Raw genomic sequence first — 61868 nt, forward strand, 5'->3', positions numbered from 1 at the left:
CATGCAGAAGCTTTATAATTGCTTACATTATAAAATCACAAGATTACGGCAAATCCATTCACTGTATGAAATCACATCTAAATTGATTCCATAGTGACTTGCTGTGTCATCTTATTGTAATAAGGTATTACCTGCTGGCTTGAATGTTGGAAATAAATTTATCATGCAATTAAATATACAGGTTCACTGTTAAATATTGCTCAACATAAGGGAATCTGGACCACTAAGCTGAAAGTCTTTACAAGTTACCATCTCTCCTCATTGAGATTATAGTATAAGCTCTCTTGGCTCCATTGTTATATAAAACACTTACAAAGATACGCATCTGAAAAGATTGTAGAATAAAGGGCTGTTTCAGGGTTGGAGAAAGCAGTTTATTGCAAAAAAAAGCACCACGTCTGTCCTTGGGTGGTATAAATGGTGAGTGCCTTCCACAATTCCTTTTCCATATCATGTACCAAAGGCTGTCTTTTCAATAGAAGTGAGCACAAATTCATATCCGTAGTACTATAGTCTGTGGTTGCAGACAATGGAGAAAACATTTTTCTAGTAGTGCCAGTGACTGTTCCTGTGACATGCTATATTTCCGGAGAAAGCTACCATCTCTTTGGAAGCCTTGACAATGCTTTTATTAGCAGGGGTTTGATCATCTTTAAATCCTATCAGCTTGGTATCAATGGGGCTGAAAAGCTATTTATAAGATATATTCATATTTGTTATATATTCTTGTCTGTGCTAGACCCTTTTTAAATGAGAGTTGTTTTGTTTTTCTTTACATAAAATCCAGGCTATATGGAAAGCTTTTTAGGTTTTAAGCTAGAGCGGCACTGTGGGGGAATTTACTTATAGCAGTGTGTCATATGCCATTCTAAGTAAATGCACGTGTGTTAGATTAAGGCATGACCCTTTTTAATAAATTAAATCTGACTGTGCAGCAGCCTTGGAAATCTACCCTATATATAAGCTGGTATAAATTATAGTAGGTGCAGAGGGTTGTGCAAGCCCTGTCCCCTTTCACACAATTCCCTGTTCACATTTGCACAGTTCTCTTTGCCTTGGGTGTCAGTGGAGGGGATGCTGCACGGTTTCATTACATGATTCAAAGAGGAATCATGGGGAAGCGGTAGTACCACCGTCTGGCATGCCTCATCGCTCCCTCTTTCCCGGTGGCTGGCTTCCCATCTTTGCTGGTCACACAGACACCATACACCAGAGGAGTAGTGTACGCATGCTGATTTGGTTTCCCCCCCCCCCCCCCAAATGCTAATGCTTTTTTTTTTTTTTTTTTTTTTTTTTTTTTATAAATTGCCTAGTCTGACAGCAGCCTTATGGTGCATTTACACAGGCAGATTTATCTCAGATTTTTGAAGCCAAAGACAGGAACAGACCATAAACAGGGAACGGGTCAAAAAGGAAAGACTGAGCTTTCTCCTTTTCTCAAATCCATTCCTGACTTTGGCTTCCAAAATCTTGTCAGATAAATCTGCCTGTGTAAACGCACCATAAGTCTTTGCTTGTTGTAATCAATGTACAAGTGGCTTTAAAATTCAGTTTTAACTTTCAGTTTTAATTATACCAAAACCAAAGACACAATCTGGTAGTGGAGGTATTTCTGTAGCAAACAAATATTATGCAAAACTTATACATGGCATCATTTCTTCCTGATGTCTTTTAGCGACAAAACATGTTGAAGGGGTGTAGCTAGGATTCATGGGGCCCCATAGCAAAAAACTGCCCCTACCCCCCCCCCCCCACTGCTAAACACAGACAATGTCGCACATATACACACAAAGGCACCATAAACATATATACAGATACGCCACTGACATATACACATATTTACACTGTAATGTGATTACACTAGTACTGATGTATACACCATGAGTAGACTGTACACAGGGAAATCATCTGATTGTAATAAGAAATATTCAACCAGCAATAAAAGAAAATACAGCAGATATTAATGGTGGGTTCTTTTATTAGAGCCCAACATTAATAGAAGCTGCGGCAGAACATCTTTGGGAGCAAACCTGTCAATCACTTGAGACGCTACTGACATACACAAACACACACACACCAGTGTTACAGACACTGATATACACCAGTGTTACAGACTAATTTATATATATCATGTATAGAGCCGCAGATACAGACATACTAACATATACTCACAGCTACATACATACACTCACTGACACAAATACACAGCACTTACAGCTCCCAGGCTTCCCTCCTTCTGTAGTCAGGGCTGATCTCCACATAGAAGTATTCAGGACCTTTGGGTCATGTGATCATAAGGTCCTTCATCCCCTCTCCTGTTGCGTGCTGGACCTGGCAGGTCCTGCTCCTCTATTCCTCTCCTTTTGATGTGCAGCCCGCTCACCCGGAACTACAGTGAGGGGGCTGAACAGTGCAGCGGTGGGTCCCTCTTCCTCTCTGGATCCCTGGGAGAGCGGGGTGCAGTGGTCTGCTGTCAGTGGGATACAGTACCTACCATGAAGGCAGAGCAGGCTTCCTCAGGCCCCCTTCCTGCAGGGGCCCCATAGCAGTCGCCTTCCCTGACTTCATGGTAGCTACGTCACTGGAAGGGTTACATATACAGTTTTTAGATAGATTGTCAGGATGAGATGTTTCCCAGTGCTGCAGCCTGGGTACTCTGGGGGACAGTAGTTTAGGACCAGTGATTGATATTACTCGCCTGACATTGCATTTAAACTTCTATACTGCTTCTACTAGTCACTACTTATAAGTTATATTTTAGGGGTGAGATTACTGCAATAATAAGCAATTCATTCACACAGTTGTCTCGAGTGGCAAAAGCTAAAATCTGGTACTTAACAGACCATGTGCTGTGTGGTATACCTATGGGTCCATATAAGAACGATGCAGGGATGCCATATGCTGGTAAATGAGATTTTCGCTTTAGGGTAGAGTATTTCTGTAATACTGCACCTTATGGAACACACTACAATTTTTTTTTACTGTCTGGTTAAAATAGAATTTGGAATTGGTTGTATATAACATGAGGCAAAGAGGTACAGTGGGGCCCATACACCCAAGTTGTATGGCACTGTATTAAGGCCAAGTGAATAAACAAGGACCAAAAGAGAAAGGAGCTGCTGCACCTCACACCTATGGCTGACACTAATGCCTCTCGGCTACATTTAAAAACCAACGCCAGGATGTTGGTATATAATTTGATCAAACCATATTGCCTCATGTACCACGTGCAGGTCCCCTGGTTCACCTGAGTCCCTACACTAAACCAACACTGTCGGTCAGTGACCGCCAACCCCCGCTGTACATTGATGTGATCAAGGGCTTTCCCTGAAACATGTAGGCCTATGTTTTTAACCTTTTTTTTTGGAACTTTTATATGCCAAAATAAAGAACTGTTACTTTTTGGAAGCTGTGGATCTTCTCCTCTTCACTACATTGTTAATACTGGGACGTGGTCAGCTTTTGATCCACCTGCTTCTGTCTGGATACCTGCCTTCATACAACAAGTCATTTGCGGTGAGCTGATTTACTTTGTATATATTAGACAACATACACACCCAACTTTGCTGTCACCACCCTATCTGTTATGTTACTGGGGAGACAGGAAAAAGTGCTCCACTCGCAAGCAGACACACCCTTGTAGTAGAGTAAGGCTAGTATTACACGGCCCAATAACTAAACAAGCGCCGATTGGGCCTATTACGCGGCCTGATAATCATTTAACAAGGGCTGCAGGGACATAGTTACTGATGTCCTTGCAGCCCTTGTTTAAACTGTACATTACCTATCCATGCTCTAGGGCTTCTCTTTTGCTTTGCTTCTCCCTGGGTTCCGTGCGCTTCAGCTTCAGAGCCAGTGATTGGATGAGCGGCCTGTCACCTCAGTAAGGCCACTCTGAAGCTGGAGCGCAGGACCTGGGAAGAAGCATAGTGCAAGAGGAGCCCTGCAGCTGGATAGGTGATGTATTGTTCTTAGCAGTGCGCAGCCGGCAGCTGATGATATGCAATTACACGAAGCGTCTGACAATTATAGGTCTAAAACTATAGCAACGGTCAGCCGATGACAAAGATCACGTGTGTTTATAACACGGAACGATAATTGGATGGATAGGGCCGATTATTGTTCCATGTAATAATACCCTGATGTACAACATACGATCTCACACGCACTCTTCATGGAGCTTACTAAGTTCGTTTTAGTGTACAAGACAAACCATCAAACTTTAAGATTTAATGCATAAAAATGAACAGTAATTTGGTTACAAAAAGATGGATAACAAAAGACATACAGTTCAGCCAGGTAACCACGCACTGCAATACTTATGTGCACCCTCCACACTCCCGAACTCCACCAGTCCGGTAAAGCAAACAATTGTATACAATAAATGTGAAGGAAAGTGATTTTCTCACCACGTAGCTGCATGAGGAAGGAGGAGTCTGATCCTCCGAAACGTCCGCGAGGAGGACGTACTTGGGCGTCTGAATGTGAGAGTCACATCAGCTGTGAGCAAGTTATGTTTTGTATGCTGCATCTATCTAATACAAGAAAATAAAAAAGAATTCTTAAGTCAAGCCGACTCTGTTAGTATATTGCTCCGTAGTGTTGGAGCTAAGGGGGTTTCATTACCCGAAGATTGCAGCTACGTGGTGAGAAAATCACTTTCCTTCACATATATTATAACAAAAGACATACAGAACACAGCAAACAATGAAAATAAAAAGGATAAAATAAGAAAGTTTAGATATTTAGATGTGGTGTAAAGGTTCTTCCTTCCCAGGGGAAACACTGAACATGTGAATGCAGCCTTAGCCTCAAGGGACATCACCTGACATCTATCACTCTGCCCCTATGGGCAGAGCTTCAGCCACCCACCCCTGAGCCATCAAGGGAACACACCTGAAAATATCCAGAAGATACTTTCCCAGGTGTCCCAGCCCTTCTTCATAATTCATATCTCCCCATTCTGATTCCTGGCATTTCGAATATTATATGCCCCGGACATTCAAAACATATCCCTTATGTGATGATGATGCTAGATAGACCAGCCATATTTGGATTCCCTGCAATGTCCTTGTCGTATCCAACGCTATGAGATTGGTTCTATGCCTATATGTTTTATTTGGAGCGAGTTATTGAAGATTCCATATTCCTACTTCTTTTCTTAAAGAGAATCCCCCCCCCCCCCCCCCGTTGATAACAGAGTTATCAGGCCTGGCTTTAGAGGTGCGATCTCAACAATCTAGCTACAATCTAATGCACCATTTCCTTTGGAGCTCCATGCCTATTGCCCCTTGCAGAGAGCCTTTTGGCCTTTTTCACAGGATAAACAGACGGCCTGACTCTAAGCTAATCAATAATTGCTTATCAATAACTTGAATCAGCCCTGGTCCTGCACAAAAACTATTATACTCCATATATGACATATACATTGCAAAAATACATATAAAAGCACATAACATATAATATCACTTTACATATTCGTGACTAAAGACAAGGTTGTCCATATTCCTCACAAGAATATATATAATCTGCTTGTTTTTAAAACCTTATGAGCTTTAAAACATATGAGCTTCACATGGTGTCATCTTTTACCTATCTGACCTTTCATCCAGTCATCATATAGGGTAAGAAATCCTAGTGGTACACTTGTATGGTTTAAAGCTAGCCATACAATTTGCTATTTTTTTCTGGATGTGATAATTGTGAGTTATAAATTAAACTGCTTCTAATGTTTGAAACACAAGTAGAGATTATTCTATCCTGTACTCGGGGAGGGAAATAGGACATGTCCTGATCATCGCAGATCTTCAAAAGATATCTCACGATGTATTGAAAGCTAAGTTTAAGAAATGCTTAGGTTTTAGTATATCTTTTATACTTATAATACAATGGTAACAGTATTAGAGCAAGTGATGAGTTCTTAAGGTTAAGAAGAATGCAGCAGGACTTGTATGTATTACAAATCCAACCTCCCCCAAGCCCCCCCCCCCAATCTATAATCATTTGAAGGAGAAAAGGCAGTGAGGTTTTCCTGTAATTGAAAGTGTTTGTAAGGGATTCTACTATGGTGATGGAACTGGAAATGATGGTGGTAAATACTGGAAGAAATATTGTTAATTTCCAAAACTGACTCTCTTAAAATGCCAGAAGATACATCTTATCATTCATTTATCAAATTTACACACATTCTGTAAAAGGGGAAAATGTCCCAAAAGAGTCATCTGATAAATTCTTCCATGAAAGTCGCTTGTTGAAAGCAATGATTCTTGCGTCCTTGAACAACTTGGTTGAAGCTGGTGGGTGTTGTGCAGAACATCTTAACCAAGAGATGATTGTGTCTTCTATGGTTTATTTCTAAGAAGTTTAACGGTTTAAATCATATGAGTGAATCTAGAAAATGGATGTAATAAAAAAACAAAAAACAAAAACAAATGTGACCTCACAAGTTTTCTTTATTTAATCCTATATAATCTTATAGGCCATTTATAGAGTTTAAGCAAAGCAGCCCTATGGAACTATTTCTGGGGAAGTTTTTTTTCTGAATTGGTTTATCAAATCCCCAGTGATGAACTCAAAGAATAAATGATCCCTCCAAAAGGTGGTGCCTGAGAGCTGCTTTGTATATTCTTCCCAAATAATGCAAAGAAAATCAACATACACTGCTCAAAAAATAAAGGGAACACTTAAACACTATATAACTCCAAGTCAATCGCACCTTTATGAAATCACCATGTCCAGTTATGAAGCAACACTGATGGTGAATCAATTTCTCCTGGTTTTGTGCAAATGGAACAATTAACATGTAGAAATGATCTGCAAATAGCAATACAACCCCTATAAAGGAGAGATTCTGCAGGTGGTGACCACAGACCATTTTTCTGTTCTCATCCCTTACGGCTGTTGTTTTGGTCACTTTTGCATTTTGTCATTGCTCTCACCCATAGAGGTAACATGAGGCGGTGTCAACCCAGAGAAGGTGCTCAGGTAGTGCAACTCATCCAGGATGGCACATTAATGTGAGCTGTGGCAAAAATATTATCTGTGTCTGTCAGCAGTGTGCAGAGCATGGAGCAGATACGAGGAGACAGGCCAATACACCAGAGGATGTGGAGGGGGCTGTAGGAGGGCAACAACCCAGCAGCAGGACCGCTACCAGAGCGCCAGAGCGCTGTAAAATGACTTCCAGCAGGCCAATAATATCCATGTGTCTACACAAAGTGTCAGAAACCGACTCCATGAGGGTGGAATAAGTGCACAACTTCCACAAGTCTGCATTGTGCTTACAGCACAACACTGTACAGGCGATTGGCATTTATCAGACAACACCAAGATTAGCAGATTCAACATTGGTGCCCTGTGTTGTTCACAGATGAGAGCAGGTTCACACTGAGCACATGAGACAGATGTGGCAGAGCTTGGAGATGCCATGGAGAGCGATCTGCTGCCTGCAACATCTTTTAGCATGACCAGTTTGGCAGTGGGTCAGTTATGGTTTGGGGTGGCATTTCTTTGGAGGGCCACACAGCCTTCCATGTGCTCGGCAGAGGTAGCCTGACTGTCATTAGGGACCGAGATGAGATCAGACCCCATGTGAAACCATAAGCTGGTGCGGTTGGCCCTGGTTTCCTCCTAATGCAGGACAATGCTAGACCTCATGTGGCTGAAGTGTAACAGCAGTTACTGCAAGATGGAGGCATTGAAACTATGGACTGGCCCGCCCGTTCCCCAGATCTGAATCCGACTGGGCACATCTGGGAATTCATGTCTTGCTCCATTCACCAACATTGCATCACAGGCTGTCCAGGAGTTGGTGGATGCTTTAGTCCAGGTCTGGGAGGAGATCCCTCAGGAGACTATTCTCCACCTCATCAGCAGCATGCCCAGGTGTTGTAGGGAGGTCATACAGGCACATGGAGGCCACACAAAATACTGAGCCTCATTTTGACTTGTTTTAAGGACATTACATTGAAGTTGGATCAGCCTGTAGTGTGTGTTTCCACTTTAATTTTGTGTGTGACTCCAAATTCAGGCCTCCAATGGTTAATAAATTTGATTTCCATTGATGATTTTTGTGTGATTTTGTTGTCAGCACATTCAACTTTGTACAGAACCAAGTATTCAAGGAGAATATTTAATTAATTAATTAATTAATTAATTAATTCATTCATTCATTCAGATCTAGGATGTGGTATTTAAGTGTTCCCTTTATTTTTTTTGAGCAGTGTAGATTAAAGGAGAAGTCCGATTTATAAAGTCCTGCAGCCAGCAGGGGCTCCCTTTCCTGCGGTGAGCTGTATGACTGGCCGTGAGACCCCTGTCAGGCTCTGGAATCTCCAACGCTGAAACTTGGCAACTCAGCTGATGGACTGGCTACTCAGCCAGTCAGTGATTGGGGCTGGAGGCCATCAGCCAGTCCTTCCATCCCCGGGTCATGACATCATCGGGAGAGGCAAGTTAGTACCTGTAATCGATTTCCCCCCTGCCGGCTGCAGGATTTTTTAAAGCGACTCTGTACCCACAATCTGAGCCCCCCCCCCCCAAACCACTTGTACCTTCAGATAGCTGCTTTTAATGCAAGATCTGTCCTGCGGTCCGTGATGCAGTTATTGTGCTAAAAATTTACTTTTAAACTGGCAGCCCCGTGCCCTACGTGAGTGGCCTGGATTGTGTATGCATTAGGTTGGCACAACCTCTCTGTCCCTCCTCCCCACCCTCCTTATCATTAGGAATGCTCCAGGCAGATCGCCTACTATTCCCCACCTGTTTAGCCCGGCACATGGGATGGATCGTTAAGGACCTGTGCAATGTTCAGCATGGAGAGAATGTTCCACTGGCATTCCTAATTATGAAGAGGGTGGGGAGGAGGGACGGAGGGGTGGTGCAAAGTTAGGGCACAGATACTCCCGTAGGACACGGTGTTGTAAGTTTAAAAGTTGTTTTTTGGACAATAACTACATCACCTGCCAAATAGACCGCAGGACAGATCTTGGATTAAAAGCAGCTATCTGAAGGTACAAGTGGTTTTGGGGGGTCAGATTGTGGGTACAGAGTCGCTAAACTTCTCCTTTAACAACTTCTGTGCTCCCACCAGTCATAAGGTGTATTATCACTTTTGGGGGAAATATAATTCTAAGGCCATGTGCACATGGGCAATATTCATGCCTGTGTGCAGAGCTGTGCCATAGTGCTCTCAAATTATTAGGCAGTGTCAATGGAAACTTAAGTGTAACTTTTTTTTTTTTTAAAGGGACATGTGACTACTTCTCTGTGTTGCTCCCTTTCTTCAGTGAAGTCAATGGGAGTGGGGTTTTCAAAGGTGACAAAGCATTCAAGTTTTAAAACAGATATTGGCACAGCTTACCCTACATGCCAAAAACCATGTGGCTATAGGCTGCATAAAATGCCCAAAATTCAAACACAAACTCTACACAAATTTTCTAGTGCTGTAAATTAGACCTTGGTTAAACACCTAGAACTAGACGTAAATATGTTCTTACCTTGTAATTAGTTAAGCCTGAGCCAAAATTACCTCCATGATGACGTTCATACGGGGTTTTAAGAGAGCAAGCATTGGAAAGTTTCTGGCACAAATCTGTTCTTAAAACCTTACAATTTGAAAGAAGAGATTTGGTTATCCTTCATTTGAAACTGCTGTGTGAAAGCATTTATACATGTTGCCATACAATAACAATCTACAAAGCTGACTGATGAGCGCATTGCAGAGATAATGAAGTGCTTTACTTTATTACTGTAAATTCCTTTACCTCTATTCATGACTATGATGGCCAACACATAAAAATAGCACATTTGTACTTTACTGTATGTACTGTATGTGGTACACATCTGAATTTACCAGCTTTGCTTCATGACACAATTTCTTCAAAGCTACCTTTAGTATTAAAGGAGTTGTCAACTGTTAGAAAAACATGGCCACTTTCTTCCAGAGCATGACTTTTGTATCCAGTTCGGCCAGTGGCCATGTTTTTCTAACACTGGATGACCCCTTAAGGACTTTGATGTCTCTTATATTGGGTTCTATTCTAAAATTTTACCTACAGAAGTATCTAGGTTATGTTTAAGTGTGTGTCTCTAAGATTACCCTGGATTTTGGTTTCTGCTTACTCAAAATGAAATTTCTAACTACTTGTCTTTTCCATGCCCAGTGTAACATGTGAAGCGTGTGAAGAATATGAATAATATTGTACAGAAAAGCAGGATGTTCTTAGTTGCTGTCTGGTTTAATCTTTATACAAGCAGTCTTGAAAATTAATCTTAGTTAGCCATTAAAGGGCCTGCCCCATCAGGATAACCCAAGTGTGTGTTTTTCTTTAACGAGTCACTGTCGTATTTTTTTTTGCAGAAATCAATAGTCCAGGCGATTTTAAGAAACTTTGTAATTGGGTTTATTAGCCAAATATGCCATTATCTGCCTTTTTCCAGCCCCCCCCCCCACCCATCCTTCCTCTTTTCCATCCACTGCAAAAAATCAGGAAATTGTGACTTGTTGCATCAGACGTACCCAGTCTGTTCTGGAGACGGGGAGGAGGAAGGAGGGAGTTAGCCGACAGCAGAAAGCAGATAACAGAGGATTACAGGCACAGAGCTGGGTGACAGCTGTAATCAGAGCTCAGAGAGGTCAGTGGTGACTGTCAGAGGAGATAACGGGTGAGTTATTTGTAGATTAACTCTTTGTTGTCCTGTTTTGGTGTTTTATTTAGTTCTCTCCATAGGAAAACAATGAAGACAGGGGGAGAGCTTCAAACTGCTTTTTCATGATAAAAATGCATTTTTCGGCTAATAAACCCAATTACAAAGTTTCTTAAAATCGCCTGGACTATTGATTTCTGCAAAAAAAAAAAAAAAAATCACCACAGTGACACTTTAACAAAAAGGCAAAGACTTTCTTTAGAATTGTAGTCAGAATTATTCATATAATCACCCCTAGTAAAACACTGATTCTTTTTCCTAAAAAAATGTGGGATGAATACAGTTCAATGTTCAGGTCACTATGCATAAACTACTTTTCAGACAAATACGCCAATTCTACCAATACTGTACATATTGAAACTCACCAGTAATATGACCAGGGGAATAGCCAATATGAGCAAGATACACATGACAATAATTGCTACTGCATAACCTGGGAAGGAACTTTCAGAAGGAGAAGAGACTGGTATTTGAGGATTTGTATCTGAAATAAAAATTAAAAGGTATCAATGAATGCGTGATCAGCTATGTATGTTAAAAATAAAAGCTGTGGTCAGTAGAATTACAGTTAAACTGAACCCGTCAGGTCCCAGGTGCAACACAAACTGGCCCCAGTACCTGCATTACAATTCTATTCTCCTTTATTCTGTGTAATACCACAAACAAAAACAAAAAACAAAGGCAGAGGTGTGATGTACATACTGCACATGTGCAAGATATACCAGTGATATTTTCCTATACCTATACCTCAATTAAAAAGGATTTCTCAATCGAACATGAGTGTTGTGTGGTGTTGTGTTTGCTTCTCAGTCAGCTGTAAAATGCTTAGGTTAGGACTGCAACTTTCTGCATTTCCTAGGAGGTCACCAATTGTAGCAGATAAGGTACTCTAACAACTCAAACAGGGAGAGATCAATTGATCAAGGTTGGTGGGGTGGGGAGAAGCTGCCAGGGACTGCTGTGATGACTCATGGTTCAGCCAGCATAAAAGTGACGGCATGTTCATGCTAAAGGATATGGTGAACAATAAATTAGTAAGTTCTGTTTTACTTTGACTTTCCAGCCTATATCACAACTTATATAAATATAAAACAATGGGGGAAATTTATCAAGGGCTTTGTGCCTATATTAGGTGAATAATTGGATTTTCGCCCGCTTTGGTCTAACTTCTATTTATTAACCAGTATTCAGAAGGCAAATATTTTTTTGATGCAACTTTTTTTTAGTCTTCCTGTTTTCAGTATTCACCCAAAAATTCACATAATCCGGCATTTGCGCCTAATTTATTATTTGCAACTTTTTTTAAAAAAAGTCACACAAACTGGTAAATGACTACTCTACATCTGGTCAGTATCGAATAAATTCGGTTGTGAATTTTTTTGCAAATATTTTAAGGAATTTACAAATTTATGTAAACTTTGTTAGCCCTATTCGACTGGGTAAAAAAACAGACCAAACACTCTGAAGAAAAATTGCATGTTTTAGACTCTAGTAAATGGGCCCAATATGTTGAAAAGGTTTGGGTGCTTCATAGTTATATGGTCAGCCAAAAACATTTTCAGTTTAAAATGATTTCAAATTATCTGTAGACTGGACAATGATTAAATTTTAATTCCCTTTTAAAGAGAATATCTTGTATTTTAAGTTAATTGAGGAAGGGTCTCCACCTCAATTTATTTGCTAAACTACATTATTTTGTTATGCAGAGTCCATATGATGAAGTATCCATCAAATGGATGCCATAATTGTTTAAATCACCTCCTTTCCCACTTTATACATAAAACACATAAAAATATTAATATAAGTAAACATATTATACATTGCAGAATGCGTAATTGTCCGATAAAATAAAACAATATTGTTCCCACACACAAAAAATTATGCCCCATATAGCCGGGTAGGTGAAAGAAATGAAAGCATAAAAACAGTCATAACAGGGTCATTCTAATCAAACCTATTTGCAAAAAATAAAGTTATACTGTTAAAAAAAAAAAGTAAAACATTAGTAAAGCTATATAAACGGCACATCGCTGTATTCAGACTGACCTATAGAATAAAGATATCATGTCAGTTTTACAGTAAAATACATTACTTAAACACAGAAACACCCCAGAATTGCATTCCCCCCCAAGTTCACCCTATAAATAATATTTTGGGGGTTTTGTCATTAATTTTTTGGTAGATTAAAAGGGCGCCATTACAAAGTAAACATGTTCCTGAAAAAAACAAGCCTTACACGTTTCTGTTGATGGGAAAAGTCTACTAATCTATCTATTACTCACACAGAGACTGAGGATCTAAATCGAGATTTTTATTTGCAAGAAGATTCCTGCTGTTTGTTATCATTTGAGAGAGTTGAGGATATGATGTAGTTCCAGGAGTAAAAGATGTTTCTACTGTGCTGATTACTGATCCTTCTCTGTAAAAGAGAGAGATGTAAAATAAAACAAAATGCAAATTTTAACAAGATGTTCTCTTACAAGTTACAATACTTCATAGATTTTGTCATTGTAAATGGCATACGACAAGTTAAAGGCATATAATATAGACATAACCAATATCTACCCCAGGGGGAAGGGTAAGGTCCAAAACTCACCTATTCTGGTATAATGTATCTGTCTGATGTATCTGATTTTTGCCTCTGAGAGATAGCAACTAGGGACGAGCACAGTAGGAATGAAGGGAAGCTTCTCCCAGTTTCCCAAGCCTGGATCCAGCTTTTCATGGCACCCGGAGCAGCACTGACTTCAAAGCAAACAGCCTAACAAGCTGTTGGCCAATTGTAACAAAGCGCTTTGCTTCATTTCTACTGTAAATTCGTTCATCCCTAATAGCAGCCAATCAAGTCTCAGCTATAATTTCTCAAATGGGCTGTGATTGGCTATGTGTCAGACACATTTTGAATTGATTGTTAAATCTGAGCCAAGTGTATAGATGTAGGACATCTAGAACAATAACGTGGATAATGGCGAAAATTCAGCTGATTTAAACCACATAATTGTTATTCCTTGGCATGTCGTTTTCATATTTTTAATATGTGAATTTGAAGGAATAAATAATAATTGTACTACTGAATAACTGCTGGTTCCTACCATCTACTGTGCAAAGATATTGTTTGATGTATTTAGAAAGCATGAAAACTGATGGTACTGTATGTAAAATACAAGATTGAGTAACCACTGCATTAAAAAAAAAATTGAAATTAAATATGACAATGGTTTTTATTTTTCTGTTCCACTCTGCACTGCACACAGTGATTGGGGATTAGCATCCCCAATGTTTTTTAAGTAGTAGTTATATTTCAGCACTGGGTTAGACATATGAGGAAAATCTAAAGTCCATCATAATGTTCCAATATGCACAATGTGGTAGAGGCTAGACCTCCATTGGCAATGGAATAACATTTTCCTCCTGGTGCATAAAACTTTTTAATAAGATATCAAAAACATTAAGGGCCCCAATAACCAAATCTTGAGAAAAAAAATCAATAACTTGCTTGTATGAATGTGTCCTACTGGTGATTGGCTGCTCCATAGGTAGAAACAACATGGCACGGTAGCAATATATGACAGCAAACCAAGCCAATAAGTTTTTAAAACAAAGTATCGATAGATCATACTTGCAGGTACTTACTGAAATGATAGCACAACTATTTGTTTGACATTCTGTAAAATACTAGAAAGCTGAAAAAAATAAGAATATAAGGATTAAAAAAATAGAAGAAATTATTATTATTATTATTATTTATTAATATTATTATTATTATTATTTGGGTTTTTAATTGTCCAAATGAAACAATGTAATATACTCTACTAGTTAGATAGACAGGCAGGCAGGCATGCAACTTAGAATTGTCCGGCATAGAACTGTGTCTGTCTATTTTGTCCTACAGCTGAATTGTCGTAGGACAGTTTATTGTGTTCTGCGTCTGTTAAAAAGGAAAAAACAAACAAACAAAAAACACCTCTTACATATCGCCTGCTGGCATACGTAAAATTTCAGATATACACAGTGTACGCCAGGCTGTTTGATTTCCCCCTTTCTACCATTTCTCCCATAGGCAACATGATTTAAAGGAGAGCATGAAAATGTTTAATTTTTTCCCATTAACTTTAATGGGGTTCGATATTTAATCAAATAGTTTGACATTGAGGTCTGTTGTAATCGAATTTCGAGCTTTAAAATATTTCACTATTTGCTCATCTCTAATAAAGACTACCAATTCTTAAAAGCTGTTCCAGTGTGGTTAAAAAATTCATTTATTACTAGGGTTGTACAGCAAACAGCTATACTTACCTACTCAGGTCCTTCTAATGTTTATTTGCTTGCAGTCTACAAGAGCTCAAAGCAAAGCCTACACATTAGCTGAAGTTCTGAGAAGCCAGGTCCTGCTTAGAGCACCCATTTCTGAAGCAGGCAGGAAAGGCTGGTGGCAGGGGGGCCAGAAGCAGACAAACAGAAGCTGCAGTGAGATCTGTTGAGCATCAAGTGTAGGTAGCTTTTTTTGTTTTGTACAACCCCAGCAATATATATATATATATATATATATATATATATATATATATATATATATAATATATTTATTTATTTATTTATTTTAACCACACTTGAATACCCCTTTAAAGCTTTGATGTCCCTTTAAAAAGGGAAAAAATATTGAACAAATTAAAAAATTAAATGTATGAAATGTATATTGGCAACCCCACAATACAGAATTTGTAGCATGTGGTTTTAAAAACTCTGAAAAGGAATTCTACAACATGAAAAAAATGGCATGTTACTTGTTCTTATTGGATGGCCAGAACATAGATTAACCCTAATTCCATGTCTAAAACTGCAGCAAAGTCTATAGCATACAGAAAATACAGCAATGCCCATAGCATACATATACTGAGTGTATGCCGTCATGTGCATGGGGCCTAAATATTCTACACCTAATAAACAATCTGTTATCTTACCACTTGTGTAATATTGCTCTCCAAATCCCTGAACGTTTTACTTTTTCTGTCCTTTAGGTCCGAAGTGTAAACTTGATTGGTAAATCTTGGCTTTATTATAAATGCATCAACAAATGGTTTAATGCCTAGAAAAACAACAAAAAAGTTAGTAAATTATCCAATATACCAATAGAGCATGTTACATAGTCCTTCACAGTTTTTTAGGTGTTGTTAGGTCAGTGTGGTTACTTATATTTTACTTTGTTATGCTGCATTTACACGGAACGATTATCGTGCAAATTCACACGATAACGATCGAATTCGAACGATAATCGTACGTGTAAACGCTGCGAATGATCAAACGACGAACGAGAAATTGTTAATTTTGATCTTACAACATGTTCTAATGCTGTGTTTACACGATACGATAATTGGTCCGATCATATGATTAACGATGTCTGAGTAACGATTTTTTTTCATAACGGTCAGCGTTTAGACGGTACCATATATCGTACGGAAATTCGTTTTGCAATCATTTAAGCCTATCTCACACATTGGTTAAATCGGCAAACGACTGTTTACACTGAACGATCTGCAAATTTTTTGCGAACGACGATTTTAGAACATGTTGTAAGATCAAAATGAACGATTTCTCGTTCGTCGTTCGATCGTTTGCAGCATTTACACGTATCGTTCGAATTCAATCGTTATCGTGCGAATTTGAACGATAATCATTCGTGTAAACGCAGCATAAAATCGTTGTTCGCAAAAAATTCGCAGATTGTTCAGTGTAAACAGTTGTTCGCCGATTTTAACCAATGTGTGAGATAGGCTTAAGCGATCGCAAAACGAATTTCCGTACGATATATCGTACGTCTAAACGCTGACAGTTATGAAAAAAATCGTTACTCCAACATCGTTAATCGTACGATCGGGCCAATTATCGTTTCGTGTAAACGCAGCAATACTCTTTGTATTATTTTTTAGTTACTTTCTCTTTGAAGTGAGTGAGTATGGTCTGCTACTATCTGAATTTGAACAATGGCTGCAGCTGCAGTGAGGCCTCTTATGCATGTTATGTCAGATTGGTCAGGTGCTTTACAGTGGAGCGTTTTGTGCAGCCCATTAAAATGTACCTGTCATGACGCCCACTGCCGGATCAGCAGCAAATTCCTCTGTTAATCCAAAAGTTCAGGTCTCTTATGGTTCAGTGAGACCATAATGAACGTGTAGTATAATTGTGAAGCCAGAGGTCCCTGCATGTGTGATCATTTTGTCTACACGCTGGTCTCTGCATTTACTATTAACTGACTTACCATTAACTGACCAACTTGCTATGCGCGTGATGTTGGTCAGACCAGTATTTTTCAGAAGAGAATTCAGCACTGAAGAACTGTCCACATTCATTGTATAATTCAGCTTATACTGAATAACCATAGCTGCTGATCCATCAACATTCCTAAAAGAGGGAGAAATAACAAAGAATGTAAGTACAACACATTCATACTTAAAGTGTACCTGTCCCGTCAGGACCACGCAGAGTAGGCTAAAAAATCCTGCAGGTGTGTGGTCCTCCTCTGTTGTGGGCGTAGGACAGAATTTAAATGTCATTTTTCAGAAATCAGAATACAAGCTATTTAAAAAGAATTCTGTAATAGGTTTTATAAAGCAAAAGAGTTTCCTTCTGTACTCAAAAAGCTGTTTTCCTACCTCCCCCCTCACTTCAGAAGAAGCAGGATTTCTGTGTCCATTATGCTTTATGGAGAGGGGAGGGGGTGAGTGAGCACGGAGGGGAGACAAACAGCCCTGCAAAACACTACATCCTGCAATCTTCTCTCACCAAGCTCCCAGATAATACCGGAACTTTCTGACCTATGAATCCAGTGATTTATGTGCCCAGACAGGCTCTAAACGGGTGGGCTGCTTTGCTAATCTCCCTGCTCACTCATCCCCCTTGACTTCTCCCCCTTCCATAGGTTATAATGGACTCAACAAACCTGTCTTCATGTTGCTCCTCTGAAATGAAGGCAGTTTTGCCTGATAATAAGCAGATAGGAAGTGAGTGGGAAGGCTGGGTAACAGCTTTTTGAGTACAGAAAGAAGCTTTTTGCGTAATAAAACCTATTAAAGAGTTTCTTAAAGTCGCTTATACTTTTGATTTCTTAAAAAAAAGAAAGTTAAATGACAGTTAAACTTTAAATATATTTTTGCAACAATGTGTTGGTGGTTCCCAATTAATTTACACAATTTCACAAAAATATACCTACCTTTCTCCCTCCCTCAGTGGCAGCTGATGTCCCAGAGCCAGGTCTCGCTGTACAGTGCCTCTTATGTTTGTGGTCAGTTAGCGATATGACCTGTTTAGCCAATTAGCAGTTGAGTTTAGAAACTGCTGTGGCTCCTGATTGGCAGAGCAGGCAAGCATGTGCTGACGTCACACACAAGAAGTACTGTAAAGGAAGCAACTTCCGAAGAACAGCAGTGGCAGGGGAAGATAGCAAAGGTAGATGTTTTTTTTCCACTATGCTGACCACATTTTTACAAGAAATATAAGTCAGAATACCTCTAAGTAGATTAAAATTTGACAGACTTTACAGTTACCCCCCCCCCCATCTAAAATAGCACATTGAAAACTAAGAACCAAGAAGAAAAGGAAAACGTTCTTTAAAGTTTTTTAACACACACCTTTGGGGATCTACTAACATTCACCTCTAGGTTTGAGCGTTACAAGAAAAAGAGATTTATTAAACTGGTATAAAGTAGAATTGTCTTAGTTGCCCCTAGCAACCAATCAGATTCCATTTTTCCTTCCTCACAGATTCTTTGAAAAATGAAAGGTGGAATCTGATTGGTTGCTAGGGACAACTAAGACAATTCTGCTTCACACCAGATACACCAGTGGCAGAACAACTAGCAATGTTGATATTAAGTCCCTCATTTCCCGTCAAATCACTTGTTCGCCAAATCCAATTACAATATGAAATACAATTTTGAGTCTGATCATTAACATTCTGTACAGCTTTAATGCCATTAGAAGGTCATACTTGAAGGACAGTGCTGGTGGATCTTGTAAACCGTTGCTGTAGTAATCCTTTAGTGCTGGTGTTAGCTGGAAAAAACAACAACAGTGGAGAAGATGTATAAGCAGATGTTAACACTTTGGTCTTTAGGGTACAAACACACACACACCGTATATGCAGCGTATTTACTGCTGCGATACGCAGCAAATACGCAGCAGATTAGATCTAAATTAGGGATGGTCTGAACCTGCCGAGGTTCGGGTTTGTATGAACCCGAACGCTCGGCAGCAGATTCCCGCTGTCTGCCCGCTCCGTGGAGCGGGCGGATCCAGCGGGAGTAACGCCTGGAAAACTGGGATACAGCCTATGGCTATGGCTGTATCCCAGTTTTCCAGGCGTTACTCCCGCTGGATCCGCCCGCTCCACAGAGCGGGCAGACAGCGGGAATCATTGCCGAGGGTTCGGGTTCGAACCCGGTTCGGACCATCCCTAATCTAAATAACTGAACACAGCATCAAATCTGCACCATCAAATCTGCTGCAGATCTGCTGCGTATTTGCTGCATATACGGTGTGTGTGTTTGTACCCTTATACTGTTTAATGACAATGCATATTTTTTGTATCCACTGGGCATGTGCATTTATTTGTGCATACAGAATGCAGCATTTTTATTTATCTAAAGGAAGAAAAATACATTTTCAGTATGTTGCTTTCAGATTGCAGGTGGGTTATGTTGAATATTAGTAGTAAAGTCATCTATAAACTACATAAAGCTGATCATATATACCTGTACAAAACTAATGAAAAAAACTATACATTATAGTGGAGGCCACACATAATACTGAGCCTCATTTTGACTTGTTTTAAGGAAATTACATCAAAGTTGGATCAGCCTGTAGTATGTTTTTCCACTGTAATTTTGTGTGTAACTCCAAATCAAGGCCTCCAATGGTTAAAAAAATTGAATTCCATTGAATATTTGTGTGTGATTTTGTTGTCAGCGCATTCAACTTTGTACATAACAAAGTATTCAATGAGAATATTTCATTCATTCGGATCTAGGATGTGTTACTTGAGTGTTCCCTTTATTTTTTTTTCAAACAGTGTATATAAATCTGCTCAGCTCCTTCTGCTCTATAACACAATGTTTATAGCTTAGGGAGCATTTTCAATGTGATGGGTTCCCTTTAAGCATTTTGTACATACCAAGCTCAAGACTTTACTTTGTAGTGCAATGAAATCAGGTGAGGAAGCATCGGATAGGCTTGAATTGTAGTCCTGAAGGAGTGTGAATGTCACTTGAACACCCACTGCAAAATTAGCACACACAAAGCTCAGTGACATTATAGAATTCTTGACTGTAGAAGACATTCACTTTTAATTAATAGGACACCCAAAACAACAGCAACAACAACTATGTTCTCTGTAAAGTTATATAGATGTATCCCATAATGTCCCTCTTTTGGTATGTTTAAATGAGTTGAGTGCTGTACTTGCTGTGACAGGACAAGGCAGTGATTGGCTGAGCGGGCTGTCAGTGTGGGGACCCACAAAAAAACAACAAAAAAACAACATCTATGTTCTCTGTAAAGTTATATAGCTGTATCCCCTAATGTCCCTCTTTTGGCATGTTCTTAACCAGTTATGTTCTCAGGTTACAGGAAACCAGATTTTTGGACTCCAAAAAAGGGGCTAGCTTAGCCTAACCACATATTACAGCATATTAAGGAACTACTTCTTAGGGTAAGAGCTACCCTGAACCTCTTCTCAATATAGCTAAGCTGGGCTGTGATTGGTTGCTAAGGGCAAACCTGACATTTTGTTTGAATATCAACCATTGTTTCATAATCTGTATTGCTTCAGCACTTTTTCCTCTTATGCCCAGCTCTCCATCCATTTAATTGTTGTCTATGGTTGATTCCCTGTTGTCCTCTGTCCTCTATGGGCCCTTTTAGAGGGCCTGATGCACAGCCATTTTTGGCTGCAAATAAGCGCCAATCAGCGAGATCAGAAGTTCCTTTGCAAGGCCTTTACTCAACATTGGGCAATCAGGCCACACAAAGATCACTGTATCGTTTGTGTGACCATTAACATTAATTGTTATTGGACGCGCATCTTCTAATTACATCGAGACTTGTGGGGCTAATAACAATAAATTATATGGCTGCAGAAAAACCTAAGTAGCAGAACGGTCATCAGAGATGATTGGCCTTTGTAAAAGGGCCTTATGTCTCTGTGCCTTATGGGGCCTATACACCTTCCATAACTGTTGGCTGAACGTTCATTTGAAGCAGTTAGTGAACTTCTTTAGTCCATATGACTTGTCTGTCCCAGTGCACAGTACTTTTCCTACCCTATTTTTAGCTGGGGTTAACCACCATTTTGCTTCCTTTTGTAGCCTCTACCCCTTCCTACAGCCATTTTACAACCATTTTGTTTTGAATGCAGCCGCTGGTATGGCATGTAACTTGCAGCTCTATTCCTTCTCCAAGAAGCTGCCAAAATGAGCCGAGTGCTGTACTTGTGGTGGGTGTGTAGTGTTGTGGTGGGACAGGGCAGTGATTGGCTGAGTGGGCTGTCAGTGTGTGGACCCAGAAAAGCATGGGGGAGTGTGTCGGTGGAAAGTGAACTGGTAAGCATGGTGTCAGGAGCTAAGGGTCCATTTACACAGAAAGATTATCTGATAGATTATTTGCCAAAGATTTGAAGCAAAAGCCAGGAATGGATTTGAAAAGGAGAAATCTCAGGCTTTTCTTTATGACCAGATCTCTGTTTATAGTCTGTTTCTGGCTTTGGCTTCAACTCTTCCGCAAATAATCTGTCAGATAATCTTTCTGTGTAAATGGACCCTAAGTAGTTAGCATTAGTCTCACAGCTAAATTTAAAGCACCGAGGGAATGTAATGCCATAGACCCAGTGGCGTAGCTACTATCCGAAGGCAGGGAAGGCGACTGCTATGGGGCCCTTACTAGAAGGGGGCCCCAGAAAGCCATGCTCTGCCTTCATGTTAGGTATGCCACTGACAGCCGACCACCGCAGGAAGAAGGACCCGCCACTGTACTCTTCAGCCCACTCACTGTAGTGCAGGGTGAGCGGACTGCACATCAGAAGGAGAGGGACAGAGGAGCAGGACTTCCCAGGTCCTGTACGCACAGAAGGAGAGGGATGAAGGACCTTATCACATGACTCAAAGGTCCTCAATACCTCTGTGGAAGGATGGGCGTGACGTAATCAAAGGTCCTTTACACCTCCTTCTGGACACTCCATTCTAGTTTCTACCCTGGAGCTGAAAGTGCTGTGTATGTGTGTCCACACTGAACCTACCACTAAAAGAAAATGCTGCAGATAATATTTCTGGTTCTTATTACACTTGGGGGATGATTTCCCTGTATATGGTCTATTCATTGTGTATATGTTATCACTAGTGTTATCACATTCCAGTGTAAATGTGTATATGTCAGTGGTGTATTTGTATATATATAAATGGTGCCTCTGTGTGTATATATGTGCGTCATTCTGTGTGTTTGAGAGTTGTCTATCTATGGGGTATGTGGGGACGTACAGGATTCAGGGGGCCCCATACATTTTTTTGCTATGGGGCCTCATGAATCCTAGCTACGCCCCTGCATAGACCTTAACCAAAATCAGCAATGCAGTGGATTGCACTTCAAATCTCATACGATAAAAGCTTCTGCGATATGGTATCTGTACATAGCACTTAAAGAAAAGCAATACTAATCCAGGTCCAGTCTCCTGAAAGTAGCTTTTTAGTCTTGTGCTAGTTAAAAAAAGAAAGTAAACTCAAGTGGGGAGATTTCATTTGCAAAATGAAAGGTGAAATCTGGTTGCTAGGGGGGAACTGAGCCAGTTTCACTTTACACCATGTTTGATAACTCTCCCCCCAAAAGTCTGTCATTTGCACGCTCATGAAGCTTTGACACTCTGTACAGGTCGTGACTTCCTGTGTTTAGTCTCTTTTTTAAAACCAGCACTATAAAGACTATAAGACTATAAAGCTGCCTTCAGGAGACTGGACCTGTATACAAGTATTATAACAAAACAAACAAACAAAAAATTATGTAAATTTCAAACATCTTTTACATCACATTCCCTGTTTATTTAGATTTTGAAGGTTTTAAAGACACTTTAAGCCCTTCAAAAGGTTATACTCTAAAATGATATTTTTGGAAATAATTACTATTGTAATATTAATTTTAAACCTTCATATTGATTATCACATAGGTGGTAAGAGATATTTTTCTTCTTGATGATTGTTGGTATTTTTCCTTGTATTACCTTTAGGATCCAGTACTAAGAGATCTAGAATGAGGCCCCTGTTTCTGAATGTCCCTTCATTAGTTATCATCTGCTGAATTACAGCTGACTGGTTTGTTGCGTTACTTTGAAAATAAAGGTCAATTGAGACGATGACAGTCAGGGAAGCAAAACTGCAGATTAAACAAATGAAATGAAGGTATAAGTGATTATCTCAATAATAAGACAATTGTAATAGCAAGCATAGAAACCACATGAGTATACAAATGGTATAAACTTCTGCCACATGTACTGTTTCTGTGCAGAATGCCGTCCAACAGTCTTAAATTAGACGGCATCCACATTCACCCCACTGGATTCACTAAGAAGTGCATGACTCTTATGGAGCGTTTACACAGAGAGATTTATCTGGCAGATTTTTTAAGCCAAAGCCAGGAATGTATTTGAAAAGAGGATAGATCCCAGTCTTTTCTTTATGACCTTTTCTCTGTTTATAGTCTGTTCCTGGCTTTGGCTTCAAAGATCTGTCAGATAAATCTTTCTGTGTAAATACACCTTTAGGTAGACCCAGCAGGGCCTGTGGCTTCCCAGAAATTTCTGCTAGCAGGTGAAAATCATGGTAAATCAGGTGCAGGAGAAGCCCATGCCTCCTCCTTGCCCCATCACATAAGCAGGGGTTACAGCTGGTGTATGCAATGAAGAATCTGCGCCAGCTGCATGGTGTACAGCAGGGGCTCAACCTTCATAAATGTCCCCCTTCAGGTTTTTAAAAACGTTGGTACCAGCTCATATTTTAAGCTTTAACAACTGTTATTCTTTCTATAAATCATCTAGGTTGCAAACATACTTTCAGACTTTTTTTTTCATTTCAGGTTTCTTTCCTGAAATTTTTTCTTTTACATTTTTTTCTCCTATTTGCTGCTCCTTTTTGTTCTCTAGCAACTATGTGTCTCAAAATATAAATTATCCTGTCTAGGTTGACTTATTGTGGTAGTCTTAAGCCTATATTGACGGTTTCTGTTATGTTTTTCTTTTAGTTTGCATTTAATCTGACTTGAAAACACAATCTCTATAAAATGTTTAAATAAAGTATAGTTAAAAAAGATAAAAAACAATATATATATATATATGTCTGTCTATACATTTGTGGCAATAAAAGGTAACTAAAATTGCAACTTTTTGGCGCATAAACAGCTTGCAACACCATGCAGCTGCCAACAAAAGTTCAGGTTGCTGTTTAAACATCCTAAGTGTCAGAGTCATCTGTGCATTAGCCCTATTCTTCTCAATAGGAATTGTGCGGGTTTGTTCAGATGCATAACACCCAGTGACTAGACATTCTACACTTCTGAAAAGTGCATAGAATTAGATACTTTGAAACCTGACAGTAAATATTACAGAACAAAATTATTACATAAAAACTGTCCACAGAGTTAGTAAATAATCACAAATATCTCAAAAAACAGCTACTTACGAGAAGCTGGTTACTACTGGCTCTACCAGCTGCTGACCAAATATATCTTTAAACTGAGAAGAAAAAAAAAGGATTGAACAATCAGGCTTTCATATATGTCAAATTCGGGTCAAATCATTTACAGCACATTTGTCTACTCTGATCCCCCAGGACTGTCATTTGACAGCACCCAGTCCCCACTGCTCATTGTTTTCTCTGATGTTAAGACAATGCTGGAAATGTCCACTGAGCCAGTAACTTCTTGGAGTGTTGACACTAAAGATGAGCGAACCTCGAGCATGCTCGAGTCGATCCGAACCCAAACTTTCGGTATTTGATTAGCGGTGGCTGCTGAAGTTGGATAAAGCCCTAAGGCTATGTGGAAATCATGGATATAGTCATTGGCTGTATCCATGTTTTCCAGACAACCTTAGAGCTTTATCCAAGTTCAGCAGCCCCCGCTAATCAAATGCCGAACGTTGGGGTTCGGATCGACTCGAACCCGAACCGGTTCGCTCATCTCTAGTTGACACGTTAGAAGAGTTGATGAGCTGCCGGGATTGGGTGCATTCAGATGGCAGTGCCACTGGATTAGAATGGGTCATTATGTTGTTTTTATTTTATGTTTTAGGTATCACTGTCATTCTGTCTAAAAATCCATTCACACCTACAGGATCTGCAGCAGATTTGATGTGTTTAAGTCATTTAGATACAATAATATCTGCAGCTTCTGAAATCTGCTGCAGATCCTGTACTAGTGAATGGACCCTTAAACATACAGTATTTATGCTTTAGCAATGTAGATGACAAAACAGAGATGACTGGATACTCATTTTGCATTCTTATGTACTGTAAGTAATACTATAAATCCTATTTCTGTAATAGAAAAGTTAGTACTGATCTGAACTAACCCCGACTCTGTTACTACATATAAATGTAAAGACTCACTGTCACGCAGGAAAGGGATTCTATAGTAAGGCTGTGGTCACAATGCGTTTTTGGAGTCTGTTTAACTGATCTATTTTTAAATGATTACAGAAAAACATTGTCAACAACATTTTTTGTGTATGCTAAAAAATAAAACTGATCCGTTTCAATGCGTCTTTTTTATAATGTAATATCAATTTTAAAATGGATCCAAAAGATTGGCACACAGATGGCATTTATTTTTGCATCAGTTTTTCCCTACATAAAACTAAAACTAAAAGCAGTATGAACCTAGCCTAAGCCTACAGAGCAATTTTTTAAGTGAGAAATGTCTCTGTTCCTATGAGATTGTGGAGACTGGAAGTTTTTTTATTTTTTTTAAAGAAAATAATTCTGTATCAACTTTAAATACAATGTATTACCTACTTATAGAACAGAGGAACTGCCATACCCCCCCACTTCTCTTTTGTAGAAGTCAGGTTTTATATATTATCAAATATCCTTTCTGGACAAGTTTTGCTCTATCCACAATATTCAAGGGATATGACAAAACTAACAGACTGCAGTGGGTCAGACTGCTGTTTGGTACAGGGAGAGATCTATTAAGACCAGCGAGGCAGAAGAAAGGGGACCACCAAATGACTAATGGTTAAGGCAGCATCAAAATAATGACAGGCTGACTGTCTGACTTCACTGACCGACTGACTGACTGGTTGCTTTTGGCAAACCTTCAATTTTTTTTTATACTAGTTGTTGGCCAATCATTGACTTGCAGAGAGTCTACTTTCAATAGGAAGCAGCAAAGATCAAGCTCACTTCCTCCCTGAACGTCTTTGTAAATTTTCACACCATTAGGGTGCCTTCACACCTACCGGATCCACAGCGGATCTCACTTCTGCGAATTCGAAGCGAGAACTGCTGCGGATCCAGTATCAATTCACCCCTATGATAGCACATATTCGCAGCGGGATTAACATCCCGCTGTGAATATGTGCTTTAACTCCCTGGTGCCCGCAGCCCCGCCATCGCATCCCCCATCCCCGGCGGCGGCACATCTCCCCATCCCGGCCACATCCCCCATCAGCCCATCTCCGGCCCGCCGCCGCGAGCATACATTACCTGCTCGGCAGCGCGGCTGCAGTGAGGCTCCCGGCTCCGGTCCCGCTCAGCTGATCTGAGCGGGACCGGAGCCGGCAGCCTCACTGCAGCCGCGCCGCCGAGCAGGTACTGTATGCTCTCGGTGGCGGGCTGGGGGTGGGCTGATGGGGGGATGCGCTGGGGATGCGACGGCGGGGCTGCGGGCACCAGGGAGTTAAAGCACATATTCACAGCGGGATGTCAATCCCGCTGCGAATATATGCTCTCATAGGGGTGAACTGATACCGGATCCGCAGCGATTCTCGCTTCGAATCCGCAGAAGTGAGATCCGCTGTGGATCTGGTAGGTGTGAAGGCACCCTTAAACATTTTTCTTACAAGAAACACTTACAGAATTTTCTACTCTTTGGCTGTAGTCTTGAAAGACAGCGCTGGATTTTGTTAATAGATCTTGTGATGGAGATATGTTGTTCAGGATTCCCAGAGGGGGGCTGATGGTGTTAAATGTTAGAGACTTTCCTACAAAAGAATGCATCGAATCAAGCTATATATTTCATGCAAACTCACACAGAAGACATGATTTCACTGAACAACTAATAAAACACATTGTAAGAGTATTGGAAGTATATGGTTAAAGGAGTACTACAGCAAAAACTTTTTCCCAGTAATTGAAACACATTGCAAAGATTATCGTTTGAAAAATCGTTATATCGTTCGAATATAAGCTATGATCGTTCTGTGTAATTGCAGGCAACGATCGAAAAATCGTTCATATGTCGTTGCTCGTTGATTTAGATCTGAACCTAAAATTACCGTTAATCGTTCGCTAATCATTGGATGTAATTCCACATTTGTTCGCTCAAGTTCCGCATTTTTTCACTAATCGTTCAGTGTAATAGCACATTGCCCATTATTTTCCTGAGATCAGAAGGAATAAACAATCATAGTAACGATCGTAATAACGATTGTATCTAACGACAATCGTTCTGTGTAATATGGTGAAAGATTTCAGGTTAACGATAAACAATCTCGTTTGCGATCGTTTATCGTTAGTCATTAATCATTAAAAATCGCTCTGTGTAATAGGACCCTATCTTTTCCCCCCTCAACCCCCCACCAGGAAGTGAAGTAAACTAATTTTTTTCTAATGACTGTTGACCCCAGGCTGCTCTGTGAAGCCATTTTGTGAAAATGACATCATCAAGAGGGAGGCGGGTCTAAGTCCTGTTAAGCCAGCCTCTGTCAGATGACTCAGGTTACTCAGCTCTGATTGGCTGAACAAGATGTAAGCCATATAACAGTTTTACAGAGTCAGTTAGACATCACAAGAGACAAAGTGCATCATGGGAAAACCCAAACCAGGAAAAAAAAAAAAAAAAAAAATGAAGCCACCAACTGGAGCCTAAGAGACCTGCAAACAGCGGGAAATTCCAACTGAGACAGAGGGATGGTAAGTGTAAAAACTATGTTTATGATTGATTTTTTTTAAATCAGTGCCGGAGTACCCCTTTAACTCTTTAATATGGAAGCTGATGCCTCTAAAGCCACATTCACAATATAATTTACAACACAATGAAAGTCACTGGTTTATTGTGTAATTCTATACTCATATTTTGTGCTGGAGGCTCAGTTTGGATCATAATTCCATTTAATTTGAAAGCAGGAGTAGCTCTGCATTATTATTTGCATTAGAAATGGAAGCCATTACACATATATAATCAAGATCAAAATAGTGGGGCTTCACAAAGCTTTACTGCAGATTTTAAAAGCTATCTGTCATGAAGAAATCCCTGTGCAGATTGGCATGCAGCCGCAGCTGGTACAGGGAGATTGAATCCCCCTGAATATTTCTCCCACTGATAGAGTTCTGTGCACAAACCCCATTAATTAGAATAGGGCTCATGCATGGAACGCCTATACAGGACAACACCTCTTTCAAGAGTCAGCTACAACTGCACATTAATCTGCACAGGGATTTCTTTGTGACAGACCCATTTTTTTTAGCAAGTGCTGGGGAGGGGGGGAATAAAATAAATAAAATGCTCTTACCTCCCTCACTCCATCACTGGTGACTGCATACTTGGTCTGAGTGGGTGATGTGTGAGGTCCACTCAGCCAGTCAGCGGCCATAGTCAGGTCCCGCCTTGGGCACTAACTGGCTGAGTGGACCTCACACGTCACAATCTGGGATTTCGCTCAGCCCAGGAAGCAGCCGGGGACCGGAGTGGCGGAATGATGCCATCAGTGCTGAGGAAAGAGCATTTTATTTCTTTTATCCTACCCTCCCCAGCACTTGTTAAAAAATGGTTCTGACCGGACTACTTCTTTAGTACAGAAAAATCTAAATATCTGGAGGCAGATTCCTAATTATTTTGTGTCAGTGTAGATTCAAAAAACTACAATCCAAGATGAATCTACTTTTATTACTTTGGCTTATTTTAATGATGCAACCCCTGCCCCCAACCCCCATGTACAGGCATACATCTTTTAAAAGTTATGGGGTTTTTTTTTACACATTCATTTGAGAAAGAAGTCTATGTCTTGAACATAATATTTTTTTTTTTGTTAGCTTCTAAAATACATCGGTCCTTTTTGATACAAAAATATTTACCATAACAAGGATTTTTCCGGGTAACACATTAAGGGTACAAACCTACTTGACGTATTTACTGCGTGAATCAGTTTTAAAAATAAGCAGGCAAAACGCAGGTTGGCTTTATACGATTGTTCTGCATTAAAATACGCAATTGCGTATTTTTGAAGCGTGAAGCTACATGCGTTTTTCACACAGGTTGTTAACAACTGATGCTTTGCTAACAACAAGCTTCACGCTTCAAAAATACGCAATTGTGTATTTTAATGCAGAACAATCGTATAAAGCCAACCTGCGTTTTGCTTCCTATTTTTTAAGACTGATTCACGCAGCAAATACGTCAAGTGGGTTTGTACCCTAAAACATTATTTGTTACTATATAATATGTATAAAAGGTGTTAGGGGCTCTGTAGAGTTGGTTAAAAGTATTTTTTTTCCCACTTACCTTGAACTTTAAGTGAGCTTGGCACTATGGTGAATTGGACATTCTGTCTGGATTTTATAAAGTTACTCAGAGTTGTATCTGCATCAAACCAAAGAACAGTGGTAACGGGAAAGACTATACTGGCATGAGTCCAACCCATGACATTCCTGCACATAGATATAATAAAGAGGTGTCAAAATAGCTTGAAACATATTTTTTCATATATTTCATTTCTAACATTTTCTCTACAGCAAAAAGACCAATATAGAAATATTGTTTATGTAAACCCTACAGGGTAATTCCAGACAAAATGCACAATTCCTGCAATAGTTTATTATTTAGTGTGAATGTTATGTATGAATTGCACAGGTCTTCCGGCCAACATGGCGTTACCTGTGTGTAATGTCATTTAAGGAACACACTTTAAACATGACTAGTAGGTGGTATAACTAAATAGTGTAGAATACTGCAACATTCTATCCAGCTGGACTCCATAGAAAATGTCCTAACATGGGGCACTATGTAAGATGTATAGCTATACTTTGGATGTATACTTTAGGGACCCCCCCCACACACACTCTTTACTCCGATTTACAGTAGTATGAGCATTGCTATCACTGTGTGAGATTAGCCTTAGCTGGGACTGGTAGATTCCTGAAAGGAGAACTATATAGCTTTTATTTGTACAATACTCTGTCAACAACATTATCCAAATTAGAAGAGCACCTAATGACACATCCATTATAGAAATACCAATAGAAATCTTTATCTCTATAATGAATAACTCATCTTGGTTATTGACTAATAACTGTTTTTATGACTTAATGTGTCAATGGAGATATACTGTATGAAGTAGTGGGTGATGTGACGCCCAGTCCTTGAAGCATGATCGCCTGACATTTTCCTACTTACGTGAAGGTGGTAGTTGGATTTGCTGCTGTTGTAACGTTTGGAAGCATTAATAATGTACTATTCACCTGGGGAGTAAAATAGAAATACAATATAAAAAGGCAAATCGTTTTTTTATTAGTATTCACTGAATACTATACTAGACACAAAGATTGTGGCGCTTCTAATGTAAAAATAAAAATAAAATAAATAAAAAAACTTAAAGAAAGTGTGAATATGTACCATTACTAATCACGATTTTTGGTTATCTGGGGTAATAATCTCATTGCTTTATAAATTCATTTTTATCCCCAAGAAACTGAACATACCCAGCTGTTTGCTTGATTTATAAGAACTTGTTGGGTTGATTCATTATATGGTTTCTTAATGAGGAAGTTCACTGAGACATTGAGTGGTCCAAGGTTAGCCAGTGTAGCACCTATAAAATAGAAAAGAAGAATTATAAAAATAGATAGCTATTTAATTAGGTTTCATATGAGCATACCACAATAACATTTAAGCTGTCATCTTACTAGATTTACTAGGTTAGAAAATATTGGTCAGATTGACAACATTGTATAGAATGGTCACTACTCATCCTCTACTTAACAATATGCTACAAGTGACTGTGTACCCACAATCTGCCCCCCCCCCCAAACCGCTTGTACCTTTGGATAGCTGCTTTTAATCAAGATCTGCCCTGGCGTCCGTTCGGCAGGTGAATATCTGTGCCCTAACTTTGCATCACCCGTCCGTCCCTCCTCCCCACCCTCTTCATTATTAGGAATGCCACTGGAACATTTTCTCTTGTCTTAACATTGCACAGGTGCCTTAACGATCCAGTCCATGTTCAGTATTCACACAGCTCACAGCTGAGGAATAGGAGACAATCTGCTTGGAGCATTCCTAATGATGAGGAGGGCGGGGAGGAGGGACAGAGAGGTTGTGCCAGCCCAATGCATACACAATCTAAGCCCCGGCCGTTGGGCACGGGCTGCAAGTTTAAAAGTTGTTTTTTAGGACAATAACTGCATCACCTGCCGAACGGACCTCAGGACAGATCTTGGATTAAAAGTAGCTATCCGAAGGTACAAGTGGTTTTGGGGGGGTCAGATTGTGGGTACAGAAACAAATATATACAGAATCCACATCATGTATAGTCACCCTATACAGAAATTAAAGCAACTCTGTACCCACAATCTGACCCTCCCAAACCGCTTGTACCTGCTTTTAATCCAAGATCTGTCCTGGAGTCCGTTCGGCAGGTGATGCAGTTATTTTAATAAAAAAACAACTTTTAAACTTGCAGCCCTGTGTCAAATTGGGGTGGCTTACAGTGTCTATGCCCTAGGCTTGCACCGCCTCTCTGTCCCGCCTCCCTACCCTCTTCATCATTAGGAATGTCCCAAAAACAATTTCTGCTATTCATCACCTGTGTGAACACTGCACATGAGCTGGATCATTAAGGCACCTTTACAGTGTTCACACAGGTGATGAATAGGAAAAATCCTGCCTGGGGCATTCCTAGTAATCAGGAGGGCGAGGAGGAGGGAAGGAGGTGCGTTGCAATCCTAAAGCATACACACTCTAGGCCATGCCAATTTGACACAGGGCTACAAGTTTAAAGGTTGTTTTTAGGACAATAATTGCATCACCTGCCGAACGGAGCCGTCAAATAGGATGTATTCATTCTGCCTTACTCACCATTTGACTTGATGCTGTCAGCTGAGACTTGTAGGATCCCCATACTACTATTGCCCTGGAGGCTACTGACCAGGGCTCGTACAGTATTGTCATAAGAAGGGGCTGGAGTTGTTGAATTTTGAAATTGAAGCTGAGTTTCAGAAACCACAGATCCTTGCCTGTAAAAATAAGACAATATTAAACTATGGCTACTAGGTAATTGCATTTACCTTGTTCTGCATAATGGATCAGATACAAATATCCCTGGTGCAGCTATGGGTAGCTAAATTTACTTTTCGTTTGGTCACTTTTTCAATTTGAAAGCAGGGAGAAGGTCCAACTTCTTGGTGTAAACTTGCATATCATCAGTTGCAACTTTTGGGCACCGTTTACATTAAACTTGGAATAACACACTTCATGGGCTATTGTGTATAAGAACCGCACTTTACTGTATCACAATGTAAAATTAATAAAGTGATCTGTAAAATGTTTTGCTAAATTAAACATTTTAAACTTGTTTCCTTACCTGAATCCTGTGACAATGACATTCTTAAAATTAGGAAATTTTTGTTTGTAAATATTTGTCAGCTGAAAAGATACAAAAAAATAAGTTACAGTTACAGTTTTCTATTGCAGACAAAAGAAAGGCTTATTATTTTTAGGGTATGTATTTCTGCAATTGTTTCTGAGCATGTGCGCCCAGTGAGCACGTAGATCATCTTGTCATCTTGTATGGTTTAAAAGTCTTTATGTCTAACATATTTTTTAAGTTTTTTGGTGTTTTGTTTTTCCATTTTACTATTTGTATTATAAAACATTCCTGAAATCTTTTAGTACTAATTCTGGCCACTAGAGGTAATACTAATAACTTGGAGCCTGCTGGAAAATGATCTGTACAGCATTAGGCTATGTTCACACAACATATGTTTTTGTAAAAGTACGGCCGTTGTTGCAATTGGCAACAACGGCCATGCTTTGTACAAAAAGACACGCTGCATGTTCTTCTATGGGATCCCGGCAGGAGCGTATACACATAGTATATGCTCCGGCCGGGATCCCAATCGGCGCTGCAAAGAACTGACATTTCAGTTTTCTGCAGCTGCTATTCAGTGAATAGCGGCTGTAGAAAACCCTGCCAGTGCACACTGTGGAGCAAGTGGCTGCAGCCGCTTGCTTCACAGTGTGCTACAGGGAGTACTGATGCAGGCGCGCGCGCGCGCTGATGAGCCTGCATCAGAACTCTACAGCCATAAAGATCATCCGGCCGGTACTGCGGTTATGGAACAGCCGGTACAATACGCGTGTAAACATGGCCTTACAGTGAAATGTGACACCAGTAGATAGAGAAGAAAATAAGAGCTCAGTCTCAGAGGTAACAGAAGGTTTGGAGATGTTCATTGTATCTATGTCCATGAGTAGTGATGAATGAACTTGTTGAACATTTGGTTTTATCCGAACCTGAACATTCAGCATTTAAATCCAGGTGGCTGGAGAAGTCAGTAGGGATTCATCCAACTTCTCTGGGAGTCAAATGCCGAACATTTTAGTCGGGACAAACTAGAACTTCAGGTTTGCTTATCACTATCCATGTTGCCTGCCGTAAAGCCTATCTCTAGTTGCTGCTGAAATAGCTCAGGAAGGATGGCTGCCCCAAATGAATGTACATAATTAAAAAAAAATTAAAGAATGGCAAATAGAAACAGACTAGAAAAAAATATGTGAGTATACAGCTCTGATCACTAAAATAATAATAATAAATAAAATCTAGGTGACGCATTACCTTTAAGTAGACATGCACGTTGAAGTACATTTTGAACATCAGATGGCAGCAGGCTTTGTCAATAAACATTACATCTCTTGACCATTGTCTTATAATGAGTTTCAAGGGGTTATCCAGGATTAGAAAAAGGCACAGTAACTTTCTCGCAAAAACAGCACCACCCCTGTCCTCGGGTTGTGTGTAATATTTTCACCACGCTACAAACTTCACAGGAGCTGAGCTGCAAAAACCACACCCAAACAGGAAAGAAAAGGTGCTGTCACTGGAATAAAGTGGCCACGGCCGTTTCTAGAGGCTAGTGGGCTGGGTGACCGCATGGGGCGCCGACAGCTCAAGGGCGCTGGTGGCACCCCGTGGACGCCGGCCTGATCATCTGCCCTGGGCGCCCCATCACCTGGCCTGTCTGCTTGCAGCTACGCCACAGCTCCCCTGGACTGCGTTCAGCGCCTGTCAGGCCGCCGCCCCCTCACACATCTCCCTTTAGCAGCCACAGTGACGTTATATCACTGCGCCTGCTGGAGGGAGAAGATGCGTGCGGGTGCGGCGACAGCCTGCTCCTCACAGGCTGGAGGAGAAAAGGGGACAGGGACCCGCTGTATGTATTAAGGTGAGTATAATGTTTTTTTGTTTTTTTGTGTGTGTCTTTTTGGCAGTGCACGTGGGGGGGGATTATTAATATGGGAAGAGCACTGGGGGGGGTTATTAATATGGGGAGAGGAACAAAGGGGGTATTATTATATGGGTGAGCACAGGGGGGATTATTATATGGGAAGAGCACAAGGGGGATTATTATATGGGAAGGGGGGAGCACAGGGGGGATTATTATATGGGGGAGCACAGGGGGGATTATTATATGGGAAGAGCACAAGGGGGATTATTAATATGGGGAGGGGGGCACAGGTGGGATTATTATATGGGAAGAGCACAAGGGGGATTATTAATATGGGGAGGGGGGCACAGGTGGGATTATTATATGGGGGAGCACAGGGGGGATTATTAATATGGGGGGAGGAGCACAGGGGGTATTATTATATGGGGAGCACAGGGGGATTATTATATGGGAAGAGCACAAGGGGGATTATTATATGGGAAGGGGGGAACACAGGTGGGATTATTATATGGGGGAGCACAGGGGGGATTATTATATGGGGGAGCACAAGGGTGATTATCAATATGGGGAGGGGAGGGGGATTATTAATATGGGGAGAGCACAGGGGGGATTATTAATATGGGGAGAGCACAGGTGGGAGTATTACTATGGGGGAGCACAGGGGGGTTATTAATATGGGGAGAGCACAGGGGGGATTATGGGGAAAGCATAGGGGGATTAATATATGGGAAGAGCACAAGGGAGATTATTATATGGGAAGGGGGAGCACAGGGGGGATTATGATATAGGGGAGCACAGGGGGGAAATTTTTATGGGAACAGCACAATAATAATAATTAATAAGGGGAGGGGGAGCACAGGGGGGATTAGTAATATAGGGAGGGGGGAGCACAGGGGGGATTATTAATATGGGGAGAGCACAGGGGGGATTATTACTATGAAGAGAGAGCACAGGGGGATTTTTTACTATGGGGGAGCACAGGGGGGATTATTACTATGGGGGGCAGGCAGAGCACAGGGGGGATATTACTATGGGGATAGAGCACAGGAGGGATTATTACTATGGGGATAGAGCACAGGGGGGGTTATTAGTATGGGGACAGCACAGGGGGGGATTATTACTATGCCGGATGCAGCAAAGGGGGGGGGGTTATTACTATTCGGGGCACTGCACAGTGGGCATTATTACTATATGAAGCAGGAGACGTTATTACTATATGGGGGCACAGCAGGAGACATTATTACTATATAGGGGCACAGCAGGGGATGTTACATACAGGGGACAACCCACATACAGTACCTTCTGACTGTACTGAACATGACACAAAAAAGTGGAGCCTAAAATGTTTGTCTGGCAGGTTCAGAAGAGACGAATTGTTGCTGTAAGAAATCATGGTGGTCTGAGCCAGAAGGAGAGGAAAAGGAAAGTGACGCCTCAGAACAAAGAAGACGTAACCTGTGAGTGACTGAATTACTTTTTTTTTTGCCCCAATACACACACTGCTTCTTCCTAATAACAACCCGCCCCGGCTTTCAGCAAGATTCGCCCTGTAGTTCAAAAGACCTAGAAACGGCCCTGAAAGGGCCATCTTTTTCTAATTCCGGACAACGTTTTTAAATACTTGATGTATTTTAATAATTTGGTGCTTTGTCCAGAGAGATTACTCTCCCATTAACTCTCTACTGTCTACTTTGCCCATAGCAGCAAATCATAGCTCAGCCTTCATTTCTCTGTTTGCTGTGGTAAAATAAAATCTAAGCTCTATTTGGTTGTTATAGGCAAAACAGACAGTTTCTGTCTCAGACAGAACCCCTTTAAGAGAAAAGATATGTTGTTAAATTTGGTTTCAAGACTGTTTTACACACTTCATTTCTGTCCCTTTAGTATTACAGTAATTTAATCTATGGGATAACCCCTTTAAGAGAAAAGATATGTTGTTAAATTTGGTTTCAAGACAGTTTTACACACTTCATTTCTGTCCCTTTAGTATTACAGTAATTTAATCTATTCTACATTTCACAAGTCAATTTTGTCTGTCAGTTTTGACAGCGGCATCTGAATGGTTAAATGGCTGGAACAGGGTATCACTCTTTTCCAGCTATTAGTGGTGGCCCCTAGTCAGGGCTGTATTAACAGCTGCTGCTGCCCTAGGCACTAAACCTCAAGACGCCCCATCTTCACGCACCTATTGACGATACCAGACCTGACCAATACCACCATACCCCCCACCCCCCTGGAAAAGACACCAGATTTACTGGTAAGTCTGAACGGAAGGAGGGAAACAAAACATTTAAACAAAAAAATCTTTTTTCTGTCCCCCTGCAAGGTGCTGCCCTAGGCACTGGACCACGGGTGCCTAGTGGTAAATACGGCCCTGCCCCTAGCTTCTGATAGCAGTCTCCATACAATTTTGACGCACCAGGGCAAGCATACCTGGTTAATATATAATATTTATTTTGTTATCGGGGCCCTATCTGTGGTATGTGTGGAAGCAGAGACAGAAAATATAGGAGTCATAGTGTACTCTAAGGCCCAGATGTATCAAAGGGTGTAAATTATACACTGGTGTACACTGCCCACAGCAACCAATCACAGATCCTTTTTCATTTTACCAGAGCTGAAAGCTGAGCTGTGATTGGTTGCTATGGGCAGTTTAAACCAGTGTATATTTTATATATTATCAAATTTGCTGATGAATGCACTGTGATTATCTCTCCCGGCATACTATTCTGGCAACCTCCTCAGTACAACCTATAACATGCAGGCATTTTGTTATTTCATGTGGTAAAGAAGGCAGTATAGTATAAAGCAGTATAAAGTACCTTGGAAATTTGAATATGAGGTACCAGGGCAAAAAATGGACTGGTATGTACATAGTACGTGTTCCTAGTAAACCCATCTTTCTCAGTCATGCTACTTTACACTTAAGGAGGATGTACCACCAGTGCACGGGAACCGGGCCTTGGTCCAGAAAACAGACCGCGGCACTGACTTCCCCGTGCCGGCGCCGTTCGATCCGTGGCTTCAGGTTAAAGAGGATGTACCTGGTGGTACATCCTCTTTAAGAGGAAGTTGAAGGGTGTCTAACATTGAAGCTTTTACCAACTTTCAGAAAAGGTGTGCCAAATCCTTGTATATAGTAATTAATGAATCACCAATCTCAATTTTAATGAGCAGAGATATAGGAACAGGCAAATAACCACAACTGACTTACTATACTAGTAAGAACATTCTTTTTAATAGAAACTGTAGAAATTGTTAGTATTTGTATGGTCACCACAAACTTTCTTACCTCAGTCTCCACATTAGCTTTAAGATTAAGAAATCCTGGAGCAGATGTGTTCTTTAAATCATCAGTGAAGATTTGATTAACAATCTTAAACTCCAAAGGGACAGCCACAATAGATAGGATGGTGGTTGGTTGTAAAGTTGTTGTGCTAATGCTAGTTGTTGGTGTACTTTGTAATGAATTTGAGTTATTTGTAACCAATGAGGTTTTGTTGCTGGATGATAATGTAGTCAAAGATAAAGTTGTATTTAATCGAGTTTGGGATGTCGTTGATGTGTTGGATGCTTGCAATGCTCGTGATGTTGATACAGGTGAACTTGTTGATAAGACTGAAGTATTTGATCGCGATGAAGTTGACAGAGATGTTGTAATGTTGGATCTAGTTGATGCAGTTTGGGATGTCGTTGATGTGTTGGATGCTTGCAATGCTCGTGATGTTGATACAGGTGAACTTGTTGATAAGACTGAAGTATTTGATCGCGATGAAGTTGACAGAGATGTTGTAATGTTGGATCTAGTTGATGCAGTTTGGGATGTCGTTGATGTGTTGGATGCTTGCAATGCTCGTGATGTTGATACAGGTGAACTTGTTGATAAGACTGAAGTATTTGATCGCGATGAAGTTGACAGAGATGTTGTAATGTTGGATCTAGTTGATGCAGTTTGGGATGTCGTTGATGTGTTGGATGCTTGCAATGCTCGTGATGTTGATACAGGTGAACTTGTTGATAAGACTGAAGTATTTGATCGCGATGAAGTTGACAGAGATGTTGTAATGTTGGATCTAGTTGATGCAGTTTGGGATGTCGTTGATGTGTTGGATGCTTGCAATGCTCGTGATGTTGATACAGGTGAACTTGTTGATAAGACTGAAGTATTTGATCGCGATGAAGTTGACAGAGATGTTGTAATGTTGGATCTAGTTGATGCAGTTTGGGATGTCGTTGATGTGTTGGATGCTTGCAATGCTCGTGATGTTGATACAGGTGAACTTGTTGATAAGACTGAAGTGTTTGATCGCGATGAAGTTGACAGAGATGTTGTAATGTTGGATCTAGTTGATGCAGTTTGGGATGTCGTTGATGTGTTGGATGCTTGCAATGCTTTTGATGTTGATAAAGGTGAACTTGTTGATAAGACTGAAGTATTTGACCGTGATGAAGTTGACAGAGATGTTGTAATGTTGGATCTAGTTGATGTAGTTTGGAATGGTGTTGATGGTGTTGATGTGTTGGATGTTTGCAATGCTCGTGATGTTGATACAATTGAACTTGTTGATAAGACTGATGTTTTCGATGGTGTTGGAGTTGGCAGAGGTGTTGTAATGTTGGATCTAGTTGATGTAGTTTGGGATGGTGTTGATGAGTTGTTTGCTTGGATTGCTTTTGATGTTGACACAGTTGAACTCATTGATAAGACTGAAGTGTTTGGTGGCAATGAGGTTGTCGGAGTTTGTGCTATGATGCTATTTGCTGTTGACACTGTAAGTAAAATGAATATCACATTAATAATAATGCATTTGAATAAACTTTGTTGTAATCTACAAGGCATGAATGAAGTTGACCAAACAACTCTTGAAAGTCGTGTCATATTCATATGGCAGGTGGAAAATGTTTATTCCAACATACAGTAGCTATGGGTAGAAAATTCTCAACTTTGGATGGACAAGCTGTATGGATCAATGCAACATTTGAAATATTTTTATATAAGTTGTACTAGGTTTAACCATAATTGGTCATTAAAATGTACAGTATATCTTCACTTCCAAAAGGGTATATAAGGCCAGTGATTTAGGTGGTTGGGGGGGGGGGGGGGTTGCTCAATTTAACATCTACAAGGAGCTTCCATGCCGGACATCTGAGAGCCATCTACCCCCACCTCAGGAATTCACCCAAAGTGGTCCTTTGTTTCTTCAGTATACTTCTACCACTATTGGACACACCAATAACTTAAAAACTCTGAAACATTTATGAGCCTTTTGTAGGACTCCTGCATTCTTCTTATTGTTGTCCTGCTCATATAATTTTTGTGCCCATTTTTTAGAAGATTTAAATCCACCATATGTTGCTTACAAGAGATTGGAACCTTTATTCTGAGTAACTTGATATTGTCCTACAACTACAAACTCGTGCTGACCCTTTTCTAACAATTATACTCATGCTCTTTAAACTTCTAAATAAATTGGACGATAGATATTTACAGAACTGTTATTTCTTTTAGTATTTTTATAAAAATCGTTCTTTATTAAACAGAATTAAATACTCCAAAACAGAAAATAAGAGAAGCTGAGGTTCTGAAATTTTCACTTCCTTTAGCATCGGTTTTGAGCTCAAGAGAACATAATAGATCTGTTGACAAACCCATCATAATACTTATTTTATTGGTTACTAACTGAAAAATGCTGCTCACATAAATATTCTTCTCCCTTAAAACTTGTACTTGTGTTATGGACTTACCTGACCACATTCCTGCGCTGTCCTGTTTACTCCCCCACCCACCACATGGACAGTAGGTTGGATTGTATTAACAGCCGGCATCCTATCAGAGTTCAGAGGCATGCTTTCCTGACCTCAGTTTATAATCTGATTTTGTACCATGCTTCTGAATATGTTTCTGACCTCAGCTAGTTTTATGGTTCTCATTTAGTCCTGAATGTGCTCTCACGACCCTGGCATATTATCTGACTTTGCTTCTGGTTCTTACTCGTGGCCAATAGACTCCCAGTTGTTGCTGATTCGGACTGCTGACTATTTCCCATTTCACTTTCTTCAATGAGAAGAGACCAGACCGGTCTCAAAACATCTTGTATCATATGTTTTATTAATTTTTTAAAAAATATTCGTTATTGATTCCTGGCTTCCTGGACCTGCGCCCGGCATCCTGTTGTTGGAATTGAGGAGTTTGTCTACTGGCCCTGCAAATAGCAGCATATGGTCGGCACCCAGTTCGAGTCTGCCACCTAGGCCATCATGTCCAAGTAGGCAGGGGACAGTGGGCTAGTTTCAGTTAAGGCTCACTGTTCCCCTGACATGACAACTTGGTAGAACCTTTCACGATCCCTGGCACATGAGGTTGAATACATATGCAGATAGCATTTTTGTATATGTTTATTTTTAAAGGTTTAAAAAAACATTTATTTTACTTACCAACTAGTAGCAGCAGCAGTAGAAAAGGTGGCCTCCATAAATTCATTGCTGAAGATATGATGTTAAGTTTGCAGAGCCTAAGAATACAGATTGAACATGTATGCTATAACTATATTTACATTTGCAGGAAAAAATATGTAGTGCTTGAAAAGTGTGCCCCTTTAACAGTGACTTCCATTTAAGAGAAAGTTTAACCCTTACACCCTCCCTTTATAAGCGACTTTGGTCCCGTCCCTTTAAGGGCTAATTTGGTGCTGTCTCTTTAAGAGTGACGTATGTACATCCCTTTAAGAGCTAATTTAGCCCTGGCCCTTTAGAAGCAAATTTGGTACTATCCCTTTAAAGGAGAAGTCTGGCAAAAAATTTTATTAAAGTATTGTATTGCCCCCAAAAAGTTATACAAATCCCCAATATACACTTATTATGGGAAATGCTTATAATGTGTTTTTTTTCCCCTGCACTTACTACTGCATCAAGGCTTCACTTCCTGGATAACATGGTGAAGTCACGACCCGACTCCCAGAGCTGTGTGGGCCGTGGCTGCTGGAGAGGATGATGGCAGGGGGACAACTGAGGGACACAGGGCACTGGAGGGACACTAAGCATCCCTCTGCCATCATCCTCCAGCAGCCACAGCCCGCACAGCTCTGGGAGTTGGGGTCGTGACATCACCATTTTATCCAGGAAGTGAAGCCTTGATGCAGGAGTAAGTGCAGGGAAAAAAGCACTTTATGTGCATTTCCCGTTATAAGTGTATATTGGTGATTTGTATAACTTTTGGGGGACAATACAATACTTTAATAAAAATTTTCACCGGACTTCTCCTTTAACCCTTTAAGGACGGGGCCCATTTTCGTTTTTACGTTTTCGGTTTTTCCTCCTTGTGTTTAAAAGGTCATAGCACTTGCATTTTTCCACCTAGAAACCCACATGACCCCTTATTTTTTGCGTCACTAATTGTACTTTGCAATTACAGGCTGAATTTTTGCATAAAGTACACTGTGAAACCAGAAAAAAATTCAAAGTGTGGTGAAATTGAAAAAAAAAACGCATTTCTTTTATTTGGGGGAAATGTGTTTTTACGCCATTCGCCTGGGGTAAAACTGACTTATTATGCATGTTCCTCAAGTCGTTACGATTAAAACGATATATAACATGTATAACTTATATTGTATCTGATGGCCTGTAAAAAATTCAAACCGTTGTTAACCAATATAGGTTCCTTAAATCGCTCCATTCCCAGGCTTATAGCGCTTTTATCCTTTGGTCTATGGGGGCTGTGCGAGTGTCATTTTTTGCGCCATGATGTGATCTTTCTATCGGTACCTTGATTGCCCATATACGTCTTTTTGATCGCTTTTTTATTAAATTTTTCTGGATTTGATGCGACCAAAAATGCGCAATTTTGCACTTTGGGATTTTTTTGCGCTGACGCCGTTTACCGTACGAGATCAGGAATGTGAATAATTAATAGTTCGGGCGATTACGCACGCGGCGATAGCAAACATGTTTATTTATTTATTTGTTTACTTTTATTTATAACCTGGGAAAAGGGGGGTGATTCAGACTTTTATTAGGGGAGGGGGCTTTTTACTATTAACAACACTTTATTTTTTTTTTTACACATATACTAGAAGCCCCCCTGGGGGACTTCTAGTATATACACTGTGATCTCTCATTGAGATCTCTGCAGCATAGATATGCTGCAGAGATCCATGAGATCGGCACTCGTTTGCTTTTGGCTGCTGCAGCCGAAAACGAACGAGTGCCGAGCCGAGGACGGTGCCATCTTGGACGCGTCCCCGGCCGGCATCAGTAACGGAGATCGCTCCTCCGGGACAAGGTCCCGGAGGAGCGATCTCCCCCACTAGACCCCAGGGAAACGTTGCCTCCAGTAATCGGAGGCAGCTGTCAACTTTGACAGCTGCCTCCGATTAGCTAATTAGCGGGCACGGCGATCAGACCGTGCCCGCTAATAGCATCGGTCCCGGGCTACTCGCGGCACCCCGGATCGCGGCACTTCAAAGCGGGGCCGCCGCGCGGCCCCGCTTTGAAGTGCAAGTGAGGACATATGACGTAGGGGTACGTCATATGTCCTTAAGAGGTTAAGAGCAATTTTGGTAGCGTCCCTTTAAGAGCACCTTTGGTACTGTATTTTTAAGAGCGGTTTTGGTGTCGTAATTTTAAGAGCAGCTTTTGTAGCACCCCTTTAAGAGCAAATTTGGTACTGTCCCTTAAAAAGTGGCTTTGGTACAGTCCCTTTAAAGGGAACCAATCACACAAAAATTGGCCATAAAGCTAAGGAAACGTGCAGGTACATCAGCCAGCATGCTTCCTAACCATCCCTCTGTCCCCTCCGTCCCCTGTACATAGAGCCCGCAAAGTTAGTTTAATAGTCTCCCGCGCTCTATGTAAATTACCATGCAAGTAGTCACTGGGTCCTGGGCCGGCTCCGGCGCTGTAATCACGCCCCTCTGGGCGTGTTGGAAAGCGGCGCCTGGTGACGTCACTCGGGGGGGCCGGCATTGCACGTCGGCCACGCCGACGTCTTTACTATGCTGCGTTTGCGCAGTACAGTGGCTGAAGCCGCTGCTGTACTACGCCGCGCAGGCGCAGTACAGCAGCGTCTTATCTGGCTGCACTGTGCATGCATAGCATAGTAAAGACGTCGGCGTGGCCGACGTGCAATGCCGCCCCCCCCGAGTGACGTCACCAGGCGCCGCTTTCCAACACGCCCAGAGGGGCGTGATTACAGTGCTGGAGCCGGCCCAGGACCCAGTGACTACTTGAAGAAGCCCCCGTCCACCGTGACTACTTGACCAGCCACCCTCCCACCGTGACTACTTGCATGGTAATGTACATAGAGCTCGGGAGACTATTAAACTAACTTTGTGGGCTCTATGTACATGGGACTGAGGGTACAGGGGGATGTTTAGGAAGCGTGCTGACTTATGTACCTGCACGCTTCCTTAGCTTTATGGCTAATTTTTGTGTGATTGGTTCCCTTTAAGAGCAAATTTGATGCCAACCCTTTAAAAATGACTTTGGTGCCTTTAAGAACACATTTGGTACCATCCCAACTCCTTAACAGTAACACCCACTTCTCGTTTACCATGACAATCTTGTGGAAATCTGTATTTATGTCAGTGAGGCAAAATTAATAAGGACCTTCCATCTTCCTCCTTTATCAGACCTATATTCTCATTGAACCAACGCACAGGATATCAGAACCAGTTCCAAGCCGATCGTCATCTTTAATAATATGTCTAAAATGTTGTGCACACAGCACAACAATAGAAGGTGAGTGCTTTGCAAGTTACGTCGGCAACCAGTCCCTGGTAAAGGCAGATAGAATATGCCCTTGTCTTCTGCTCCCCCCCCCCCCCCCCACACACACAGTTTTTCCTGTAGAACCTGGTGGATGACTGTGATGACTTACAGTATTCATGTGTAATTCAGCTGAATACCCACCAGATGGCAACTTTTGACTCACCCTGAATGTAACACGTCTTTGTACCTTTGTACAGTGTTCATTTTTTTTCTATTGAGCCCATGATGTTGTGTTCTCACTGCAATACCTCACATATCATGAGATTATTAATGACCTGTTAAAGAATTTAACATGTTATACAACTTTGTAATGTATGTTATGTCTGTGAATGGCCCCCTTCCCCATGTCCCACCACCCTCACCCATGTACCCGGAAGTGTGGTGCGCTATACTCACCTGTCACGTGCTGACACCAGTCTCCGATCTTCAGCGAGTGACGTCTTCTTCGGGCGGCCGGCGAACAGCTCTGACTGTCCCGAATGCCGGCCACCCTCTGCAGCGTCATCCGATGCTCAGCCGCGATTGGCTGAGCATAACTGTGCTCAGCCAATCGCGGCTGAGCACAGTTGTGACGCGGCAGAGGGGGGACGGGCGGCAGCGACTCGGCCGTCCGTCCGAAGATGACGTTTGCCACAGGATGGTGGACGGCCCTCGACACGCATCAGGTAATGTATAATGCACCACACTTCCAGGTACATGGGTGGGGGTGGTGGGACACGGGGAACGGGGCGATTCACAGACATAACATACATTACAAAGTTGTATAACTTTGTAATGTGTGTTATTCTGTGAATAATTTCTGAGCGCCGCACTACCCCTTTAATACATCACCACAGTTCTCAAATCTGACCTTACTCTGGTCTCACTTTATGTGGCAATGCACTTGTGATGCTTTAACTTATCTATGTGATTCGTAAGTAGTTCTTTTTAGACATCTTGTTCTTTATGTTAGTGGTAAATTTTAGTCGATACAAGATTACTATTTTTTTTATTTGAAATTTTATGCGTGTTATAAGAATAATCATGCCACCTAAATGAATTAAAAATTCTTAATTACAATATGTCTACTTTACTTTGGCATCATTTGGTAAGGGCCCTTTTCCTTTTTAGAATTTGAGAAGGCCCAGACATTTACAAGATATTTTTCAAGTTTTCTTGATTATTTCCAAAACCAATTTTTTTAAGGGACCAGATGATAACTGAAGTGGATTTGACAGACCTGTATTGTAGAAATTGATTGACAATCGCTACTCTCAGGTCACATCACTGGGGTAATTAACACTATTGAGCATGTCAATCTACGACATAAATTCATATACAATCTCCTCTGGATGATAGAATTATGCTAGGTTACTCACATAGGTTCCCTCTACCCCAATATCTCATAACTATTCGCTGCCACCACCTATACTTATCAGGCAATAGGGGCCTATTATGGATATCTCTCTATATCCCAATACCCAAACTAAACCCATTATAACACAGTATTACAACTAAATAGAACCCAATGGTAATGCTTTCTCTCTTCTGAAATATAAGTTTTATAAGACTACAAGAAAGTATCTATTCATTTTTAAAGTTTAATATACAATAGTGCAGTGCAATATAAATAGGATATTGTCAGATAAAACTAAAAGATTACAAAAAGTACAAACATAAAAACAAACAATGCAAACAGTTATAAAAGAAAAGGAATAAACAGTATTAAAGCTTACTGCTGATCAGAAGTAGTATCCTGGCTGTGGGGTACAGCAGAGAAACAGGCAAGTGTGATGTGGATCCACCAAAGACTGATACTGCTCCCTGTTTGTGCAGAGATTTTAAGCACAAATTGTCCCTCCATAATTCTGGCAGGTGGTGTCACTGAGAGGAGGCTGGTCACATGGTAATGAGGGGCACTCCTCTTTTCTGAATTTACCCTGTGGTGTATCAGTCCCACAACAATAACCAGTTTAGAGGATAGGGACCTTCTAGAATTATGACATACCTGTCAATCATCCAGGCATATCCCAAACAACCATTTCATATCAAACACCACTGCATATGGTCCACGTTATCAGAGAATATCTAATATCACCTGGTTGCTGTGGGCATATTGCCATGATTTTGACATATGTATGGCGGTGACTTTCTCCAATAATAAATACCGAGTTTGGTCACTCCAATCATGAATTATTGTGGGGTTTCCTTTGATATAACATTTCCCCTTTGAACTCTTGTTCTATCTTAATCGAGTCATAGTTAGCTCAGGAATATGGGTGAGGGTCAGAGGTGGGAATCTTTGTCCCTAGTGTAAGGGTGAATATCATCTCAGTGTCACACAGTGGTTACAGTGGTTAGAAACAGGTCAATTAATAACTCCCCTTGTCACTGGGCTGCCTGTAATATTACACCACATTAATCACCCCATTTGAGAAGCTGCACCCCTCAAACAATTCACAAAAGGATATACAAATTTTATTAACCCAGTTTAAAGATTTCTAATATTCTATTTAAATTATTTTTTTTCTGTTTCACAGCAGGTATTAACAGAAACATTGGTACAGTAACTTAATATTTTTTTACTCTGATTCTGCAGTTTTTAAAAATATCCCATGTGTGTCCCTAGTGTGCTCCTTGCCTCGCACATAGGCCTCAGTAAAGGAGCACCCTGTGGATTTTAGGGGGCAGGGCGTCTATTTATTAGGGTGCTTTTCATGCATCATGTTGGGTTTGCAAAGGAATTTAGGTACCAAAGCATAACAAATCCCACCCCCCCCCCCAAAAAAAAAAAGATGCCTTTGTGTTCACTACACCTCTCAAGGAATTTATAAAGAGTGTAGAATTTCTCACCACACAGATATATCATACAATTGATTTAAGTTAGGTCGTAAAAATTAAAGATGTAATTTTTTCAGCAGTACAGCAGTAGCCCTTATATGACCATATACTGCAGTTTGGGCTGCATACACAGTTTTTAGGACACCATATGCATTTGCAGTGCCCTTGTGGTACTAGCACAGTGAAAACCAAGAAGTCACCCTATTTTGGAAACTACACCGCCTCAAAGGGCTCACCTAGGGGTATAATAGAGTATTTAGACCCCACAGGTGTTTGAGGAGTTATTTGCATTAGGGTGTGAAAATGAAAATTCTAATTTTTTCTAATAATATGTACATATAGCTCAAAATGACTGCTTTTCAAATGAAACATAGTTTGATAGTTTGATTCCCCCCCCCCCCCCCACTTTGGGGATTAAAAGTTGCAATTCTTAGATTCTGGTATAGTTATACAGCAGTACATCACTACTGCTGTATACTAGACCTGTCAGTTTTGTCAGTTTTTGTCAGTTTAAGCCTGTGAAACCCAGCCTGGGGCTTACAGGATGCTGTACCCACGCAGGCTAGAGGTCAGGATCTTACCCCCAGCTGCTAGGAAGCCATTGGGACCAACACAATGTGTAAAAAATATGTACATGTACTGTGTTGTCCATCAGGTGATAGGACATTGTTCACTACCGATTTTTTGTGATTGTCTTTTGTGCATATTCCCCCTTAACCTGTATTGCACTGAAGATTCCTTAAAGCGGCACTATCAGCAGGTTCTGCTGATTGAACCTGCTGATATGCCACAAAAGCCCTTTACCTTAGCAGTTGATAGCTGTTATAACTGCTCTTCTGCCCCTCTGCACTCTTTATAAATTTGCTAATTGCCCCTATGCAAATATGGGGCTTAAGAGCCTTTGGGGCATCACTTTAAGTAAAGTGTTATTCTGTTCAAGTACTGGTTAGGTGCTCATTTTTGCTCTTCACCTGCACCCACATACCCTGTGCTACCTTTACTAAGGCTAGTGCTAGTATACTGGGGATGGGCATCACCACCCCTGGCCACTGAGACAAGCTCCTAGTTGGTACCCCTATACCTAGTTCACTGCTAACAACACCTAGCAACCCCGGGTTATGGCAACAGGAGCAAGGAAGTCTATTATATCATCAGTCTATTAGATTTATGTATCTGCTTGCCGACAACAGAGGATTGTACTGGCGAGTTCTGGTCATATAGTCAATAAATATAGTTTGTAACTATGTAACCGTGGGAGCGAGTACTTGTTGTTACAGCATACCGCATTTTTTTAGCAATAGATAGATAGTTTGTAGCCCCACCCTGGGGCTCATAGGATGCTGTACCCACAAAGGCTAGAGGTCATGATCTGACCTCCAGCTAAGAGGAAGTCATTGGGACCAATGCACTCTCATTGCGGGGGTCCTGATGGGCGACAGGAAGAGTCACCTTAGGGTTACAGTGAAAATGCTAATCGCTGCATCTATAGGGTTAAGGTGCAGAGACCAGCGCCAGCATGGGTCTTGGCAGTTGCAGCAGGTCCCTGGCTGTGATTGACATCTCCATCGTTACATATGGTTAACACCAGAGCCATAGAGCTACGCCAATGACTCCAATATATATTTACTATTATATACATACACCTGTTCAATGAATGTGTTTTTTTTTCCATGTCTCTTGTTTACTATGCATGCAATCTAAACTACCAGCAGCATGTTGTAAGAGCAAAGCAACATGATAAAAAGTTTTAGATACAGATAAACTGAATAGGTCATCTAGGCTTAACACATATAAATAAATAATGTAGATATTAAAATAATATTTATTAATAATAAAATAAAGATAGTAAATGACAACAATAGGTGATCACCAGATATAAATATATAGTAATACCATATGCAGGGATCAGAAAACTCATGCCAAGGTGAATTTATTTACAGTGTGGTTATTTACACTTTTTTTTATCAGCAGCTTTATCAGTAAAAAAGGATGGTGAGAGTCAGATGCGCATATGGTAGGGGACACCCAGGTACCTTATTACTTGCACAGTCTTTTTATAAACATCAATAGGCAAAGAGGTTATCATAAGTAAGGTGTTCCTAGTGCTGTGGTTTTCACCCAGGGGCTGCACATTCCTTCCAAGGTCTCTTGCTCAACGTGTTTCCTGTGTATAATAGTCATAATCGTCAGGAGCCGGAAATGCATTGAGCAAGAACCCTTGGAAGGAATGTGCAGCCCCTGGGTGAGAACCACAGCACAAGAAACACCTGACTTATGGTAACATCTGTGCAAGTAATATTAAGCATTACACAAGGTACCTGGGTGTCCCCTACCATATGCGCATCTGACTCTCACCATCCTGCAAATGGCTGCTTTTTGTACTTATGAAGCTGCATATAAAAAAAAAAAAATAACCACACTGCAAATAAATTCTTGCATATGATTTTCAGTTCTTATATAAAAACCGTTTCAATTTATATTACATTGAATCTATATAGTAATACCATTTGTAACATGCATGTGACATAAAAAGAAAAAAACTGAATAAAGATAAAAAATTAAGAAAAAGTGAAAATGGAAAAATAGCAAAAAGAAAAAAATTTGAAAAAAAAATACTATTAAGTTAAAGTAAAACAATAAATAAAATAAAAATGCAAATAAAAAATAAAAAAAAGAAGTAAAAAATTGAAAAAGATAGTAGTAAAAATTTCTGGGAATATCTAAAATACAATTTTCTATAGATGGGAATAAGGCTAATAAAATCAGAGTAGTATAATGCTGATATTGAATAATATAACATCTTGTAAAGTGAATTGCTTGATTAGCTGTACAGCATTAATTTGTTGAATGTAGATGACTACTTGTCGACAATATAATGATTGCACTGGGAAGGCTTAATAATGTAACATGAGTAGCTGTACAGGGTTAGATCGTCAGTCTCTTAGATCTATGTATCTGCTTGCCAACAACAGAGGATTGTACTGGTGAGTTCTGGTCATATAGTCAATGAATCATATTTTGTAACTATGTAACCGTGGGAGCGAGTGCTTGTTGTTACAAAATACATTTTTGTAGCAATAGTTAGATAGTTTGTAGCCCCAGCCTGGGGCTCACAGGATGCTGTACCCACGCAGGCTAGAGGTCATGATCTAACCGCCAGCTGATAGAAAACCATTGGGACCAACGCAATCGCATTGTGGGGGTCCCAATGGGTGTCAGGGGAATCACCCACCCTCTGTTAACCTTAGCAGCATGGATCTTGGCAGCCATAGCAGGTCCCTGGCTGTGATTGACATCTGGACATTAGCTTCTGAGCTAATGCTACATACAGTTAACGCCAGAGCCCCAGGGCTATGCTGCTGTACGTGAAGGGGTTGAAGGAATAATAGATTACTTTGTTATATGCTTACATACAGTATGTACAATGAATGTGTATTCCTCTCCTGTCATTTCCAACCCCATGACAATCCCGCTGCGAGTATGTAATCATATTGGAAAGGACTGGAAAGATATCCGCAGTGTGATATCCGGAGCAGATACTGTATGTTACGTGTGAATCTAGCCTTAACACTTTTTTTCCCCCACAAAACCATGGGTCAATCTGCTCAGCTGCTCTTGTTTACCTGATATTGGTAGGTTAAATCTGATTTACATAGTGACAGCTTCCCTTTCGTTTAATTTTACAATACATTTAGCACATTTCTGGTGGTTCTTATGACAGAAATTACATTTTACACCATAACCTATTTTATAATTACATATATTGTGAACATTTTCCCTATACAGAGCCAACACACAGGTTCTTGTGGGACCACCTGCACCTGCACTCATGAGCATCTGTCATTTTACAATAAAAGAAATCTTTAAAGTAAAAAAACAAAACAAAAAAAAAACCCATCTGTTTTTTGTTAGGCTATATAACATAACTGACATGTTATTTTTATTCTGCGGGTCTTTATGGATATAGAGATACTTAATTTATATAGTTATTGTTAAGTTTTACCACTTGTAAAAAAATTTTACTTTTTTTTTAAAGAAATAAAAATGCTTTGCATCTCTGTATTACTCTGTGCATGTTTTCATGTACAGTAGGTATATATTTTTATTTTATGTATAAGCTATAGAGACAGGTATCACTGGTCTGCACTGGTCAAAGTCTACCCACAACATTGTGTTTAAATGTCTTTAGTGTATGTGTTGATTTTAAGGGATATTTTGGGAATCATGGATTCAATAAACTTTTTTTTATTAATGATAAACTTTTTGTGGTATTATTGCAACAAGGGGTTCATTTAGTTTTTTCAGTACTGTGCACCAGGCAGGGTTAATTGTGCTGCAACTGCGGTGAGATAAATTTTCTTTGTATGCTTATTATGTCTTAACAGCCTCAAAATGTTATTGTGTGCATGCAATCATTTTCAACCTTTTATTACATTACTTTTTAAAAAGAGCTAAAAAAATGCTAAAGGAACGGCATGACGGATAGAATTATCGGCAGTTCTGTGTTGGGAAAGAATGCAGAGGGGAAGGATAGGGTTACTATTCTTCTATAGGTGTAGTGATTTCGCGGCCACGTCATCAGCTGCTCAGCCGCAATTGGCTGAGCACAGTTATGCTCAGCCAATCGCGGCTGAGCTTCGGATGACGCTGCAGAGGGCGACCGGCACTCGGGAAGATCCGCCGGCCTCCCGAAGAAGACGTCACTGCTGAGGATCGGAGACCGTGGTCGGCACGTGACAGGTAATGTATAGCGCACCATACTTCCGGGTACACGGGTGGGGGTGGTGGGACACGGGGAAGGGGGCCATTCACAGACATAACATACATTACAAAGTTGTATAACTTTGTAATGTGTGTTATTCTGTGAATAATTTTTTATCGCCGGACAACCCCTTTAATAATTCATAACTACAATATGTCTATTTTACTTTGGCATCAATTGGTAAGAGCCCACTTTTTGAAGGGAACAGATGATATCTGAAGTGGATTTCAGAGACCTGTATTGTAGAAACCCACATATGATGATTGTTACTCTCAGGTCACGTCACTGGCGCGATTAACACTATTGAGCCTGTCAAGGAATTACTTCCTTGTAGTCCTTTTAAAGTTTAATATATGATGCAATGCAGTGCAATACAAAAAAAGTTAAAAAAACTAAAATATTCAAAAAAATACATACATACAAACAAACAAACAAACAATGCAAACAAGTATAAAAGAAAAGGGATAAACAGAATATTTTTGTGCAGGGATTTTAAGCACAAATATTCCCTCCAAAATTCTAGCAGGTGAGGTCACTGAGAGGAGGCTGGTCACATGGTAATGAGGGGCACTCTTCTTTTCTGAATTTACCCTGTGGTGTATAAATCCCACAAAATAACCAGTTTAGAGAATATGGACCTCCTAGAAATTTGACATACTTGTCAATCATCCAGGCATATCCCAAACAACGATTTGTTGTAATGAATTATGGTGGGGTTTCCTTTGATAAAATATTTCCCTTTTAAACTGTTCTATCTTAATCAAGTCATAGTTAGCTCAGGGATATGGGTGAGGGTCACAGGTGGGAATCTTTGTCCCTAGTGTAGGGGTGATCATCCCACAGTGGTTACAGAAGATGCAGCGTCTTTAACCCCTTCAAGACTGAGCCCATTGGCGCCCGGATGTCTGGGTCAGATTAATGCAATGTTCCTCCCCACCTTCTAAGAGCCATAGCGCTTTTCTTTTTCTACCTGCAGGGCTGGTTGGGGTGTCATTTTTTGCGCCATAATCTCTAGTTTTTATTAATATCATATTGGTGTAACAGAAAAATATTGAGCGCTTTTTAATAATTTTTTTCTGATATATCATTTTAAAAAATCAGCAATCCTGCTGTTCTTTTTTTCCGTTTACACTATTCACCATGCGGGAACAATAATGTAATATTTTAATAGATTGGACAATTCCGCACACTACCATATATATTATGTTGTTTTATTTTTATAATGGGCAATGAGGTATATTAAACTTTTATTGGCGGGGGTTTATAAGGTTTTTTTTTCCATACTTTTGAAAACTTTTTTTATTACACTTTTTTTTAACACTTGTTTTCACTTTAAAACATGCAATAAATAGATTGCATATACTGATCTATGCTGTGCCATAGCTAGCATATATCAGTGTTATCAGCAATCTGTGCATATGTATGTATGTACTGTATGTGTGTATGTATGTGTGCTCCTCAACTTGCACATAGGCCTCAGATGTAAAGGAGCACCCTGTGGATTTTGGGGGGTGTCTATAAATTAGGGTGCTTTTTATGCATCATGCTGGGTTTGCGAAGGAATTTAGTTACCAAAACATAACAAATCCCCCCCCCCCCCAAAAAAAAGATGCCTTTGTGGAGACTTTACCTCTCAAGGAATTTATCTAGAGAGTAGTGAACTTCTGACCCCACAAATATATCATACAATTAATTTAAATTAGGTCCTAAAAATTAAAGATGTAGTTATTTTTTCCAATTATATATACTTTTCATTTTATATTTTCTCAGTTTCACAAGACACACAGAGGAATGTACATCCAATATGTGACCATTTACTGCAGTTTGGGCTGACAGCAGTGCTCAGTAGGGGGTAGAAGGGGAAGAGTGCCATCTTGCATATTAAGCACAAGTTTTCCATACATAGTTTTTGGACACCATATGAATTTGTAGTTTTGCACAATAAAAACACCCAAAGTGGTTATCCCAGGACTACATTTACTACTCATCCACAGGGCTGTTAATAAATAATCAATGGGTGTCTGACTGATCACAAGTACGGGGGTCCTGAGTGCCCGTGTATGAGTGAAATGGTGATTGTGTATGCAAACCACACACATTCAAGCTCTAGGCGTCTGACTGGATGATAGTGGATAAGATAATAAAATATGGAATATGGTGCTCTGCTGACTTAAGTAGTCCCATAGTGTGTGAATGAATCCATGGTTCAGTGTGGATTCTGCTATTCCAGTTAGGACCTCAATATTTATGATTGATTAGTGTCGGACCCCCATTAATCGCTTAAATCAATCCTCTGAAATCGACAAATTGTAGTGTTTATAACCCTGTAAAAAATCCTAATAACAGTGTAAAAAATATTGTGTTTTTGTACCTCCATATTCTGCCAGTCAACTTTTTTTTATTTGTCAGTTTATGAAGGTATGTGTGGGGTTATCTTTTACAGAATTACGGTAGTTTTTATTGGTACCATCTTGGTCTACATATGGCATTTACATCAGCGCTTATCACATTTTATAGGGAGACATGGTAAAATAAGTCTTGTGTGATAACTCCACCCCACCCCCCCTTAGGAAATTTAAAGCTGCGATTGTTGGTATAGTTATATAGCAGTACATCACTACTGCTGACTACCTGTCAGTTTTGACACTGACAGTTTAAGCCTGTGAAACCCAGCCTGAGGCTTACAGGATGCTGTACCCACGCAGGCTAGAGGTCAGGATCTAACCTGCAGCTGCCAACAAACCATTGGGACCAACACAATCAGATTTTTTGCATTTTTTTGTTCCCTTCTATTTTTGTGATTGTCTTTTGCACCTCCACGTCCCGGAAACATACTGTACGCTACGGCTTGCTTCAGGGGCTCCCGGCAGTCATCCAATCAGTGCGCTGCCCCGCTGCAACGCACTGATTGGCTGACCACCAGGAGATGCCCGGCTTTGAGTGTGTCAGCCCATTGAAGTGAATGGGCCAGTATCCGCAGTGGATTTTGCTACTAATTCACATAGAGAATTCTGCTCCGGATACATTACGTGTGAATGTAACCTTAACCTGTATTGCACTAAAGATTCCTTAAGTAAAGTGTTACAACCACAAGTAGGGGACAGCGCTCATCCGAGGGTATACAAAAGGAGGAGTAGGAAAGGGACTTACCCGGTGTATTTGGGTATGGGGAAGTTCCCCCTAATCCCACTACACCAGTATCCAAGAACACGATGTATCCCCGATCTCTGTTACATGTAACATTCACAAGGAGGGCGCTCAGCAATACCCGAGAAGGAGAGTCCACCCCGGTATATATATGGGAGAGAGTAAAATACAAAAAATGCAGCGCTCAGAGATGGGGACTATAGGAGCATAAGGAATGAAACCGTTAACACGGCATAAAGCACTCACTTCACAGTGGGGGAAAGGCTGATGACATTAAGCCAGACCCCCTCCAGGACGCTTGTAGATATTAAAACGTCAGTGTATTCCACCTTTGTCACTCCAAAGATTCCGTTTATTAATGGTACTGGCAACGCGTTTCAGTGGGCTACCACCCACCTTTATCAAGCCAACAGATAACAAACAACAAGTAGTATTTATACAGTGCATGTACTTACATCATCAAATGGTGTTCGATCATATCCCGCGCCAAACCGGAAATGGCGCTACTCGCTAGCGCTCCGGCTTGGCCGGATGTGACGTATCGCAATCCTTCACACCGGAAGGACCTTGCGTTTCACTAGTGCGTTCCAATAATACCGGAAGTAACTCCGGATAAGATGGATGCGATTCACGTGCGTTCCACCAAACATAACTTCGTATGTAAATAGGAAACTATTATAAATTACTATACTAACAATAATCAGAAGCATGTTAATATATATACATACAAAAGATTAAAATAAAAATAAAAATGTATCTATGGCTTTCTATTATAAAGACCGAGAATCATAATCAGGCTAAAAGATACAAAATCTCTACGGGGTATGCTGTTCTCACAACTACACATGCTACCCCATAAAATATTATAATAAAAAATATAAAGTAAATAAATAGTATAAATATATAAATAATGACCCTCATGGTAATAATATAAACACACTAAATAAATATATATAGTTCTATCAAAGTGTCCTATGTGCGAATTTAATGAATTAAAATACCTGTTCTAGAGACTCATTCAATCCATGGGGGTTCAATGTATTAAGTCGGAAGATCCAAAACATTTCTTTGTGACACAAGCTTTTGTAGTCTTCCTGTAGGATTCTCTCTATAGGAGTAATGCGTAATAATTTAGAATCGCTATTATGATGTTCTAAGAAGTGTCGTGAGACACTATGTAACTGATATCCATGATATCCATGCACTCCTCCTGGTAAGACCCACATGACCGCAATTAGCAGGAGACACCTGAGTGCTCATGGTTTTAATCCCTCCTGTCTGTCCCATTCTATCTGTGATAGCTATGGTGAGTGCAATACCTTATCCAGACTTGTGCTGTTTGGGGGCAGCTTCCTCCACCGGCGGTGCTGGCTGGGTTTTGGTGTGGCATTTTTGGGTCTGGTCCTGTGGCATGGGGGTTGCAGGGCCGTTCCATGGCCTCCCTTCCCTGACTGTGCACGCCTGCGGGGGTGGTGGTCACTGACCGGCACAGTGTGGACTTAGTGTAGGGACCCATGTGTATCAGATACCTGCACGAGGTACATGGGGCAGTGTGGCTTGATCAATTCACATACAGAATTCTGATGTTTTTATGCAGCCGAGAGGTACTAGTATCAGCCATAGGTGTGAGGTGCAGCACTCTTTTTCTTACCTGAACCGTATTTTGTTTCTCTCTTTTCTCCGTGTTTTGCACTCCTCCTGGTAAGACCCACATGACCGCAATTAGCAGGAGACACCTGAGTGCTCATGGTTTTAATCCCTCCTGTCTGTCCCATTCTATCTGTGATAGCTATGGTGAGTGCAATACCTTATCCAGACTTGTGCTGTTTGGGGGCAGCTTCCTCCGCCGGCGGTGCTGGCTGGGTTTTGGTGTGGCATTTTTGGGTCTGGTCCTGTGGCATGGGGGTTGCAGGGCCGTTCCATGGCCTCCCTTCCCTGACTGTGCAACGCCTGCGGGGGTGGTGGTCACTGACCGGCACAGTGTGGACTTAGTGTAGGGACCCATGTGTATCAGATACCTGCACGAGGTACATGGGGCAGTGTGGCTTGATCAATTCACATACAGAATTCTGATGTTTTTTATGCAGCCGAGAGGTACTAGTATCAGCCATAGGTGTGAGGTGCAGCACTCTTTTTCTTACCTGAACCGTATTTTGTTTCTCTCTTTTCTCCGTGTTTTGCACTCCTCCTGGTAAGACCCACATGACCGCAATTAGCAGGAGACACCTGAGTGCTCATGGTTTTAATCCCTCCTGTCTGTCCCATTCTATCTGTGATAGCTATGGTGAGTGCAATACCTTATCCAGACTTGTGCTGTTTGGGGGCAGCTTCCTCCGCCGGCGGTGCTGGCTGGGTTTTGGTGTGGCATTTTTGGGTCTGGTCCTGTGGCATGGGGGTTGCAGGGGCCGTTCCATGGCCTCCCTTCCCTGACTGTGCACGCCTGCGGGGGTGGTGGTCACTGACCGGCACAGTGTGGACTTAGTGTAGGGACCCATGTGTATCAGATACCTGCACGAGGTACATGGGGCAGTGTGGCTTGATCAATTCACATACAGAATTCTGATGTTTTTTATGCAGCCGAGAGGTACTAGTATCAGCCATAGGTGTGAGGTGCAGCACTCATTTTCTTACCTGAACCGTATTTTGTTTCTCTCTTTTCTCCGTGTTTTGCACTCCTCCTGGTAAGACCCACATGACCGCAATTAGCAGGAGACACCTGAGTGCTCATGGTTTTAATCCCTCCTGTCTGTCCCATTCTATCTGTGATAGCTATGGTGAGTGCAATACCTTATCCAGACTTGTGCTGTTTGGGGGCAGCTTCCTCCGCCGGCGGTGCTGGCTGGGTTTTGGTGTGGCATTTTTGGGTCTGGTCCTGTGGCATGGGGGTTGCAGGGCCGTTCCATGGCCTCCCTTCCCTGACTGTGCACGCCTGCGGGGGTGGTGGTCACTGACCGGCACAGTGTGGACTTAGTGTAGGGACCCATGTGTATCAGATACCTGCACGAGGTACATGGGGCAGTGTGGCTTGATCAATTCACATACAGAATTCTGATGTTTTTTATGCAGCCGAGAGGTACTAGTATCAGCCATAGGTGTGAGGTGCAGCACTCTTTTTCTTACCTGAACCATAAATATATAAATAATGACCCTCATGGTAATAATATAAACACACTAAATAAATATATATAGTTCTATCAAAGTGTCCTATGTGCGAATTTAATGAATTAACATACCTGTTCTAGAGACTCATTCAATCCATGGGGGTTCAATGTATTAAGTCGGAAGATCCAAAACATTTCTTTGTGACACAAGCTTTTGTAGTCTTCCTGTGGGATTCTCTCTATAGGAGTAATGCGTAATAATTTAGAATCGCTATTATGATGTTCTAAGAAGTGTCGTGAGACACTATGTAACTGATATCCATGGTTTATATTAAACCTATGTTTATTAAGACGTTGTCTTAAGGTGTCTTAATAAACATAGGTTTAATATAAACCATGGATATCAGTTACATAGTGTCTCACGACACTTCTTAGAACATCATAATAGCGATTCTAAATTATTACGCATTACTCCTATAGAGAGAATCCCACAGGAAGCCTACAAAAGCTTGTGTCACAAAGAAATGTTTTGGATCTTCCGACTTAATACATTGAACCCCCATGGATTGAATGAGTCTCTAGAACAGGTATTTTAATTCATTAAATTCGCACATAGGACACTTTGATAGAACTATATATATTTATTTAGTGTGTTTATATTATTACCATGAGGGTCATTATTTATATATTTATACTATTTATTTACTTTATATTTTTTATTATAATATTTTATGGGGTAGCATGTGTAGTTGTGAGAACAGCATACCCCGTAGAGATTTTGTATCTTTTAGCCTGATTATGATTCTCGGTCTTTATAATAGATAGCCATAGATACATTTTTATTTTTATTTTAATCTTTTGTATGTATATATATTAACATGCTTCTGATTATTGTTAGTATAGTAATTTATAATAGTTTCCTATTTACATACGAAGTTATGTTTGGTGGAACGCACGTGAATCGCATCCATCTTATCCGGAGTTACTTCCGGTATTATTGGAACGCACTAGTGAAACGCAAGGTCCTTCCGGTGTGAAGGATTGCGATACGTCACATCCGGCCAAGCCGGAGCGCTAGCGAGTAGCGTCATTTCCAGTTTGGCGCGGGATATGATCGAACACCATTTGATGATGTAAGTACATGCACTGTATAAATACTACTTGTTGTTTGTTATCTGTTGGCTTGATAAAGGTGGGTGGTAGCCCACTGAAACGCGTTGCCAGTACCATTAATAAACTGAATCTTTGGAGTGACAAAGGTGGAATACACTGACGTTTTAATATCTACAAGCGTCCTGGAGGGGGTCTGGCTTAATGTCATCAGCCTTTCCCCCACTGTGAAGTGAGTGCTTTATGCCATGTTAACGGTTTCATTCCTTATGCTCCTATAGTCCCCATCTCTGAGCGCTGCATTTTTTGTATTTTACTCTCTCCCTTAAGTAAAGTGTTATCCTGGTTAAGTGCTGGTTTAATACTGGTTAAGTGCTCATTTTTGCTCTGCACCTTTACCTGCACCCACACACCCAGTGCTACCTTTACAAAGGCTATGGTAGGAATACCTGGGGGTAGGCATCACCACTCCTGGCCACTGTGACAAGTGCCTAGCTGGTACCACTGTACTTAACCCACTGCTAACAACTCCTAGCAACCCCGGGTTACAGCAGCAGGAGCAAGGAAGCCCTCTGCTACTAGTCCTGCCACTCAACACTTCCTGTGCAAAGCAGAGCAGTGCTGTGATCCACAACCTTTGGCTCTCCAGGCTGCAGAACTACAACCTCCATCATGTCCTGCTGAAAGTTCATATGGGATTTGTATTTTAGCAACAACTGGAGAGCCAGCCAGGAAACATTAATAAGAGTGGGCAAAGGCAGTGGCACAGCACATTCTGGTGTCTTTTTAAAGGGTGGGTGGGGTGGTATGGTGGTATTGGTCAGGTCTGGTATGGCAGTGTTATCTAGTCACAATATGATTGTATTGTTCAGGTCTGGTGTGGCGATGTTATCCAGTCACAGTATGGGGGTATTGGTCAGGTCTGGTGTTGGTGTGGTGGTGTTATCCAGTCACAGTATGGCGGTATTAGTCAGGTTTGGTGTGGCAGTGTTAAATGTGACGCCTGGAGCTATTACCTACCAATCTACCAATCCAGTGGGGAGAATTTCTTCAGACAATATGCAGACTGCTTTACTTATTTATTACCAGGATTATTGGCAATAGGCCTATATGCATTACGCCCAAGAAAATCACAATGCTAATTGGGGAGTAAAGATGTAGCGTATTCAGGTTTAGTGCCTAGAGCAGCAGTAGCTGTTAATACGGCCCTGCAAATGATCATTCGGCTGTCAGTTATGTCTCCTGCCTACCGCCCATCCTCAATCATAGCCCATCACGGCCCCTTTACGGCCAACCCCTATCACCATTACTATTATCTGTCAGTGGTTGTTCTGCATGACCCCATACACCTTAGATTGATGGTTGTAGGTGTATGGGGACCGTAAGAGATGACAATGACAAAGTACATTAGAGGGGGCAGTGGCACAACACATTAGAGAGGACATTGGTCCAGCTACATTATTATTTGTAGCCTAAATTAAGAAACCAAACCCTTAACTCAAAGAAAATGCATATGCTTCTCTTTTGAGATCTATTTTTGGCTACAATTATTGCAAAAGCTGTGCCATAGACTATATTGAACAATGCTGGGTTCATACATTGTGAATTTAATGCAACTTTTTGGTTCAAAAGCATTTTAACCTCTTCAGGACCAAGAATGTAAGTGTACATCCTTTTTTGCTGTGTGTTCCCGCTTAAGGATGTACAGTTACATTTTGGGATGAAACGCAATCCCGCGGTGGGACACCAGATGGGACACCAAAAGACACAGACAAATTCTGTGGGGCTCATCTCAAGGGCCTTAAAATTAATGTTTGTTGGGTTCACCATACTTTTTGCCAATGCTCCTCTGAATTGGTTTTGATTCTTTTGGTGCCTTCTGCCCTCTCTGGATGCTGTATTTGACACTTGGGTCTTCAAGGTTGAGGGAGTACACTGGTTTGCCAGGGCTACCACACATGCCCTCTCTTAGATCCCCTTTTAAAGGATTAAAAGTGTGTTCATTCGAATCCCATGGCCTCTTATGAAGACTGTATTGTTATTACTTCGTCACTATCTACAATAAATGAGGCTCTCATGCACAATTACATCAGGGTGTGGGCATGGCATTGGCATTTGTCATTTCATCTTTGAATTAGAATCCTGCTATTTTAGGAGGATCCTTGTGTTGTCCATCTCAAACCATTTTATTTCTGGATACAAAAAATTAACTGTTGGTCACTGCTCCTCCCAAAGTTGGAATTGATTAATTCTGGTGTCTCCTGCCTTCCTTGGATTTAGTAGCTGTTTCTAAGGCAGAGACTGTCAGGTTGGTAGAGGCTACTCTGTCGGCTGTTTTTTTTTTAATTTTTTTTATTTCAAATTAATTCAAATTCAATTAAAAGTTTAATAATTTTTGGAGGGCTCACCTCAAGGGCCAATAAATAAATTGTCGGAGAGTTCATCGAAATTACCTCTTACTCTATTTTGGAGGGCTCACCTCAAGGGCCTCTAACTCCATTTTTAGAGGGCTCACCTCTAGGGCTTCTAACTCCATTTTTGGAGGGATCACCTCAAGTGGGACCTCAATTTGGGACTCACACCCCTTTATGTGTAATGAAGGGTGTCTGAAAGTGCCAGATGACTTTCAAGATTTAAAGAGGTTGTGTATGACCACATCACACATACATACATACACACACGCACACACACAATGACAGTTAGCGGTGGGTGCGGTTTAATTACCCCCTTGCCATCTGTAGTTGTCATTTAAAGAGGTGCATGAAAATT

General features: G+C 40.8%; 1 protein-coding gene across 1 annotated transcript; it reads right to left on the minus strand.

Moving 5' to 3' along the window:
- Positions 1-5217: 5217 nt before the first annotated feature.
- On the minus strand, positions 5218-37306 carry LOC138783433 (uncharacterized). Its single transcript, XM_069958139.1, has 18 exons — positions 37217-37306; positions 32531-32592; positions 32026-32183; positions 30651-30760; positions 30346-30410; positions 29455-29600; positions 26808-26935; positions 24414-24466; positions 22961-23112; positions 19871-19974; positions 18689-18753; positions 16961-17103; positions 15666-15790; positions 14341-14390; positions 12990-13126; positions 11073-11191; positions 9498-9605; positions 5218-6390 (listed from the first exon to the last, which is right to left on the minus strand). Exons 1-18 carry the CDS (start codon positions 37304-37306, stop codon positions 6364-6366), a joined length of 1842 nt encoding a protein of 613 aa, XP_069814240.1. The 3' UTR covers positions 5218-6363.
- Between the last annotated feature and the right edge of the window lie 24562 nt (positions 37307-61868).

This window comes from Dendropsophus ebraccatus, chromosome 1 (assembly GCF_027789765.1).
Source record: "Dendropsophus ebraccatus isolate aDenEbr1 chromosome 1, aDenEbr1.pat, whole genome shotgun sequence".
NCBI lineage: Eukaryota > Metazoa > Chordata > Amphibia > Anura > Hylidae > Dendropsophus > Dendropsophus ebraccatus.

Excerpts from the sequence above, each read along its gene's own strand:
- LOC138783433 (XM_069958139.1), bottom strand. The coding sequence starts at position 37,306 with ATGACTGAGAAAGATGGGTTTACTAGGAACACGTACTATGTACATACC. Across the intron at positions 30,411-30,650 it reads TAAATCAAGCAAACAGCTGG|GTGAATAGTACATTATTAAT; the intron begins GTATGTTCAGTT and ends TTTACTCCCCAG. Across the intron at positions 24,467-26,807 it reads GCCAAAGAGTAGAAAATTCT|TTTAAAGATATATTTGGTCA; the intron begins GTAAGTGTTTCT and ends TTTTCTTCTCAG.